The sequence below is a fragment of the Schistocerca gregaria genome, unplaced genomic scaffold, assembly GCF_023897955.1.
Source record: "Schistocerca gregaria isolate iqSchGreg1 unplaced genomic scaffold, iqSchGreg1.2 ptg000387l, whole genome shotgun sequence".
NCBI classification, from domain to species: domain Eukaryota; kingdom Metazoa; phylum Arthropoda; class Insecta; order Orthoptera; family Acrididae; genus Schistocerca; species Schistocerca gregaria.
This window is the reverse complement of record NW_026061829.1, coordinates 4,182,180-4,254,268: the sequence shown is the minus strand read 5'-3', so window position 1 is coordinate 4,254,268 and position 72,089 is coordinate 4,182,180.

The window sequence follows — 72,089 nt, the reverse complement described above, 5'->3', positions numbered from 1 at the left end:
GATGTCATCATGAGGGGTAACGCACTTTCCTACTTTTGTCATTATGTGCTACTTAAAGGTTTGACATTGATTTCATTATGTTTTGCTAAAACTGTTAGTTTTGAAAACTAGGTGGCCATTTGAGTGATCCTTTTGTTCAAGTCAGTACCAATTTTGGTTAATTTAGCGTCATTACTGTCAAGTTTTTTCTTTATTTCCTGAAATTTTTCCGTAAACAGTTTCTCATTGTTCTGTAAACTTGTATTCATCTGCTGAAATTGTTGCATGACTGCACTGATAAATTGTGAGAAATTTACTGTTTGAACATTATCTGCTCCCGGTAAATCGTGAGAATTTAATGCTTGTGATCCACTTTCCATATCTTGCAACTCTATGTTGCTGTCGGTTCCTACGGCTAGATTATTTAGGTTCTGTATTTCATTTACTGTTTCACTTGTTTGAGCAAGTGTAATTTAATTCTATGCTGCTTCATTGGATATGGAACTTGCAGTAGGCAAACTGTTTATGTTATCGATTCTGTGAGTCATGACCGTATCAATAGTAATAAGATTTTTTTTTTAAACTCGTCTCTACAATGTTTAGCTTGTATGTAATGTTATTCAAACAATGCATAGAGTTGATCTATTATTGACAATGTCTCTACACGCCATGTTGTCTCCACTGAGCTGTGTATCGGCCATTTTGCAGTAATTGTTGTCGTACTTTGAAAAAAACAAAAAATATACACCCAGCAGTAAAAATCACTTTTTAACTTTAGCAAAACTTCGCTATATATCGTGAGTTAATGAAAGATTGTGCCAACAAACAGCCCAATATGCTATGGGGCAATGTATCACAGGATGGCATTTGGCACCTTTATGTGTCAGAATATACACCTGCATTGCCATCAGAGAGTGGTATGCATTGTAGTGATGTGACAGGACACCCTTCACTGTGACACATGTTCCATTTGACCTGAATTACAGCGATGTCACATCGTATGACCAAAATGACCATTTCCTTGAGGGTGTTGCAGTTTCTTCTTTCAGCAGAGTAAATGGTATGCATTTCATTGTAACCTTTCTAGTTTAGTAAATAAATCACCTTCCTTGACAAGGATCTCAATATCTGTTTATTGTTGTTACTAAGTATATACTACAGGTCAAAATTATTCGATCACCTATGAAAAAAGCTGTGCACTTTATTTTAATAGACAACTACACTCTTCAAACTAAATAGGCTAACAATACAAATATTTTCTCTCTCTCTGTCATTAAGTACCCTTCGTGCTAAGAACAGCTGCGCAGACTGTTGGCATTATGGAGATAATATTTTTGCAGAGATTACAGTCCCATGCATCTGTAATCCATAGATTTTCAACATTAGATGATGCCAGTTTTCTGATCTCTCTGCCATGTTCATCCCAGTGGGTGAGGTGGAGCAGTGGTTAGCACACTGGACTTGCATTCGGGAGGACAACGGTTCAAACCCATGTCCAGCCATCTTGATTTAGGTTTTCTGTGATATCCCTAAATAACTTCAGGCCAATGCCGTGATGGTTCTTGTGAAAGGGCAGAGTGGACTTCCCTCCCCATCCTTCCCTAATCCAAGCTTGTGCTCCGTCTCTAATAACCTTGTTTTCAATGGGACATTAGTGTTTAATCTCCCTTCCTCAAGTTCATCCCGTAAGTATTCGATGGGATTTAAGAGAGGCGGCTGACTTCACCAGACCATATTCTTCAGTTTCCCAAATTTCTTTCCTCTATTGACTTACTATTGGCACAATTTAGAAGTCTGTCTGAGATCATTGTCTTGCTGCAGATCAACCCACAACTAATATGCCTCTTGGCAGATTGAACTGAATTGTTGATCAGTACTGACTTCATACGTTCTCCACGATGTCAATGAGTAAACATTCAGTGAAGGCTTACAAATTTAAAACTCGATTAATCCTTGGACCATTGCAATCAATTCAACTTCTCTCTATCCATCCATGTAAGTCATGGTCACACAAATGGCATTGCTCTGCTGAGACAAAGGTTGGAGCTTCTCACATATTGTTTACTTTATTATTAATTATAGGTGCAGGAGGATTCTTCACATTTACTCTGTACACATAGGAACTAATCTTTGCTTTACCGTGTTACTCAGGGTCTTCCAGATTGTCAAACACTTGAGCTGGCACCAGAGCAATGTATACACTACTGTAGGCTTGGTTAGGCCAAAATTTGTTACTATTGCCTTGCTAGAATAGCCTTTGTGATGCAGAGCTACAATTACAGCACTTTTTTCAATTCCGACCTCCTCCTTCCATCTTATTAGGATGCAATACAGCATGAACTTGAACAAGTATAGAAACTCACTTCTAGGTACACACAGTGTACAAAGGCAGCAAAAGAAATGAGACCTATTTAAATGGAACCCTCTTAGGTAAAGGCCACCAGTGTTGTGGAGACTCACCAGCACCTCTCTGGGTGAAGAATGAGCTTAGTTTTTGCATGTTTTACTATCAAAACAGGTTTATGGTGCAATACTCAAAGTTAAATCCCTGTGTTAACGCAAATCAATAGCTGTGACTGAAAACTTTTCTTCACTTTAGCATCTAAAATTCGCAGACAATGTGTGTGATCATCTGGACCACAGCCCTTGGACACCCAAAAAGATCAAAATGCATCTGACAGCAAGCCATCCGAGTCATTGGCACATCTCAAGGGCCCAAGTAGCATGTACGTGGTTTTATAGTGATCCCAACATAAACTGCTTCCAAACCTCAGAAATGGAATTCTGTGATTGAAATTCAACCTTTGTAAGAGATTAGAATGTATGCCACTTACTACTAGCACAGACATACTGCTATTTTAAGTGTTCTCTCTGTCAAGGTAACTGTAACTGAATTGGCAGAGAAGTGACTAAACACAGGAATGATATTGAGTTGCTACAACAAAATCAGGGATCTTCTCTTTATAACAGTATCTAATTTTGTAATATGTTTCTGCTGTTGAATCGTGTTCCATCTGTGTATTACAGTGCCTATGTAGCACCAAAATGTTCCATCTTCAAAATTTGAATTCAGAATATTTTCATGTGCTTTTGGAAGGTGTGAAATGTCACAACTCGTATCCCTAGAAGTGTTGGTATTATAATTGCCAGCTCAGAGACATGGTTATTCATTACAAATGATGGGGGAAAAAGCCTCCAATTGAATACAAAGCTGATATATAAATGAGTGAGTGAACGTACAATTGCTCATTGGATTACACTGTGTCTGTTATTGTTATATTTCCAATTCTTAATTTTCTGCATTCATTGTACAGCTTGCTACATTGAAGCATGGAAATCACCCCAAGACAGTGAAGATCACATGGAACATGGAATGAGTGTCTGAACTGAAATGATTCCAAGCAAGCTACCCTGGGAATTGATTAATACTAAAAGTGTGTACTGCTTGGAGTATCTGACAAATTGTGCAGGGTCAAAAACACATACATTTTACAGAAAAAGTACAAGATGTGGTGAACATTCTGTCTGCAGTCTGGTATAGTGAACTGCTATGGGTGAAACAGAGTACAGTACTGCTCAAAGTAGAGGTGCTAGTTCTTGGAGTGCATTTACAGTAACCAGGATGAAATGTTTGTGGCTTTGCTTGCCTGTGTGAGAAGGACTGTTGCTAAAGAAAAAATCCATTTTATTTTGCCAAATGTGTTTAAAAGCAAAAAATAATACATATATTGACTGAATTATAAAGGTAACTAATGACAATGGTGTTTCAGACATTCCAGACTACATCTTGGGTACAGTTACAAGAATTATCAGGTGCTGTGAAAAATGGTATTGGCTGCTAAACATTTAAATGTAATGCTGTGGTAATTTAGGATCAAGAAAGTGCCTTGAAAAAAATGTTTATGTCTCCTTTTTCGTATATTTTTTAAGTTGAAGTGACTGTACATCATGTGGCAATAGCTGAAACAAATTTAAATGAAATGTATACAATTTTTACGGTTCATATAGACGATAACATGTTTAATAAACAATGCTGTTTTTAACAATAGTATAATGAATACTATGCCTTATCTTACGATAACATTAGAATAATATTTAAATACCTAAATTTGGGAGTTGTTATAGCCAGTAGTGTCTGCAACACATCAAACAGAGCTTTTCGTTAGCTACCATTGTATGTTCCAGCACCATGTTAACAAGCCTGCCACTCCTATCATACTTTATGTACACCCTATATAAAGTCCAGGAACACTCTCAAGTAATTACTGCACAAGAACTAAACATTGTACAGATATCATACATATTGCAATTTGAAGCGAAACTGTAAAAAAACTTCCAAACAAACGGGGCACTGCTTCATCATGTGGTAGAGGCAGTACATACACCAGATCTTTAATGCGTCCCCACAGAAAAAAGTCACATGGAGTGAGATGTGGTGATTGGGGAACCATTTAGTGAAACACCTGTCCTCTTCTGTAGCAAGGCCGATCCATCGATGCAGCAGCTCTGTGTTCAGACACCCACAAACTTCACGATGAAAATGGGTTGGAGCTCCATCCTGCTGAAAAATGAATGAAGGGTCCAGTTGCATTTGAGGTATCAGCCATTGCTGAAACACATCCAAGTAGGAATATCCAGTAACAGTGCTCTCAGTGAAGAAGAATTGCCTGTACTGTTTTTGGTACGACAAGGCACAAAAAACATTTACTTTTGGGGACTCATGCTCAAATTCAATGCATTCGTGTGGATGCTTTGTACCCCCAGATATGACAATTATGCCTGTTCACTTTCCCATTAGTGTGAAAAGTGGCTTCCCTGCTAAATATTATGTAATCAAAGCCATTACCATCCCCATTCAGTTTTTGCAACTCTGAACAAAACTCAAAGAGAAGCGTTTTGTCATCATCATTGAGTTCCTGCACTAGCTCCAGTTTGAATGATTTCATTGACACCTTCTGTAGCAGGACTTTTCACTATGTCATTGGAGCTATTTTGAGATCATGGGATGCACGACGCACAGATTTTCTCGGACTCCTTATAGATGACTCTCGTATGCACTCCTCATTCCCTTCACTCACACTGGGACGTCTGCTTCTCTTTCCCGGGCACAAGCAACCCATCATAACAAATTTGTTGTGCCAGTGGTAAATGGCCTTCCTTGTTGGTGGCTCCTTACCACACTAGTTTTTGTTGGACGCCAACACACCACGTTTGTGACTTTTGGTGACTATCCTCAAGTTACGAAACTACACTGTGGTGGTATACATTAAAAATAAACTTTCAGTGTCTCTTTGAAATGACACATGTATGATAGGTGCACACTGTTTGGTTCTTGTGCAATAAATAATTGAAAGTGTTTGTGGTCTTTATGTACGCCTCATATTTTTTTATACATGGCAAAATCATGATATTCTCAACATTAGAAATGTTCATAATGTAACCATATGCATAAATTAATTTGCAAATGAATTTAAAATGACTCATTCCTCATCATTATGATCCATAGAACATGTATCCTACTAACTAAATTGGATTAGATGATGATGCATCACTATTAAATCATTTGCCTGTATTCTCTCTGTCGCCAAAAATTGTATTATTAAGGGAGATAAGACTATTAGTTTGTTCTTTCAGTTGTCACTTGAAACTGAAAATAACATTGATATGAATGATCATCAAAAAGAAAAGAAACTTTATGGTTCCATGGACCTTTTACAAGTCTCAACCAACTATGCAGACTGAAGAGATGAATGAAAATTTGACCGAATTCCGAGATTTGAACCCAGATCCTCTGCTCACTGGGCAGATGCATGAACCACTACACCACCCTGGCACAGTGGCTCTGCACTGTTTGCCCCAGCATGCCTCCCTCCTCAGTCCAAAATCCTGTTCACAACTCAGTCCACTTATTTCCCCAAAACACAAAGAGCACCACAGAGGATGTCAAACTGTCATGGAATAGCACCTCAGTTTTGAATGAAATGGGGATTCCTCTCTGGAACCATATAGTTTCATTTAATGAAAGCAGCTATACCTGGGTCTCAGGCAGGACCTCCTGTTTCGTTTGATTCTGAGGTACTATTCCAATACTGTTGGACATGTTCCACACCCAGGAGGATACCCTCTTTTGTGGGTCTGTGGAATAAATAATTAATGTAATCTAGTCTGAGATCCCCTCCTCTTGTGGCAGTTAATTGTATATCACTGGAGCAACAAGGCATTGTGACTAAAAAGGACACACCATTCCCATTTTCTGGAATGGTTGCAAGGCAAATGCACTTACTTGCAGGCCTTTATTATGGATAACAATCTGTTGAAGCATTAAAGAACACAGTTAACATTTCTGAATTGTGACACACTTTATAGACCATAATTGTCTTCTCTAGGTCTCAACATGAATTTGATGAAGGGTAATTGCCTGAAACTTTACTGATAAAGGCAAAATAGTTCTCTTAATTCACCTCAAAAGCACGATAACCGACCTCGATATCAGATGGAGCAATAAATGAAATATTCGAAAGTGTCATTCATTGGTTCCCAATAAATGGTCTATCACATCATTTACAAAGAAAAGGCATCTTATTCAGTTTTGTACAAGGAAAGACAAATCATCACTAATAATGAAGCATTACGGAAAAGAAATATGTGAAGACTGATTGTTAAAAATACTTGGGGGTACATAGTGATGAGAACAAGAATTATAAAACTGAGTGCAGCAACATTTGCTCTAAATTTGATTGCCATAAGTGGCAATGACATCACTAGAAAATTTAACTTCCTTCTTTCATTGATGTCATATTTAGAATGGGGGCCTCTGACCCCTCCCCATCCCCCTACACACACGCACAGTGCCTATCCTCAAACTTCACATAGATAAAGAAATTAGGTAGCCTCACAACACATACACTCTTACAAAGTTTGTTTTGAAGGATCGGAACAATTTGAAAATAATACTAGCATTCATAAATACAATACTAGGAGGAAAACAGTGGGACTTAATCTTGTTGTAGCACAGAAAGAAGCATATCATGCAGCCATAAAAATATTTGACAACCTCCCTTTCATTATCAGCCAGCACCTTGTTAATTAAAGTTGACAAGTGCTATTCCATAGATGAATTTCTGAGAAGGAAACAACAGGTTACCCACGAGCACTGATGTGCTGCTTCCTGGACTTGGGTAGGCGCGCCGGCCCCGGACTGAATCAGCCCAGCAGGTTAACAACGAGGGACGGCATGCCTGAATGTGGTTTTTAGGCAGTTTCCCACATCCCACATCCCACATGGTAAATACTGGGCTGGTCCCCATGTACCACCTCAGTTACACAACTTACAGACATCTGAAAAACATTGGCACTATTTCATGGCTTACACTAGACGCAGACAGCTAGGGTACATTACTTCTGTCCTGGGGGGTACATGATGGTGACAAGAAGGGCATCTGGCAACAACACTCTGTGACACTAACATTGCCAACTCTATAGTAACAGGGTCAACCCCGTGTTGAAGCGGGGCAAAGGCCCAAGCAAATTATGAGAAGGTGACATCCAAAAATGAACATATCTACTAAATGCAATTTATCACAGTCAACATGAAACTTATTTTGGGCATACATAAGAATGAAAATAGCATACTGCAGTGTGAATGCCTTTTACTTTTAGGCCAAAAGGCAGTTCATATCTGTAAATCAAATCTACAATGAAAATATTCCTTTAAAAAGCACATTTAAGTATGGACATGTTCTCATTACATGAACCATGAGCGATTTTCAAAACTAAAAATCTTATTCTTTCTTTCAAAATAACTTACCTCTTATTGTATAATGCTTGTTATACCATATCATATCATTTCACATATTTTTATAGTGTAGTATGTGATACCATAGAAAAAACTGTAAAGTGGCCACTATAGTACTAATATTCGTTTTCAATATTTTATTCAAATTTCAGGTTTATTATTTAAAATGTTTCAGATCACCATGCCAGAATAAAATGACGTAACTGTGGCATTAACTATCTTTAGAAGTATTCTTTGACGTAAGTGTTACATGCAAAAAAGAATAATTTTCTTAACAGTCACAAGCAACATGGAAATATCATCGGTGATGGTTGTGTTCCAACTTAAGTACTAGTGATTTCGGCAGGCTTCTTAAAAAATAGTTTACTGTAAACCATCAACATCTTTTTTCCTATTATCTTAGACTGGATGGCTGAAAAGTACTTGGGCTTTTGTCCAAGGAAAGGGTTTTGTAGTGGTTCATCTGCTCTTTTACATCTAGTTGGGACTTCTAGAATGCATTTGTCTCAACATCAGTATGAGTGTTTCCCATAGCTTTGTACTTGTGTATGGAAATGCATTTTATTTCACATATTTAATGTGAAATCCCTATCTAAGGACCTACAAGATGTACATCGGCGAGCAAGGTTTCTTAGCTGAGTCACTGATTGTAGATCTCATTGTATTCCTCTTTTGTTACAATTGTTGGCCTTTTTCTTAGAAGTTTTCCTATTCTATCAAAAGTGGAGTCAGTGCATAAGTAACTGTGTCCTTTTAATAATAATAAAAAGTAGTGCTATGCAACATATTATGAGGGAGCACGGAAGCACAAACAGTTGCTCTGCATTAGAGAAACAGTGTGACTGGAATGGAAATCACTCGACTGGATGTAATGGATTAGTTATCCTTCACACAAAATGTGTATGTGGACACAGATGTATTTTCCTAGGCTTGTATCTTGGCAAATGTTTGATTTCACTTAAATTGTATGATTATCTAGGTTCTGCTTATCCTGTTTGTTTTGTTCCATTCTGTGTCTCATTTATTTTAAATTCCTGACATGTTTGCTTTTGTGTGTAAGCTCCTCATATAAAATTTTGTTGAGGATTAAGGCAGCAACAAAGTTCAGTAAATAGTCAGCATGAACTAATTCTGTGCAATGGGAACCCCAGAAAAGCAGATGATAAAAGCTCTCAGTTTACAATTGCCTTCCTCATCTTCCAGAAAACACGCTACTTTTGATTTTTGGGTCATGACAAATGTTGACCATCCTGATGAGATCAGTCTCATTGACTGGGTGCACATTTGTCAAACATGGATTTCATGAGCTGGGGACTTGTTAACACGAACAGTCGATTGCTACTCTAAGCTCTGGACATACTTTTGCCTACCATCCAATGACACAGTAATGGAACATTGTACGTCATAGTGCATGGGATTTTGATCTTATTGGCTGAACTGTGAACATTGTAGGAGAAAAATAATTCTGAAAATGCACCATTTGTCAATAAGGGTTGAGGGGAGTGAAACAATCATTACTAAGTAACTGCTATGGAATATGCTGTACTGGGGCAAGCAGGGTTCTGTTTGGGTGGGCCCCAAATAGGCTTGTGATTATCTCACTGTATAAATTTCCAGAGGGTTATTGGTTGACCCTACCACCCCATCAGCAAACAAACGTTTAACAGTAAAAATGTGATAGTAACACAGTATCAGGAGAATTATTAAATAATGTTGCACTAGTTACAGAACACAGATTTGAACCGTTGCCTCATGACTCACACACATGAATGTATCTTCTTCTGCTTCTACACAATGAGCACTGATCCAAAGGAATTGCTGAAGAAATGGTCTTGGATGGTTATTGATTCATTCAAGAGACATACTTGAGGTATAGGGACTTCTGAAATTAAGTTACGCAACAGGCACGGCACCCTTTCAGAAGAGTGGGCATGTTACCAATTTCCTGAGAGACAATTCTGCTGCAGTACGGACAACAGGTTCATCACATTGTGGGAGTGAAATGGCACTCCAAAGATGAGGTACAAGGAACATTAAGTTTCTTGTTAGCCAAACATATAAATTGCACACAAATTCGCCATGAAATTCTTGCAATATAGCATCCAGTCGTAGTGAAACAGTGCCAACAATTTGATGAAGACCATTCAGTCTTTCCAGCAAGCTCAGTGGATATTTGACAGGAAAGAGATTTTCCATCAAAGAGGAAATTCACACAGCAATCCTCAAATTGTTCCATGACTGAGGCACACGTTTATATTTTCAAGAAACTGAACAGTTTGTGGGATGTTACAATTGTTGTTTACAGGTTTTAGTGACTGTAGTGAAAAGTAGTATCTGCATCACTTTGAATTGTATTGCAGCATACAGTAAAAGTTACTCAGTCTGCCATAGTAACAGGTAACTTTCTTTCTGAAGTCTCATAGTTTCCTGCTGCTTTCACACCTTTCTTTGACAATCATCAGATGTCAGGTTACTCCTGGATGCATCAGTGAATGGAATCCTACTCTGCTGACTGAGTACCCATTCTGTGTTTTTCCATACCCAACTCCACAGACCAATGCTTTGGGGGAGGGATGCTAGTGCTATCTGAGGCCACATTGATAATGTGGAGACTTGGATCCTGTCTTGACCATAGTTGCCTGATATCCCAGATATCTGGTTGGAAACCCAACTCCCAACTGTATTTTGTTGGGATAGATAAAATTCCTGGTTACATAAAAATGGACAACATTATATAAAATGATGTGGTCTTCACTTCAAATTGCTCATTACCAATTTCTAATGAGGGGCAGTCTTGTATGAGTTACTGACTTAAACTCCTCCTTTTATTAACAGCGCTAAGTGGCCATACTTGACTAAATAGCCATTGTTTTCGAGTAGTGCATCAGAGGTCAATCGTGACAGTGCTTTGTAATTCTCTGCTGAAAAAATTGAATAGGGTTGTGCAGTTTCCTTCCCCTGTGGCAGCCTTAGTCGTCATGATGATCTGATCAAAACATTCGAAAGAGAAATTGTGACGAAGGAAGCTGGGATAATTTTTTAATTTTTACTTCCCCCTTGTTTTGCAATATGCCTCCTTCACTTTCAACTAATTACCATTAACATATGTGAATTGTAATCTGCATTTTCATAAAAGAGAAAGGCAGCCCACTCAGGTTGAATTTTGTCTGTGTAATTGATTTTCTAATTTATATTGAGTATTCCTAGTTAGTATCTTTTATTATAGGGCAAAATCAGTCATTTTTATGTAACTTTAATTCCGATGTGGACTTATAAACAAATATAAATGGGAAGTTGTGCACTGGCCATACATAACTGTGTGTTATTGGGAGGATGTGAAAAGTGAAAGTAGAAGACTGTGAAACGCAAGTGTGCATCTGTCGGCTACATCATTTACAGTAGACAGTACTGCACACCCCTATGTTTTCAGCCAGTATGTAGACACCGAGGACAACAAAGGAACAAAGTAGGCAAACCACAACAAAATGGCAGTTTACTTGCAGCACAGTCTAAACTATGTTGAAAAATGATTTGACTTTGAAGAAAGTGTCTACAGGACTTTCAAACCATTTTCACTGACAGTGAAACAGAGCTCAGTTTCAGAATATCTAGAAGTTATTTCTTGTAGATGGGGATTTTATGTTTGAAGAATGTGTGCAGTTAAAGAACTTTCTCAAGGATGAAGAGAAGAACTTTTCAAGCTGAAATCTGATTAGTGGAAGGAATTTTTTTTCATTGTTATGAAAACTATGACAACTTCTTAAAACTTTTCCATTTTGTTTCAGATGATGGTGAACACTTGGTGAGCTGAGAGGAACCTTTTCCCAGCAGCAACATTAGAAGCTGAAATAATAATAATAAAGAAGATGGTTTAGTGATTTACATGTCTCCAGTTTTATTGAGGAAGAAGAGAAGATTCTATGAAGGAGATTGAAAAGTGAGCAAAAATCTCAATAAGGTAAAAAAAAAAAAAAAAAAAAAAAAAAAAAAAAAAAACATTGAATTGTAGCCTGTGTGTGTTTAGTCTTGGTTTTTTAAAAAATATCCCGATTTAGTTCACAAAAAACTTGGTGTCTGGTCTGTACTAATACAGCTGCCTTCTAAATGGGCAGTGCACAGCTCTTTTGCATTTTCTTGTGGGTGCCTATGAGCCACAACTCTTATGCTCTAAACAGGTTGTCGACTCCAGGCTACCACTGGAAGATGGTTTGTCTCACAGTAGTGGTTCTCTGTTTGAATGATGTCACTGTGGTGTATGACAAATTGACAGGCAACTTATCATGCTGCTATACACTCACAATGTAGATAAGCCTGAAATGATCCTTCAGAGCATGTTTACAGACAACACAGTTGAAGATTTTAATGAATCTGTCTCACAGAGACTTCTGTTCAATAGTAGATTATGATAAATATTCTGGCCAACAAAGTATCTGATTCCATTAAATTTTCAGCTATGTTTTTTCAATAATTGCAAATCTGCTGTTCAAAAATGGAAGCCTTTTGGATTGATATTTTGTTTGAAATTTCTTTCTGTTTCTTTGACGTTTGAGATTATAAATTTCATGTGTTTCAAATTATTTGGTTATGAAAATGCCTCATAGCACTTCTGTGTCAAATAGAAACTGTTATAATTTTTCATAACCACTAGAACAGTTCCTGAAGTTAATATTGTAAAAATGTACCTTTGATGCTTTGCACCCGTGAGTTGAGTTGTGCTATCGTTGTTAACTTTCTCAATAGTTTTAGTGAGGTTACTGAATGAGAGTAGTTGTCTTGGACTTGATGTCACATGGAACCAAGTGCAGTTTTATCTGTTGGACTGAGTAATGTGAACTCAGTGTATATCATGAACTGTAATTTGCTTTTATACTTCTGCAACTTTGAAATCAGTGACTCTTTTTTAGCCAGTTGCCAAAGCTTCAGAAATGTGGTTTAGCTGTTGATTACATTTGGAGAATTGGGCTTATCAAAAGCTACAATGTTGTTTCATCAGCAAGTCAAGATATTAACTGAAACTATATGACCTAGAGCCCACATGAATTGTACTTCTAAATATATTTGGATGGTGAGCTGAGCCACAAAATACTTCAAATCATGTTGATACTGTTTTCTAGGTTATGCAACAAATGTCATTGGAACTCTATCCTACAGTGTCATATCCCAACATTACACTTCAGACAGTTCTGACAAACAAGTGTTACATCGTTTCAATATTTTCTTGCTGTTTGGAGTGAGTAACGGGACTCTTATAATACACAGGAAGAGAGAAGAAATAAAGCTCTTGATATCAGAGGCAGGAAGGGTCTTGGAAGATAAATTGAATGGAATGGAAGGGATAAAAATCAGAAATTTTTGACATTCCTACCTGGAATTTCCGTTGGTTGTTTTAAAAATGCTAAAATTCCACCAACCGACATATTGCCCCCTGCCAGTGGTGTGGTGTGATGTGATGTGATGCAACATGGAGGGGCAGCTGGTCAGCACACCTCTGTCCTAGGATTTTTTTTACTGTGAAACCACTACTACTCGGTCAAGCAGCTCCTCACAAGACTGACTGCATTTTGTACCAGTCACAGTCCCCCCCCCCCCCCCCCCCCCGAGGAAAAATCGCTGGCAGTTAGTCGAATGGCACAGCTAAGGAGGCAGACAGTGGAATGGGTAGTGTGTTAAAGAGCAGTTCTAAGATGAACATAAGACAAGAATAATGGAATGTAGTCAAGTTGAATCAGGAGATGCGGAATGAATAACGAGGGATGATCAGTGAGTTTGCATTTGAAAGCTGTACGAGGAGGGGTGAAAAAGCTTCTACCCTAACAAATAAAGAGTGAAAGAAATTTCATAATATAAATTTATTTGTATATATAAGACCTGTGTACACCAATACACTTGGAGGCATGCTCAGATAACTTCTGCAAACCATTCAAAGAAAAGATCTTTGATTTCAATTGCAACAAAGCATCAGTCACTGCATCATCATCATCATCCTTTGAGGTATTTTTTTTTCGGTTTGGGACAAGGAAAAAGTCTGACCCAGTCAGATCTGGAGAATATGGCAGGTGACACGTTCCACATCATTACGAAAGAATCGTGTTCATGATCCATGGAACAACTAATATAACTAACTAGAATTGGAAGTTTTTCATTGTCCATTATACGAGGTTTGTCCGGAAAATACGTATAAAGGTTGAATAATGTCTTTATGTTACAGGTTGCAGTCACCATCAGGTGAGACTACTGCTGTAATCAATCAAATCAATGCTCAGTTCGAGTCAGAGCACTCTGCGTGAAGGTGGGAGTGTGCAGCAGATTGTGTTCTTAAAGACCGTGGATTGACAGAATGATTGCTGACAAGCTGTCAACCCTCAAAAGAATTGTTCACAAAAACTTGAAATGAAGAAATTGTACCGAAGCTCTTGACACCAGAACAGAAAGCAAAGAGGGTTGAGTGCTGTAGGGATTGGTTGGAAGCAGAGGAATGAGGTGCCTTTCTCAACCGAGTCATCACTAAAGACGTGTCCTGGTATTAGAAATTCGATGTGGAGCTCAAAGCAAGGAATGGAAACTAGCAGGAGAACCGAGAACAAAAGAGTCGCGAAAATCAAGGTCCAATGTGATGACAGTGTTGATTCTTGGAGCATTGTTCACAAGGAATTTGTCCCTCCCAGCAAGAGAGCGAACGGAAATTTTTACGTTGAAGTTCTGACACGTCTCGGAGCTCTTGTGGCAAGAGTTTGACCCTTCATCACAAGAATGCGCCCGCACACATGTCGCTCGTTGTGTTTTTGGCCCGAAGCTCAATCACCACGGGATTTAATCCCGTGTGAGTTCTTCATGTTCCCAAAAATGCGTAATGGTGTGGCATTGGGAGATGTGGAAACGACATGGCAACTAAACAACATCACAACTGAAGACTTTCAGCAACGTTATCAACAGTGGAAATGGCGTTGGCAGAAGTGTATCACGTCTCAGGGTGAGCACTTTGAAGGAGACCATATTGTAATACCTGAATAATTGTAAAATAAAGTTATTATGCAACTTTTATATGTATTTTGCGGACAAACCTCGCAGATTAGGAAATGAGACACTGAAGATAATAGAAGTGTTTTGTTATTTGGGTAACAAAATAATTGATTTTGGCTGACACAGAGAGGATATAAAATGCAGGCTGGACTGTATATCTGAGAAAGAGGAATATGTTAGGAGTGGATGTAAATGTTACGGAGTCTTTTCTGGAGGTATCTGCGTGAAGTGTAGCCTTGCTCCGAAACGAGATGTGAACAACAAGCAGTTGAAGCTAGAAAAGGATGGTATCTTTAAAAATGTGTTTCTAGGAAGAAATTTTGATGATTTCGTGGATAAAACATAAGGTAAACTCTGTCCATCGGTACTGGCCGACCACCGTGTCATCGTTTACCAATGACGTCCAGCACAACACTATCCTGCCTGTGTCAGTTTTCTTGTCCTCGAGTTCCTCAGTTGGCATCACAAGGGTGAATGTACACTTTCCCAATCCTCTCACCCAGAAAAATCCCTGGCAGTACAGGGAATCTAAACCTGCGTCCTCGCCATGATAGGCAGCAGCAGTGAACACTAAGTTACAGAGGTAGTCAATAAGTGGATAGATGACTACTACTGGCACTCGACACCCTCTGCACTGCACCTAGAGGTGGCTAATGGAATAATTATGCAGTTGCAGATCAAATTACCAGGGACATAGTATTGAAAGAAATTTTCAGCACAACATGAGTAAAAGAAGGAACTGGTTGATAAGACATACGCTGATGCATCGAGGAATCATCAATTTGGTGTTGTTGGGATTTGAATGAGAGGAGGAAAAACTGTTGAAGGGGAAATACAGTAAGCAGGTTCAAATAGATGTAGGCTTGCATAGAGAGCTGCATCAAACCAGTCTTTGGACTGAAGACCACAACAACAAAAACAGTTGGCTGTGTGTAGGAATTTTCTGTGGTCAGGAAAGCAATGAGAAATGATTTTCTGATTAAGAAAAGTGCAAACACTATACATTAATGTGGTGTAAAATGTTTCTTGAGCTGTTTATGAAGCCAGAGAAATCTTATATTAGTTCTTTTGGCATGATAAACCTGTACACGATGATTAAACTACACCTACCCATGGGTTTTATGCAACTTGCAATGCCTACAAATGTCATGGGCAAGATTTTCATTTCTCTCACCCACTACATGCAAATTACTAGTCCTACATAAAAAAATGAACAGGATCTTTTTGTGGGAAATTTAATGTAGTCATTTCTTTTTGGGAGGGGAGGGGATACATTTTTACTAGAAGCCATAGTTTTTGAATTATTTAACAAAAAGTACAAGACAGGCATTCAAATGCCTTTTTTCTTCAATGCCACAGAAAGTGTGGTGTCCAACAAAGTACAAAATGTAATGTAGTTAATTTTGATACAAAAAGGTTCTGTTCATTGTTTTTGCAGGACTAACAGTGAGCATGTAGGGAGGAGAGAAGATTAAAATCATGGGTGTGGTTCTTGAAGATGTTGCAGGTTCCATAAAACTTTATGGCAGGGGCAGCTGAATAACCCTGTGTATGATCCACAAGATTCAACAACATGCTGATCAAACCTCATGGTCAAACATGGCTGCTGATAGAAAATAGGTGGTTCATATTGGCTTGAGTATCCCCATTATGTGACTGCTGTAAAGAAGAGGATGTGGGGTGTTCTCCATCAGCTTTTATACCCACACTGGTATGCCAAAAGGCATTAAAATATACAAGGCATGCCAGAAAAGTAAGTACCATTGTGGGAAAGGACTCATGAAAACATTTCTTCAGACCGTAACAGCCACCACTGTTCAGACATTTGTCATAGCAGTAATCCAACTTTTCTATGCCCTTTTCATAGAAAGATAATACCAGTTAAGACCTCCAATACTGATCACACTTGCTTACATCATCATAGGTGTTCAAGCACCTTCATCCTGACTGATGATGAAGTAAAAGTGGTAGTCCGAAGATGTGAGATCAGCACTGATTGGCAGGTGGTCTCACTGTTTCCAAGTGAATTGTTTAGTAAGGATTTCAGTGCCACCAGCAGAAATGAAGCATCATAATGATTCGATTGAGAGTTTTGCATCTTTTGTTTTGAATAATGTGATGGAGTTCTCTCGGTGTTTTGCAGTATCATACCGCTTTCATGGTTTCAGCTCTGAGAAGGAACTCAACAAGCAGAATGCCTTGTTGGTCGCAGAATCCATTTCACCTGACTTTTTGCACTTGCAACTTCATTATGATTTCTTTTTTGGGGGTGGTGGAGGATTGTCGGACTGTCAGTTCCTTCACTCCATAGATTGTTGATTTTATTTTGGAGTGTCATGAAGACCCCAAGTTTCATCACCAGTCACGATTCTATTTAAGAACTCATCTTCCTTATCACTGTATTCAGTGCTGAAATGTCAAAACTCTGCCAAGGTACATAATTTTGAAAGCATTTTTCAAACGCAATTCACAAAAATTTAAGCAATTTATGACTGAGTCATGCAGAACAGTTTTTGAAATACTTTCTTATTGTGAACCATGTGTTTTCTCACCCATACCATCAGTGACAACAGAAGGCTGTCCAACACATGCTTCGTCATGAGTGTTTCTTCAACTGTCTCATCCACTTTCTCACCGTAAATGTCTACAAGTTGATGAATTTCAGCTGGCTTAATGTTCTGGGTGTTGGAACTAAACATAACAGAGCACACTTCACAGTCACTGGGCTCAGAGGTTGTCCTGAAGATTTTGACTGATCACTAACAAATATAAATACCACAAAATTGAGCTGCAGTGTCAAGACAATGAACCAGAGAAATGTGTGAACCTACAACACAAGTGCTGCAGTGGCAGTAGAATGATTTGGCAATTACTTTCAGGATGCACCTCATACTTAGGACTTCAATGGAAGTGCCTGTCGCCTTTTAATGTAAATTTTTGCTTATGATGGTAACTATGTTTAAGCAGTGTGTGTGTGTGTGTGTGTGGCAAGGGGGTAATTAACAGTTGAACTATCTTTGTTTTGTTTATCTCTCTCTAGTCATGACAGGTAATGTGAATCAAGGACAAAGGTACTTTCTGAGTTACCTTAGTCAAGCTCCAACCCTTCTGTCCTGTACAGCTACTTGCTTTTATCCTGAGGTTGTTACTCTCTGGTCAGCAGGTGCTCCTAAAAAAGTTGCATACATTGTGTACAAAAATCTACATTTACAAAGAATTTGTGGGGCCAGACATGTTAGTAATGCTCAAGATATGGTGTGACTATTGGTATAGGGGCAATTCAGATAATATCACCTGTCTACATTATGGCACAACTGGAATATGCTTGCTCAAATAGTGACAATGCATTCAGCTGAACTGGTAACCAGTGCTTCATATACCAACATCGTCTCCCCCTATAAAAAAAGAAATTTAGAGGCAGTCACATAAAAAAAAGCTTATTTTCCTCTCCTAAACACTCGAAAATTGTGTGTATGTAGTTTGTTTTCATAAACAGGGTGTATTAAAAGAGCTGTCACCATTACCTACACTGCTTGCATGGTGTTAATTTGCACACAGATTTCTGGTTGTTCCACTGGAAAGCTTACCAAGACATTTACAGCATAAAATTGATACCTGCTTGTATTTTAAAAAATGTACACAGCTCAAAGGTAGTGCAACTGCAGCTCTGTAGAATTACCATGCCTTTCATGCAGTACAACATTTTTAACCTCTGGGATTTGCTATGAAGTAATTACTCGATGCCATACGAAAAAACAAAACAGCCTCACTGCTAATATTTCTCACATACGTAATAGGTGATGGGAACAATGAAACCAACAAAATTAAGAAGACCATTAGCATTTTTTTTAAATTCATCTATCTTTTACAGTAAATTTCAACCATAAATGTTTCGTAGGCACATTACAACATTAACAAACACTGCATTATAAATATAATTTGGGACTTCAGTGTGCAACTATATACATGACCATTTTTATTACTTAAGGGTTAATTTTATCAACTTACAGAAACAGTTAGTTTAAGAAACATTTAATCATGCCGATGGTCACCTGTTATCTCACTGCTACATAGTGTTAAACCATAAGCTAGGTGGAAGACTCACTGGACGAAAAATTGTTAGAACTACCTACATACATTGGTAAAAAGCACTTCTGCTGGTCTCAAAATACTTTATTGTGCGCTTCTGTTCCAAATGACAACTTCACAGCTACAGTAATTTCACCAATAAGGTGGGCTACAAATAGGTTGTAATATTCTGACCTGAGTAGCTCTTCAGCAAATAGAGCTACATAATATGTGCTACTGTTTTTACATGACCACTAATGCTAGTCATGTTTACAATAGAAACAATAATTAGGCCCAATACATTTAAAATTGTATGCCTACAGCCAGAATGTACTACTTGTTGGAAATGAAAATTCATCAAACTACTTGTAGTACACACTGAAATACCTTGCATCCATTCTCTCTTGCTGCAATAAAGCTAAATCTCATAGCCAAAGGCAGTTGTACATTGTTGTGGGGAACTAGAATAGCTAGTAAATGTAACTAAATAATATCTGTATTCATTTAAGTTTGTTTCACCAAGATCGAGATTATGTTGTCACTTATGTCCCCTTGTTCTCACATTAACCGATTAGTTTTCAATTTTGGCCAGTTGATACAAGACAGACTTATAACTCCTTCATGTTCATTGTTATTGGCAATAACTTTATTAGCTCTGATGACAATACAAAACTTGATAAACAAGTCAATGCAATCTGTGCCAGCACTTACCTCTTTCAAATTTTGTTTACATTCAGTGCTATTCATTTTGTTCTAAGGCTTGTGTTTAGTATAAATAACCAATGGTGCATCTGTAGGCCATACCAGGTCCAATATTAAAACTGCCTCAATTTGATCCCATAGATTGCCACTTTACTGATGTGGCATTTAATAAATTAAAAAGAGCATCTCTCTTGAAATATTTACAAACTGAATACTGCTGAACAAGACGTACGTACATTTTGACACAGTTATACAATTGAAAACGTTGACAGATGCTCCAAAAATTTCTTTTGCAACCTGAATACTGAAACATGTTCTAGGAACTACTTTAAAATGTTAAAATTCTACACTGGAAGACACTCTGTTTCATTTGTATATTACTGCAGAAGGGCAGGAGCAAGATAAGGTACTTTCAGGTTCCAGTACTGACCATGGTCTTACTGTCATCCAGTTAGAAACATTCACACAATGTTAATCACAGCAGAAGCACTTCCACTACAATGGTTGTGACAAGTATGCTCCTAAACCCTATTGTTCTCATTTACTTTTTTGTGGTTTACATTGTTCACTGATAAACAATGGCATCCTAGCAGACACTGTAGAAATAAACTTCTTTGGACCAAATACATGTTAAATGTTTATTAGTATTTCTGTCACAACAATAGAAGGTAAGTAAGGTTGCTCCACACCAAAATTATAAAATTTTTTACTGCCAACACCAGTTGTTCTGCTCCAAAATCAAACTAAATTTTCAGGTCTTCTGTGTGGTCTGCAAGTTCCTTTATGTTGGGAGCATATGTTTTACTTAATAGACAAGTTTTCTAGAACTTGTGATTTAGTAGAAAGCAAAGAAAAAACTAAAAGGCGATGAAATGAGAAATTAGAATGTGTGAGAATCACTCCAATTAGGCCAGTGGCTATATAATCTTGGTGGTGCACGGAACTGGGTTCTCAAGGCTGAGAAGAGACAGAAAAATGAAGTGAGATGTTTATGTTCCTTTGAAAGATCTAGAGACACTAGGAAGGATTATGTATGCCAATCAAGGACTATTTAAGACCATGACAGTTGGTCCTCTTGACTAGGGGTGTGAGAGAACAAACCACCACAGAAGAAAGGGAAAAATATTGTGAACTGCTATGCCAGATAGACAAATGTGTAAATTCATTAACTGAACACATAACAGGTATTGACTAGTAATAAGTTTCGCCAAAGCCAGTTGTCATTGGTTAGGTCAATACATGTCTAAGATGTCATTTTTCATGAGTAACACTGTGTGAACAAAGAACAGCTCTCAAGCATACTAAACATCAATGACCCGCTGCCTACTGGAATAACAAAGTTTCTTTATGGACCACATTTTGATTACTTGGCAGAAGCAATCTCTAGTTTATAGTGGGCTGTAATGATATCAAGCATAATATCTCACATCACCTCATAACTTTGGCATTCTGCTGTTTTTAGGGCAGTGCTTAACAAATCAAAGAAGTTCGCCAAGATATGGCACCGTTTTTTATAATACCTGCCACTCTGCTTGTGTCATGTTAATGGAAACTGACAATCATAGCACCCACAATGGTTCAATTTTCACTTTCACAAAAAGAAAACCAGACTGTCTGTGGGTTTGGTGTTCAGCAGGGGGCAAAACCTTGTTAGTGGTCTCGCTGTGAGACTCAAAAGCATTCTAATGCCCGTGCTTACATCACCGGGTTTTGAGAGAACTGTCGGAAGGCAGCAGTGTTATTCTTGGCAGGTCCTGAAACACACACAGTGTGGCAAAAATTACTATTGGGACAGCAAATGCATTAAATCACTAGAAACTGCTGTCAGGTAGAACCACTGTACTCAATAACAACCAGAATCATTTCTATAAGTATCGCATATGAGTGCAGCTTATGGAAACTATATGGACATGAGTTCAAAATCCCTTTCTTATCTGCAGGAATTTACATTAGATTATCACACAACAGCTGTAGGGACCTAGAATAAGTTTATTCATTGAGAATACAGAAAATTGCGACACTCTCATTTCGTTATTTTCAACAGAACAACCAAAGGAAATGGAAAATCTAGCTGAAGAAATTAATAAATTACACCACAAAATTCAATTCATTTCATGTCACTGTAGGAATGAAACATTAACAAAACTTTTTATATAAAATTCTGAAATTTCCAGGAAGCCAACAATTACCAGGGTTACCATCCATATCAATATAAAAATGTGTTCTTCAGAAGAATGTTTAATCACATGCGTAATGATCCAATGGATACAAGTGAAATATAAAAAGAAACACACATTGTAAAATCAGCTGCCTCCAGTTATGAATACATTCCCGCTGTAATACATAAATTAAACCAACCACCCACAAACAGGAAGACCATCTTTGTAATAAGCTGACCTTCCTCAAGGAAGATTTCATGCCAACCTCTTCAAGTTGTATGACATAAAAATAAGCTTCTTCACAAGCAACACAGTACTGAAAGCACTAAGCAAGAATATCACAAGTCAGGTATGTCCAAACTTCTGCAATAAACAAACTGGTAGAAGCACAGGGATGCACTCTGTCTTAACATCCAAAACAAATCTGACTTTGCAGAATGAGTTACTGGGCAAGAATTGTGGCAATCAGTGTAGAAAAGAACCAGGCAAGAAATCTGACTTTCTTGAAGGAACTGAAATATCTTTCAACAGAGATACAGCACCAGTCTACTTGCTCTATGACAAATCTTGCCTTCACAACTATGAAGGCTTTATATTTCAAAAATAATTAAATAAAAAAAAACCTGCCCCCCCCCCTTTCTCTCTTTACATCTTACCTACATTAATATCACTATAAATAATCTTGCATGATATATCTAAGCCTTCTACTCTTGTTTTTAAAAGTAAACTTCATGTACATAGCAAGAGCTGCAAATATTGGAACTTAACTCTATTATTGGGCATTCATGTTCAGTTTTGATAAAAGTATTTACCCACACACTTTTATTGTCTCTGAGCAAAGTATGTTATATCTTCATAACACGCATCAGTTGTACAGTGCTGGCTATGTTTAGTAATCAATTGTGCCTCATGGGCATGACTATTGTCTGAAGTAGTGATGGAAGGAATTGACACTTTGAATGCTGCATAGAGGGCTATGTGAGTGTCTTTTCTGAGCAGCACATTGCAAATCATACCAGATAAGCTCAATGTTCAAATCTGGGGAGTTTAGTGGCCAGTGGAAGTGTTTAAATTTAGAAGAGTGTTCCAGGAACCACTTTGTAGCAATTCTGGACCTGCCAACTGTATCATTGTCCTGCTGGAATTGACCGAGTCCATCGGAATTCCCAATGGACAGGATGCTTATGTATGTGTCACCTTCCAGGGTCATACCTAGCCATATTCTCCAACTGCATGCCTCCTACATCATTACAGAGCCTCCACCAGCTACAACTGTCCCCTACTGACATGCAGTGTCCATAGATTCAAGAGGTTGTCTCCATGCCTGTACGTGTCCAACTGCACGACACAGTTTGAAATGAGACTTGTCCGACCAGGCAATGCGTTTCCACTCATCAACAGTCAAATATCGGTGTTGATGGACCCAGGTGAGGCATAAAGCTTTGTGTCGTTCAGTCATCAAGGGTACACAAGTGGACCTTCCGCTACAAAAGTTCATATCGGTGATGGTTCACACTCTGACACTTGTCCATGGCCCAGCATTGAAATATGCAGAAGGGTTGCACTTCTGTCACTTTGAATGATTCTCTTCAGTTGTTGGTCCTGTTTTTGCAGGATCTTTCTTCGGCTGCAACGATGTCGCAGATCTTATGTTTTACTAGATTCCGGATACTCACTGAATGCTCATGAAAATAACCACTTCATTCTTACGTTGGAGATGCTTTGTCCCATTGCTCATATGCCAACTATAACACCACATTCAAATTCACGTAAATCTTGATAAGCTGCCATTGTAGCAGCACTAAGCAATCTAGCATCTGTGCCAGAAAAATGTTGTCTTATATAGGCATTGCCGACTGCAGTGCCATAATCTGTATGTTTACAAATCCCTGTATTTGAATACGCATGCCTAAGCCAGTTTTGTTGGCAATTCAGAGTATATACATATCCAGTGACAAGATAATGATATGTTACCAATCCACATACTGTGATGGAAGAGGTACATGGCAGGGAATGTGTTCTGTTGTTTGGTGGTTGATGGTATTCTGGGACCATTTTATCCTCAGAAAAAAAAACCTCTTACCTTGATATGCTCAGGCTGTTACTATGACTGGCTGACTCCCGAGACACAGTCTTTTTCCAGCAATATGGTGCACTGTGGCAGATGTTGCGGACCAGGTGTTACGAGGTATGCTGAAATGGCAGGGGTGGTCCTATTCCCTGGTGTTCTAGGCCAACAGGCATTAGAAACGTGGGCTTGTTTCTGTGAGCACATACCAAGGACAGAGTCTAACAAGCAGCTGTCAACCACATCAAAAATTTAATGAACAAAATCATTTCTGTCCTTGCCACAGGTGATGCAGATATAATGTGCTCAATGTGGATCGATCCTGATAACAGACTGGAAATTGTGCCCACCACCACTGGTGCACACATGTTGAAATTGATTAAACTGCATAAAACTTTGTGACAATACCTTAGGTCTAATTTGTTTGCATGCTGTTACACAACATAAGTGTTCTGTAACTTTTGAGACACTCTGTTTATCCTCTGCCCATTGCAGGTTAAAAACCTTATTGTGCTGTCAGAGCCCTTGATATGTTCTCAGAAAGATGCTAAACCACCACACATTTCAAGTCACCTGCTGTCCAGTTTATGTGGTGTTTGCTCCACTGACAACATATACATTTTTATGCCTCAATAGTCTTCTGCAACGGTCCCACTGCATGCAACTTGGCATCACAATATTTGGTTGAAAACTAGTAGACATGGGTCTGCAGTGATTCCTGTTGTGTTTGAGACTGACTGTCAATGGCAACTTACAATGTTCATCTCGATGACTAACTACGAGTTAGGATCTTAATGTGGCCACATTGTGTGGTACAACATTCCTTGTAGACAAGCATTTGGGAGAGAATAATCCCATACGAGGAGGGTTGAGGAAAGAGCATGTAAAAGGCACATTATAAAATATGTGATGAAGGGAGGCAAATAACGTTGAGTAGCATCTATCGACCCACTTCACTGAGTGGTCAGCATATCTGACTGCCATGCAGTTCATTTCCAGTCATGTCGCACCTTCTCTCTGCTCAGGGAGTGGGTGATATGTTGTCCTTATTATTGATTCATCATCGCCAGCATGAAAGTCACCCACCGTGGTGTCAACAGAAAAGACCTGCTACTTGTCAGCCAAACTTACCCAGCAAGTGACTCCCAGGTATCAATGTCCATATGACCACTTCATTCCTCCTAGAGCATTAGAAAGGGAAACGTACCAAAGAGGAACAGTGACTAAATATGCTAAATGTGTTGGGCTATAAACAAACAAAGATACTATTTCAAAATTTAAAAGCTTTTGTCTACCTTGGTCACCAAAGTCTGAACATTATGGCCTTTCCTCAGAAACATACAGTGATCACAAGTCCAAAGTAGCAACCGAAAAGATATCTTATCAGTGTACTATCAGATATGAGGCTCCTCTGAAATTGTCTATGGAGGTTTTTTACTTTCTCCTACATAAAGGGTGAGATGAACTCCACTGATAAAATTCAGGTGGTGGTTCAAAGATGTTTTATGAGTATTTTGGTACAATGGACCTTGGTCTCCTGTGGCTCACTGCAAAGTAATAATGTAATTATGATTTATTTAGTTTGTTACCTTCATTTCTTCTGAAAATACACTGTCCAGACACGTTAATGTGACTACCCGTCAAGACCTCGAATAACCTCTTTTTGCAGTGCACACCGTTGCGAGACATGCAGGAAGAGATTCATGGAAATGATCATATGGCATTAATGACTGGCAGACCCCATCCAGGCTCGATCAGTTGCCTACTGCAATTCTTTTCATTTTATGCTGCTTCTGAGACATGCTTGTTGATGACAAGAACAACACAATGCCCACTTTCCAAGGACACAAAAATCCCGTATCAAACTGGGCTCCCCCACGTGGCTGTGAGGTTCTGTATTAACAGGGGTGTGGAGCCATTACTATTTCATTGCCAAGTCCAGGTGTTCTAGGTTTCTCATGTGAGGATCCACAGACAATACACCCTGGCAGGGGGGTTCCCACAGATTCTCAGTTGGTTTAAATCCGAGGACTTTGATGGTTAGAGGCATGTAATAAACTCGTCCTGTTGCTGTTTGAACCACACATGTACACTGCGAGCTGTGTTGCATTGTACTGCTGGTAAATGTCACTATGCTGAATAAAAACAAACTGTGTGTGCGGGTGGACACGGCCCTCGAGGACAGACGGATACATCTGTTGATCCTTTGTGCCTCCCAGAATATCATCACCACCCAGGGAATGCCACAGACTCCCTCCCCTGTTGTGCCCCATTCTGACAGTTGTTGCAGTGTGTTTTGCTTTCAGACATTTAACAATGTGCATGCTAATGGCCATCTGTCATTTGAAAAGCCTCTCGGTTCATCTGGGTGGTCAGTTGTTTAACAGATGCACGTCTCTGCAGCTGACACTCACCCCTGTCATCTGTGGCCCATGACTACACAACAGTATCCACGGCACCAATTCTGAATAGCACCATTTTGCTGAGCACAGTATACTTTAACCACACTGACATGCGAACCGTTTACAGACTTACTCATTCCCAAATGCTTCCACCCTTTCCCCAAAAGCCAATGACAGTGCACATTTTGTCTCCTCCTTACAGTGACAACTGCACTATTTTCTCTGGCTCCCAACATGCTTTGTATACCCTTCACTGCTAGTGGTGTTCTCTGTGAGTGATTACTGCATGTCGATTTTGATTGCAGGCAGTGGTCACATTAATATTATGGACCAGACCGTGTATCTACACAATAAAGAAAAAACCCAGTGTAGCATATCAACTGTATTTTGTCAAAAAATATGCAAGTTTTTTTCCACAGAATAGGAAAATTTCTAAATTCGTTCCCCTGTTGAAAAAGAGTGATAATCTTGAAACAGAAAACTGCAGACCTGTCTCACTTCTCCCAACTTTCTCTAAGGTTTTGGCGATACTAATCAAATATAGAGTGACACATTATCTTAATTATGGAATCTGATAAACAGTAATCAGCATGGATTTCTAGCTGGGAGTAGTACCGAAACAGCTTTACTGGAAAAAACCCAAAAGAAATAATTAGTAAATTGGGAGAGGGAAAAAGTGTTGTCAGGATAAATCTAGAGCTGTCAAAAGCCTTTGACACTGTTGACCACAGCATACTTTTGGAAAAGCTTGAAGCTATAGGTATCAGAGGACCGGAACAAAAAGTGGCTTGAGTAGTATCTGGAAAAGAGGATGACGGTGGTTGGAATTACAGCACCAAAAGAAGTGTATTAGGCCCCTTGCTGTTCCCCATTTACATTAATTATATTCATGTGCCAGAGAGAAAAGCTAGAATCAAGTTGTTTTGCTGAAGATACTAGTTTAATTGTTTGTTTTATGAAGCAGTCATTGCACACTATTGTGGACCATGTCCTACAAGATACACAAAAATGGCTCAGTGCAAACAAGCTAACACTGAATGCAAAAAAAAAAAAAAAAAAAAAAAAAAAAAACTAATTATGTGCAATATGGAAGAATAAGTGAACATGACGACCTACATCTCACTATGGAGGGAAACAACTTGAAAGAGTTCAGTGAGCAAAATTCCTGGGTATGCACATTGATGAGAAGATAAACTGGAAGGACCATGTGGTGAGCTTAGCACTAAAACCCAATTCAGCATGTTTTGTACTTGGAATAATTTCAAGAGTTTGTAGTGATGACTGTACCAGATTAGTATATTTTGGCTATTTCCAGTCAATTGAGGCCTATAGGATAGTATCCTTGAGGAAAAACAAATTGTTGTTTAAATGAGATTTTCAAATTACAAAAACACCCTATTCAGATAACGACCCAGAGCCCACATCAAACACGTTGTAGGCCCCTTTTTAAAGCATTGGAAATTTTTGCAATTCCATCATTATACATTCTGAAATGTCTGTCGGTGATCAAACAAAATCGCGACAAAATGAAAAACCAATACAGGTTACCATACACGGCAATGTAAAAATCTCCACTTACAGGCTGTAATAAGGACCCAAAGTCAGAAACATGTATGTAATCAAGGCATCAAACTTTTTAATGCACTACCAAAACATATCAAAGAGCTGGAAAATTAGGATAAATTTAAAACTGTTATAAAGAACAACATGCTTGACAAATGTTATTACAGCATAAGTGAATAGCTGTGCACAAATGTATAAGGATTTAATTTCATGTGATGAACAAAATTTCATCAGTGAATGTGTCTTGCAAGCCCATAAGAAGATCAATAACCACATGCTTAACAAATGTCACTAAAGTATAAGTGAATAGCTCTGCTCAACTGTAGAAAAATATATGATGTGGCAAATGAAATCACAACTTCAAGGAATAGGTCTGTCCAGCACATAATTTCTTGTGTCATAAAAACAGTTATTTGTTGTATATTGTATTAAAAATGAGATAAATTAATATGAATACAGCACAAATTTGATCATTGGGATGTTGTGGTCTTAAGTCCTGATACTGGTTTGATGCAGCTCTCCATGCTGCTCTATCCTGTGCAAGCTGCTTCATCTCCCAGTACCTACTGCAACCTACATCCTTCTGAATCTGTTTACTGTATTCCTCTCTTGGTCTTCCTCTACGTTTTTACCTTCCCTGCTGCCCTCCAATACTAAATTGGTGATGTCTGAGAACATGTCCTACCAACCGATCCCTTCTTCTAGTCAAGTTGTGCCACAAACTCGCCTTCTCCCGAATCGTATCCAATACCTCCTCATTAGTTATATGATCTACCAATCTAATCTTCAGCATTCTTCTGTAGCACCACATTTCGAAAGCTTCTATTCTCTTATTGTCCATGTTTCACTTCCATACCAGGCTACACTCCATACAAATACTTTCAGAAACGACTTCCTGACGCATAAATCTATACTCGATGTGAACAAATTTCTCTTCTTCAGAAACGCTTTCCTTGCCAGTCTATATTTTATATCCTCTCTACTTCTCATCAGTTATTTTGCTCCCCAAATAGCAAAACTCATTTACTACTTTAAGTGTCTCATTTCGTAATATAATTCCCTCAGTATCACCTGACTTAATTCGACTACATTCCATTATCCATGTTTTGCTTTTGTTGATGTTCACCTTATATCCTCCTTTCAAGACACTATTCATTCCGTTCAACTGCTCTTCCAGGTCCTTTGCTGTCTCTGACAGAATTACCACGTCACTGGCGAACCTCAAAGTTTTTATTTCTTCTCCATGGCTTTTAATACCTACTCCGAACTTTTCTTTTGTTTCCTTTACTGCTTGCACAATATACAGATTGAATAACATCGAGGAGAGGCTACAACCCTGTCTCATTCCCTTCCCAACCACTGCTTCCCTTTCATGTCCCTCGAATCTTATAACTGCCATCTTGTTTCTGTACAAATTGTAAATAGCCTTTCGCTCCCTGTATTTTACCCCTGCCACCTTTAGAATTTGAAAGCAAGTATTCCAGTCAACATTGTCAAAAGCTTTCTCTAAGTCTACAAATGTTAGAAACGTAGGTTTGCCTTTCCTTAATCTACTTTATAAGGTAAGTCGTAGGGTCAGTATTGCCTCATGTGTTCCAATATTTCTACGGAATCCAAACTGATCTTCCCCGAGGTTGGCTTCTAGTTTTTCCATTCATCTGTAAAGAATTTGCGTTAGTACTTTGCAGCTGTGACTTATTAAACTTATAGTTTGGTAATTTTCTCATCTGTCAACGCTTGCTCTCTTTGGGATTGGAATTATTATACTCTTCTTGAGGTCTGAGGGTATTTCGCCTGTCTCATACACCTTGCTCACCAGATGGTAGAGTTTTGTCAGGACTGGCTCTCCCAAGGCTGTCAGTAGTTCTAATGGAAGGTTTTCGACTCAGGTCTTTCACTGCTCTGTCAAACTCTTCATGCAGTATCATATCTCCCATTTCATCTTCATCTACATCCTCTTCCATTTCCACAATATTGTCCTCAAGTACATCACCCTTGTATAGATCCTCTATATACTCCTTCCAGCTTTCAGCTTTCCCTTCTTTGCTTAGAACTGAGTTTCCATCTGAGCTCTTGATATTCATACAAGTGGTTCTCTTTAATTTTCCTGTAGGCAGTATCTATATTACCCCTGGTGAGACAAGCCTCTACATCCTTACATTTGTCCTCTACCCATCTCTGCTTAGCCATTTTGCACATCCTGTCGATCTCATTTTTGAGACATTTGTATACCTTTTTGCCTTCTTCATTTACTGCATTTTTATATTTTCTCCTTTCATCAGTTAGGTTCAATAACTCTTCTGTTACCCAAGGATTTCTAGCAGCCCTCATCTTTTTTCCTACTTTATCCTCTGCTGCCTTCACTACTTCGTTTCTCAAAGCTACCCATTCTTCTTCTACTGTATTACTTTCCCCCATTCCTGTCATTTGTTCCCTTACGGTCTCCTTGAAGCTCTGTACAACCACTGGTTCTTTCAGTTTATCCAGGTCCCATCTCCTTAAATTCCCACCTTCTTGCAGTTTCTACAGGTCATAACCAATAGATTGTGGCCAGAGGCCACATTTGCCCCTGGAAATGTCTTACAATTTAAAACCTGTTTCCTAAATCTCTGTCTTACCATTATATAATGTGAAATATTGCAGTATCTCCAGGTCTCTTCCACATATACAACCTTCTTTCATGATTCTTGAACCCAGTGTTAATCATAGCTAAGTTATGATCCGTGCAAAATTCTACCACATGGCTTCCTCTTTCATTTCTTCCCCCCCCCCCCCCCCCCCAATCCATATTCACCTACCACGTTTCCTTATTTCCCTTTTCCTGCTACCGAATTGCAGTCACCAATGACTATTAAATTTTCGTCTCCTTTCACTATCTGAATAATTTCTTTTACTTCATCATACATTTCTTCGTCATCTGCAGAGCTAGTTGGCATATAAAGTTCTACTACTGTGGTAGGCGTGGCCTTCGTGTCTATCTTGGCCACAATAATGCGTTTACTATGCTGTTTGTAGTAGCTTACCCACACTCCTATTTTTTTTATTCATTATTTAACCTACTCCTGGTTACCCCTCATTGATTTTGTGTTTATAACCCTGTAGTCACCTGACCAAAAGTCTTGTTCCTCCTGCCACCGAACTTCACCAATTCCCGCTATATCTTACTTTAACTTATCCATTTCCCTTTTTAAATTTTCTAACCTACCTGCCCGATTAAGGGATCCGAAATTCCACGCTCCGTTCCGTAGAACGTCAGTTTTCTTTCTCCTGATAACGACATCCTACTGAGTAGAGCTCGCCCAGAGATCCGAATGGGGGATTATTTTACCCCCGAAATGTTTTACCGAAGAGGACGCCATCATCATTTAACCATACAGTAAATGTGCATGCCCTCGGGAAAAATTTCTGCCATAGTTTCCCCTCGCTTTCAGCCATTCGCAGTACCAGCACAGCAGGGCCGTTTCGGTTCGTGTTACAAGGGCAGATCAGTCAATCATCCATAATGTTGCCCTGCAACTACTAAAAAGGCTGCTGCCCCTCTTTAGGAATCACACCTTTGTCTGGCCTCTCAACAGATACTCCTCCGTTTTGGTTGCCCTATGGTACGTCTATCTGTATCACTGAGGCAAGCAAGCCTCCCCACCAACGGCAAGGTCCATGATTCATGGTTCATTGGGATGATGATAAATAAAAGTGGCGAGTGGATGAGTGTGTTATGCATTGCAAGGCAAAACACAGCCAACTGGGCACGGTATAGCAAGAGCCAACGCTGCAGCACGCTACTGGAACAGAAACCTTTCATCATTTTCCACTATGGAAGTGTTTAGAGAACGTGAGCTTAAGTCCTAAACGAACATAGTGTGGATGTGTAAGCCCTCAGCCTTCGTGCACTAAATTCTTCTCATCTCAGTACCACAGCCTTCGCCATCGGCGTAACCGTGGAATGCAGTAAGGGGTTGGCTGTTCGACTACAAGAAGCGGCAGCCTGCCCTGAGTTACAAGGGGCTAGCGGAAATTCGCGGGGATTGTCAGCTGCACTGTTTTGCTGCTTTACCTACAACTCAGACTATTGTGGTCGTGACATTTCTTGTACCTATTAAGTGTTGCAACAATGTATTTGTATGATTTCAGCTGTTACAACTGCGACTCTTTGGCATCACGGTAATAGGGTACGGCATTTTTTCGCCTGTTTAACTGCACAGTTTTATATTTCGCTATCGATTTGCTGTAGTACCTTAGAACATATTCTGAGGTCAAACAGAACGACCTCAACGCGAGCCAGCATGAATTTCGAGAATATAGATCATGCAAAACCCAATTCACTTAAAAAGCACAGTTGTCCTGGTGAGTGAAATGCGTTTCGGAAATCAGTAAACACCGTTTTCCCCTGTCTGCCTTGATCTCTGGTTTTCAGACTGTCGTTCGAGTCGGGTTGCACGTAGTCGATGTTTTCGGAATCCATGCTGCTTAGCAGGGGGGAGCTCATTCAGTCTGAGGTAACTCGTTACGCCTGAGTTCAGAATTATAAATTTTCTGCTTGACCAAGATTTCGTGCCACCGTGAAGACCAGCCTAGACTTCAGGGTGGCTCTAATTCCACTCTTGATACCTTGTGGATAGCTTGGAAGTTAATGCTGATAATCTCTGAGAACTGTACACAGTCGTATGCGTGAATACAAGGTGCGCTGATAAAAAGTAAAACATTTATTAACTGTCGGCTGCTACTTGGCAATCAGCACGTGATTACCGACGCAAAAGGTAATACAGAGTTTGACAGTAGGCGTACAAAAAATATCTCGTGACCAAAGACGTAAGCGTAGTTATGGCGATTCGCTTCTTAAAAGTTTACACAAGTACAGATGGAAATTGTGCTCGAATTCGTGATACAAATAAAGCAATATACTGATGTGAGTTGGGCGTTTTACTGCTCTGTAACTGGCAACAGGATCGCGTTTACGTGTATGTTATCTGGGCATCACAACCAATTAAAATAAATCCTCTCCCCCCCCCCCCCCCCCCATAAGCATAAAAAAGCAAATGTCGGGCTTGGTAGTCTAGCGATAATGAGCGTGCAGGAAGAGTAGAAGTCGCTAGTTCGAATCTCGGTGCCTTTCTTTTTTGTATTTTTAAGTGCAGTGTGCCATGTTTTTGGCTAAATATACCACTTAATCTTTTACCCTTGTTTTCGTCTGTCTGTTGCAGATCCTTTGCTTCGGGAACGGGGAGATGTATCAAGTTGAAATTTTTTTCACATACAGAGGTCGTGTTCCCTTCACGGTGTAAAATATACAGACCTAGAGGGCACTTTCTGTTGACCTACACTAATGAAAATTAGCAAGGAGCAAGGTTTTACAGTACACGTAAAGGAAAAATCCGAAAACTGGCAATTTCTTATTATATCACACGGAAATTGTTATCCAACATCGAACTTCAAATTACAACATCAGTAGTTCTGCGTTCATGTTGACTGGGTCCCAATACTAAACGTCAAATATCGCGCAAGGAATGGCAGTATTGTGTTTCGGAATGTAGCCGTCATCAGATATCCATATGCGATTACTGCATGTGCATATGTCGTTCAAAGTTGCATGTGAAGCAAAATTTCGCAGAATAGACGCAGTTAGCCTCAATGCAAAACTTCTAATTACTCTAATAACAGTAATACTTAAATATCTTCAACATTTCGCGGTCCTGTCACCAACTGTATAAACATTAATTTTAATAATGAACAGTCTCAGTTGCACCGTTTATCTAGAATTTACCTGTGTTTCAGTCGGGATAACCCAACCTTCTTCACAATAACATATCTACTGTCTGTCCATAGTGGACATCGCCAAGTTAATACTACTAATTCATAAACTATCGCCAGACTGTAAAACTTATCTGGCACTGCCTCGGCCCCACTTCGCGACCGCGATACGGCAGCCACGAGCGCTGTACTGGATCTCCACTATGAACACACAGTAAACACTGTTATTCTGAAGAAGGTTGAGTTACCCCTACTGAAACCTGGGTTAAGTCTAGGTAAGCGGTGCAACAGAGGCTGTTCATTATTAAAATAATAATACTGGTCGCCTGCTTCCTGCATGACTTTGTCACATTTATACTATTAAAATGAAAACATTCTCGAAAATCTTTTAATCCGTGGGATCGGTATCTTGCCAGGATCAATGTCGATAACGGGTGAAAATAGTCGAGATTCTCTATTCCCGGAACGTATGAACTGTCTACATACATAATTAAGTTTGTATAACATCCTCACCGAGCGAGTCCATTTTTTCGTATATTATGCAATGTACCTTTTTTCTCTTTTGAAAATGTGTCTTAATGACGTGTAAGATTTGGCATTTCATGGATGACTGACATGCAATGATTCAAACCCATTACATTCTTATGCCTTGTCTTAAATAACAATGCTGCAATGAGACTGAAAATTGAAACCTATTACAGGGTTGCCACAACTTTCCCCCAAGTGAAAGACCTAAATTGTAAAAAAAAAAAAGTAATGACCTCTGTGTTTCTGAACGTGTGAACAAAAATCTTAAGTACTAACATCAAAATGTTGTGTAATGAACTGCTTGTAGATGGAGAAAGGAAGGCCAATGGTAGATATGTTTAATTAAGATCACTGATTTTATTTTCATAAAGTAAAACCCATTTGGTGACGAAAATATGCATTTTCTTGGAGTTGCGAGACACATTCCTGAAAGCAGTGATGGTATTTAAAATAATCTCAGAAAAAAGTAGGCCTCTCGAAATAAATGTACAAGGTGGGGAAGAGGTGTGTCAACCAACACTGTAGGTGACTGCTAATAAAATTATGCTTCTATGTTCGTAATTGTCGGTTATTACTCACTGAGTTATGTCTATTATCTACAGGTATTGTGTGATTCTTTTTCTTTCAATAAATACATGACTTCATAGTGTACAAACTGCCTGCGATTGCCACAAATTTTTTTTTCTTATCGTCCATTCTTTCAAATATATAAACTACTTTCGAAGTGCCAAAATATACTATAATAAATAAATTTTGTATCAAACGCCGCACTGTACAATGTACTTGCTGTGAGACAGTCACGATTCCCGAAATACATCGCCTGGGGCCGAGGAGGGGCACCACAGTCCTAGGTCCATGGTAGTACCCGCACATTAGTGGCAAACTATGGGCTTTGGATCGGCAGGCCCGATCTGTTAGAGAGACCCACAGAAATGGCCTGCAATTTTTGCCCGCCACGAAAGTCCATTCATGTGGCCAGCCATTCACATGTCACAGTCACCACGTCGATGAAATGAGACCGCGGCGATAACACACGCAACGGGTAACTCGAGCAAATACTCTGAGAGTAGTCAGCAACTCACCGTAATGATGATCGCTCAGGCACATAGAAAAGACCATCAAACTCTATAACTAAATTTTTGGCTACAGCCTTTGTCAGAAAACGAAAGTTGTTGTGACTTTTTTTTACTGCCAGTTCATTTGTCCAGTTGCGGAAGCTGTCAGGCGCTGACGCCACGCTGCAACACACCACTGCCAGGCGGGCTGCATCGAGCACAGCCCCTGTAAATCAGCAACTGCACAGTCCAGCGAGCTAAGAAAGTTGCAACTCTGTCTGCAGAGGTCCTTCGTGCACACGAGACACTAGAACAGGTGGTGCACACAACCGCCACAGTATCAGTGCTGCTGCGGACCTTTCGCTGCATCCACCGTGACTCGTGCGGCCTCTGGAGTGTAAGTGTGCCTCCCGGGCAGTCCCGTCGTAGCCGACAATTGGTGCCCAGCATCGACTCCGACTGCACGCCGCCTTCGCTTCCTGTCCACAGTGTTAACTATACAGACGGCGCTTCTACGAAATCGGCAAAAAATTATATACACCATTTAAAGAATATTATGTTTTTGAAGAAAACTACACTGTCAAAAATTCCCTTTAACTAACAGCTAAAATTAAAAACTTTTCCATTTCTGATGATGGTAATTCCGTATCCTTTAACGTAGTTCATTTACTTGTTAACATTCACATTTATGAGACTATTAAAATTACTGATGAGAATCTTCTCCAACACAAAAACCTATTGTACAAGAAATTAAAGATGTCATTAGGTTATTACTTCTGATACTCTCCTACAACTATTTCCAGTTTAACGCTGACATTTTTTTTACGACCTTAAGCCTTTGCCGTGCCTATTTGTGTAACAAGTACGCTTGCCAACAGTATTGTTAAACATCACAAAAGGCAGTACTTTAAGAAATTGGTGTGACCTGAGCAATTTTCCAGTCTTTAGGTACGGATCTTTCTGTGAGCGGTTGTATATAATTACTAAACATGGAGCTATTGTATCAGCACACTCAGAGGAACTTGACTGGTATACAATCTGGAACGGAAACCTTGCCTTTAATAAGTGATTTAAGCTGCTTTGCTACACCGAGGATATACACTTCTATGCTTCTCATTTTGGCACTTTCTGTTGACTGGGCTTCGGGAAGGCTTACTTCGTATTCTTTGCTGAAGGAGTTTCGGAAAACCACGTTTCTTAACTCTACTTTAGTGGCACTGTCATCAGTGACTCCACTGTTACTTTCGCCCAGTGAAGGTACTGATTGCGTCTTGACACTGGTGTACTCTATGCATGAACAGAATCTCTGGGTTTTTCGCCAGATTTCGAAACAGAGTTTTGTTGTGGAAATTATCAAGAGCATCTCGCACTGTAGTAACCGCTATATTTAGAACTTCTGCAAAACATTGCCAGTCTTGCGGATTTTGGATTCTTTTAGATTTGGCATGCTTTTTCGTTACTTCTGCAACAGCGATTTCACCCGTTTTGTCCATGGGCGATCAGTACCATCACTTATTAATCTATGTGGTATATATATCTCTCAATTGCAATCGATACTATTTCTCTGAAATCATTCCACATCTTTTCTACGTTTACATGATCAGATCGGAAGGAGTGGAGGCTGTTTCCTTAAAAATCGTTAAGAGCATTGTCAGCTTTTTTTAAACAGATGTACTTTAAGTTTCTTTTTGATGGTTGTAGGTGTTACAGTATTCAGTGTAGCAGCAACTGCCTTGTGGTCGCCAATCCCTGTATTCGTCATGATACTACCTATTCATCCAGGAATATTTGCTGCTAAGAGGTCAAGTACGCCTTCGCAATCATTTATGCTTCGAGTGGGCTCACGAACTAATTGTTCAAAATAATTTTTTTAGAAAGCATTCAGTACAATTTCGGCTGACGTTTTATGCGTACCGCCGCCTTTAAAGGTATAAATTTTCCAGCATATCGAGGATAGATCGAAATCAACACCGACTATAATTGTGGGAGTGGGGTACCGATTTGAAATGAGACTCACGTTTTCTTTGAACTGTTCAGCAACTATATCCTCTCACTCGGGGTCGGTAAAACGATCCAGTTTAGTCCGATTGACAAGTACAGCCTCTACCCAAACTATTTCGCAGGAACTATCTACTTCAGTTTCACTACAAGGTAAACTACTTCTGACAGCAATAAATACTCCAGCACCAACTATGTTTAATCTATCCCTTCTGAACGTTGTTAGGTCGTTTGAAAAAATTTCGGCTTAACTTATTTCCGGCTTTAGCCAGCTTTCCGTACCTATAACTGTTTGAGAGCTTCAGTGCTTTCTATTAGGGCCTGGAGCTCTGGTTCTTTCCCAACACAGCTACGATAATTTACAACACCTATCGTTTCTACAACCACCTTACTGTGTGTTACTTGCCCCCTTTTAGACAGACGCCATTTCTATGTTTTCCTGAGACCCTCTAACCTAAAAATGCACCCCAGCCGCCCCCACTACCCGTGTAGTGGTCTCCTGACCTATTAAGCGGAATCCGGAAACCCACCACCCTATGGCTCAAGTCAAGGTATCTGAGGCCTACACAGTCACATAACCGCCTGATCCTATTATTCATACCTTCCACTCGGCTCTGCACCGAAGGACCACAGTCGGTTCTGTCGATGATGGTGCAGATGGTGAGCTCCGCTTTAATCTCGCAAGCAAGACTGGCAGTCTTTACCATTTCCGCTAAACAAAAGGAGAGAGAATCTCCTACAATCCAAAGCGACACACGCCATTGGCACCGAGTTGGGCCACCACCTGCAGTTGGGTGCACCCTGTACTCTTCATGGCATCCGGAAGCACTCTTTACAAATCAGGACTGACTCCCCCACCTTGTGCACACTGCCGTCGTTCCCCTCCTTGGCAGCCATGTTACTAAGTGGGCCAATTACGCACCTATTATTGAAGTTCCGAACTACCAACAACTCACCTTCTGTGAACACGCAGAATTTGCGTTCCAAGAAGCTTCCTCTGGAGGCCCTACGATCGGCCCCTCGCAAAGTCTTTCGCTGCCTGCCAGGCTTTGGAATGATCTCTCAGTCGACCACAGGTGAGGGATCAACCTCAGCGCTGCAGACCAACATAAATTTATGATAATGACATCACTGCTGCTCAAAGATCTGCAGTCAGAGAAGACAACTCCAAATGCAAGGGGAAAAGACACAAGAATGCTGTAAGTAAATATCAGAAACTTATCTATTATAAAGAACATTCCTAGATGTTGAAAGCGACCAAAATTGTAATTTCCACTTACGAGATTTTAAAAGAATTAACTTATATGGTAAAATAAACCAAGTTTGCTTTTCTTCATTGTTACCTGACGTTACGTATATATCTGTTTTGTATTTTTATTCGTCAATGCCTTCCGTTTAAGCACTCACTCAAGCTAAACAGGTCTCTGCTGCCAAGTCATTATCAATTGTCATCGATGAAGGGTGAAAACAAAGGAAAGAGTATTCACTTTCTTTTGCCTGATGGCGGATTTAGGGAGTTGGGATGCATGGCAAAAGCGCATTCTTACGCGATTTTGGTAAAAATAAACGTACGTTTATGCCGTAACAGCGTTGCGTACGTAGATTATGACTCTATGATCATACTGATATACTAAAAAGGACAACCAAACCAGCTTCCACTGCAACGTGGATAGTAGTACAAAAAGATTTGTTTTTACTTTTTAGACATTACTCCTGACTCTAGAAAATTCGAAGCGCAAGGGACCGTTACAATCGAGTCTGCACAATTCGAAGTTCGAATAATTAATTCTATTTAACTCGACTTTAGATGAAATCAGGAAAAATAGAAATAAAAATTTGATTTTCTTTTTACTAACGTATTTCCAGTTTTCTTACATGTTATTTGCTTTAGTATTTGAAACGGAAGGTACACACAAATGTTCGAAAATACATAAATTCAGCTTCATTCATTTTTCAATGCTGAACCAACTGTCACGAATGGTTGCCTTTGGTCAATTAAGTTTCTCATAAAGGAGCTTATGTCTTTGGAGCTAGCTTGTCACTCCTTATTTGTATCTGAGACTTCGGTTCCCAGACTAACCCTAAATGACTTAGCGTTCCGTTAAGCTATAACCTCCGACAAATACCTTTTGTACCCTGCATTGAGTAAGGCAATACCATAAGCTTTCGCCTCGCCCAGTCTGCTTGCTCCCGCTTTTTAATACTTATCAGCAACATTATCATTCCGCTCGATGATCGTTTGCAGCATGGATGGTGGAATCCCGAAACAATTCGTTACCTGCTACTTCTCGTTGCATTCCACAGCGTCGAATCTCGTTTCTGTTTTACGAATGTCGGAAACTTCCTGGAAAATATCCTAAAGTGAAAAACGTCTACTTTCTCCTTGGTCGAAGTTTCTTGTGTGACAAAATGGCGTCAGTTTTGAATCACTATTAATTACGAGACCGACAGTGCGCAAACAATGGTTAAGTCCACGAGGTTGTCACTTATTGCCTGTGTTGGCATATGCGGGTCATTGTTAAGAATCATCTTTGTGTAAAGTTATAAACTGGTGTAGCTGTAAGCTAGGATTCTCATTTGTGTGTCATTGCGATGAACAGCTTAGGGAGCGCCGCTAGGAGTAATAGAAAATAAAAGTATTCGCCGGAATATAAACGAAAATCTATATTGAGTTTAAACCTACGACACAAAGGAAGAGTTCGTCTCAGGACTTGTAAATATGCTCTAAATTACAGAAAACGCGAGAAAAGCCCTCCCAGAAGCCTAAAAAGGGCAGCGCTGAGAGAAGGCGACAGCTCCCTCAGAGTGGGAGAAAAGGAAGAAATTGCGCAACGCGATAACATACACAAAGGCTATATCGTACCCCAGCCACTGAAAAGTCCAAAATTGTGAGTGTGACCACTGTAATAAAGAAATTGATAACTAAATTTCATATTAATATGAAACACATGTTACGATTTTATCCCGACGTTTTCACGAAAATTCTACGGCGCAGACCTGAACTGCACACACATAAATTTATTTGCAACGGATTAATAATATGCTGTGGTATTTCGTGCATTGTTAAAACAACTGATGAAACAGACAGAATTATCTGGTGTAAGCTAGGCGTTGACTTGTAATTACAGAATGTCTGCAGGTCGCTCTGTTATGACAGTCGACTCGATTAGTGAAGAAGTTGCTTCGGTTTTCTCGAGGCATTTGGGAACAGGTTGAAACAAACGATTAACAACCGTCGACTGCATACAGTCGCAAAGGCTGATTTCAAATGTCTTTGGTAACTGTAAAGCTACTTCACCTGGGTAGGGGGGACAGCTACCAGTCGGAGGTAAACACTTCCCCCTCACAGCGTTCTAATGTTGCCGGCTTCACTATGCCACTCAGCGTCCGATGTAAACACAGCCAACAACAGGAAGTGTGACAGGACTACCAGACCGAGTTCAGAGCAGGAAACGGCCGGGGTCCCCGGTGGTCTAGTGGTAAGGGGGTCTGGAACGTTCCAGCGCCTCGGCTGGGGCTATTCGCCCCAGCCGGGCCGGGGTTCAATCCCCGGCCGGCGCTGGAATTTTCAGATTTCCGAACACTAGCCTCCACCTCTGCCCAGGCATGTGGCGCATGCCGGGCACCCCCGTGGGGTCCGTGCTTCGGATCCCACGTGGAGCTCACTCCCACACTACAAAATATACCTCATTATGCTGCTGCAATCACTTATTTTAAATTTTAACATGCACACTTTCTTCACCAGGCCACATCTACATATATTTTCCAGGTACTTTCTACATAACACATCTCACTGTCACAAGAAACTGCTACTACATGTATCATGAACATTTGTAGGATTGCAACAATGAAATAAAATCCTCTCTAAAAAAACTAATAAGTTTTATTTTCCTTTTTGTGCTAAATGCTGCTAAGATGAATACCAAAACAGCTTTCATTTTCTTGTAGGTAATTACGAAAGTAAGTTTGGCTATAATACTGATACATATTTACTTAGCACATTCCCAGTGCTGAAACAGAATAAATTATCTCAATGTCAAAGAAATGCAAAGTATTATATCAATACCATCACACAAGATATTTTCAGGTGTCTCAGTCTGCCTTTTCTTTTTAGTATCCTGATTGATAATACGATAATAAATAAATTCTGAATCAGAAAACGTTTCGTAACCGTTCACACTCAGTGCCATTTATAAGTGTATATTGTCAGTAATTGTAGTTTCAAAACGAACACAGGCCTTTTTTTCAAATTATTCAAGTGTCAAAATGAGATTATGATAGGACACAGGTCACAAATGAGATTAACTCTTCGTTTGTATGATACAGGATAATTTTCCTGGTCTTATGTCAGCTGAATGCTAAATTAAACAGTTAACATTTAAAAAAACGAATTTTACTGACAGGTCTACATGTCTCATATAATATTTCTGTTGGTAGTTTCATGACAACCTCTCAGGCTCAGCTTTATATAAAAGTATCTTGCAGGTCAGAAAAGAAATTTTATTACTACCTCTACAGATTCCATTGGTCTGTTGTTGTTGTACTATTGTTGCATTCCGAGAGAGAGAGAGAGAGAGAGAGAGAGAGAGAGAGAGAGAGAGAGAGAGAGAGAGACTGCTACTATAGCTGTTTTCTTTTGCTATTAAATTCCGTGCCATACCTCCATTCTAAATGCTAAAAGGCGTGGATAAAACTTTTAGCAATACTATTTCCTTTTCACCACATCGCTGCTATGTGTCGCTACTGGTCCCTCACACAGTCAGTTGTCTGTAGCGCAGGGCTTCGCTACCAGAGGGCTGTAGCCGAGCTGGCGACGACTCACTCTGCCGGGATTTGCTGCTCCACTCCTGAACGAGTACGCCAGCTGAGATACCCGCTAAATCCTCACACTAAACGAGAAGCGTAATAGCACCAATACTACATAAGGCAAATCGTGATCAGCGAAACCACCACTATTATAACTGCTTGCTGAAAATACTGATACAAACTATTTAGAGCGGAAGGGAGCACCTTACCGAAGCCGATCTAGAGGAAAATCCATTTGGAGGGAACAGAACCCATATCTATAACATCTTTAGATACAGAAACTTTTGACAATGTTGGCTAGAAAATGCTGTTTGAATTTAAGATGCAACCATGAATTAAATATAGCGAGAGAAACATTACTTAGAACTCCACCAGAAATGAGACAGAGGCTGTACAAGTCGAAGGACATAAAAGTAAGGCAATACGTGTGAAGTGAGTGAGACAGCGTTCTAGTCCATTGCCTGATGTTATTCATTCTATATGCAGGGTGTTTCACACTACTCGGGACTGTACAGGGGATTTAACTGATCAAGTTTTACATAGGAATCTACTTCTGAAAACGTCATCTTGCGATGCTACAGAACGTCAAAGTTATAGGAACCGGCATCTACAAAAATAGATGGATCCCACGAAGATGTTACAAACTTTCTAAGATGATGCAGATGGATAAATGCGTACATTTGTGATTATGTCCTTGCACCGGAAAATAATAACAGAAAACCTTTCTGTTACCTCTGACAGTATGTACCGTTATCGTTGTTGCTAGGATGTAGGACAGGAAACTTGCAGAGGCGGTGGTATGGAACGAAAGAAGAAAACAATGTGCAGTACACATAGGCTGTAAGATGCATACATCATGAACCATGAGCACTTGTTCATCATCGCTTGCGTGAAAGCCATCTCCACTATTGAACAAGTACTTACAGCTCCAGAATTATGCAGTTTAGAGTCCATGTTTACTGCACTTTTTTTCTTGTTTCGGTCTATACTGCCGCCTCTGAACGTTGCCTACCCTACAATCCTAGCAACAACAGTACCAGTACTTGTATTCCACTGTCAGAGGCAGGATAACGATTTTGACTTACAACTTTCGACACGTTTGTTTCCGGTACAGGGGCCCTTACCTCAAATCGATACATTTGTCTGTTTCCATCATACTAGGAAGTTTGTAACACAATCACAGATCATCTTGCATATACATACATTTACCGGAGCTGGCGCCTGTGACTTTGATGCTCCACAGCGTCGATGGGTGACGTTTGCAGGCATGAGTTTCTAAGTAAAACTGCAAGCTCTAGAAGTGTTGTGGCTCAGTGGTCTGAAGAAGATGATTCTTGCAAGGAAGGAAATATATTTGAAGATGCAAGTAGTGAATAATTAGCCAATGAACCTGCAGATGTGAATATTGAGGCAAATGGCAGTCCTTCCGATAATATTACTTCATCAGAGTCTGAAAATGGAGCACCATCACAAAAAGGTATAAAAGACCACACATACATTAGTCGGAATGGAGCGATTTGGAAATTAGATCCTCCTGCAACTTTTCGTACGCCTGTCAATAACATCGTAAAGAAGGCACCTAGTCCAGCCCTTGGTTTGAATACCTGTAAACATAAGGATGCCTGGGACTATTTCATCTCCAAGGAAATGATCATCTGCACAAATATTGAAGGCAGAAGAGTGGCTGCTTTACGTGGAAAAACGTTTTGCTTGCTGGAATGGTGGGTTTTCTTGGTCTTTTACTTCTTTCTGGTGATGAGAAGACTTGGGATGTCCTTATTAGAGAATTATTCTAGGATGAAAAGGAAAATCCTACATAGAAGGCCACCTTGTCAGTAAATAGATTCGAGGATATAAGGAGAATGATTAGATTTGATGACAGGCGTACCCGTGATGCTCGATCTGCAGATGACGCAGCAGTTCGCTGTGTATGGGCACTATTTATTGACAAGTGTAGAAATAGAATGAATCCCAATCATTCGCTCACAGTTGACGAACAGCTAGTCCTAATCCGTGGAAGATGCAGCTTCACCCAGTATATGCCCTCTGAACCAGCCAAGTGTGGCATAAAAATATTTTTGTTATGTGATCATATGCTTTAGAAGGAAGCCCCATGAATTTATTCAGAAAAATCTTGGATTGAATGTAGTGAAAGATCTTGCTAAAAGCATTCAATGATCATCAAAAAATATTACCGTTGACAACTTCTTTACTAGTATGCTTCAGAAGCAAATTACAGTGGTGGGAACAATCAAACAAAATAAACCAGAAATTCCTAATGAGATGAAACCATCAGTCTCAAGAGCAATTCATTCCTCTTTGTTTGCATTTATAGGTGTCATTACAATGGTGAGTTATCTTCCCAAAAAGAAGAAGTCTATAGTTCTCACTAGCACAATGCAATACGACAGAAACATTGATGAAACTCATGCAATAAACTTCTATAACTCTACGAAGGGTGGAGTAGATAAATGGACCAGAATATTCGTTATTACACTTGCAAGAGACAAACGAGAAGATGTCCATTTGCATTATGGATGAATATGAAGGACATCGCAGCAATGACCACTGAAATTTTATTTTCCGCCCAACATCTGACATACCATAGTGGAAGAAGTAATAAAAGGCGTTTGTTCCTAAGAGGTTTAGCGGAGGAAATGGTAATACCTCTAATGGAACTTCATATTCAGATCCCTAATCTTCCAAAGAAAATCGTTGATGATATGCGAAGATGCCATATTGCCGAACCAACTACATGTTTCAGGAAAAAGAAGAAGATGCAATTATTGTCCATATAAGAAACACAGGAAAAGTGCTATGACATGCATTAAGTGCAAACCCAACATTTGTAAGGAACATAGTGGCGTTCTTTGTGCTTCTTGTTTGTCACATGTCGAAAACTAAGAAAGATGGAATTTTATGTGAACAATGAATAATAACTTTTTGTAAAAATATTGCCTATATACATAATACTGTGAATAATGAGCATGTTTTAATTGAAGAAATTGGTTGTAATAAGTGTTTTAAGATGTAAACTGCAAGTTATAAGTGAATTAATAAAATAATTTGTATATGTTGTTTGTAAAGGAAAGTAACTAATAAAAATTCACTCTTAGAGTTTTATATAAAAAATGTTAATCAGGCCCACCAGATCCTGTCACTGTATCTTAGGAATCTTGCAATATGACAAAAAATTTGACAGAACGAAATTTAACTCCAAAGAATGAATATGTGGAAAGAGGAAAATTTTAAATTAGGTCAGGGCCTTGGAGGCCCTGCATATGCATTCACGTGTGTTTTCGGCACCATGCATCCTAGCGTTAAGAGAAACAGAATGTTTGCATAAAGGCAAACCGCCGGGCTGTCCCCGAGTGAATGATACAGACGTCGAACGCATCCGCCATAGTTTCACGAGGGGTCCGCAGAATTCCGTTCGCCGTGCAGCTCGACAGCTCAGCACGCCCCCGACGTCCGTCTGGCGTCTATGCGTCGACGTTTCTGCATCAAACAATATTAAATTCAGCTACTGCGAGCTGTTCGTGAGGGTGCTAACATCGTGTGAAGTTCCGTAATTTCACTCTTGGCAAGGTGGAGCATGGCTGTTTTCTCCCACAGTTTGTGTTTAATGAGGAGGCAACATTCCATTTATACGGAGAGGTGAACTGTCATAATGTGACAATATGAGGTACGGGACAACCACATGAAGTTGTACATCATAAAATAGACTCTCCTAAATTTAATATTTGTATTATGTATTTCTATTTTTTGTCTGCATCCTAGATATTTATAGGCATCTGATTATTCCAGCGCTTCTATGCAGTCGCCGTGGTTATCCAATATGTAATCTTCTTGTTTAGTGTTTTCCCTTGCCTATGCTATTTTTCTTACATTTGTCTGTTCCAAAAGCCATATTTATATAATTGCTGAATACTTCTGTTATCTTTAGTAATTGGTTGAGTTGTTGATTTGTTGCTGCCAGTAGTTTTAGATCATCCATGTGTGGGTATGTTCCAGTAATATTGTATCCATAATTTGTATTATTTATCATTTTGGATAGTGGGTTCAGAGCAAGGCAGAACCAGAAAGGACTTAATGAGTCTCCTTAGTATATTCCACGCTTAATCTGTATGGCTGTAATGTGATATTATTTGAATTTGTTTGGATAATAAGTGTGGTTTTTCATTACAATGTTTAGGAACTGTATCAATTTAGGATCTACTTTGTATATTTCCAATATTTATAGTAACCATGAGTGGTGTACACTATCAAAAGCTTTTCGGTAATCAATGTATGTGTAGTGTAGCGACCTTTGTTTAGTTTTAGCTTGATATGTAACCTCTGCATCTATTATCAGGTGCTCTTTACATCTTCGTGCTCCTTTGCAACAGCCTTTTTGTTCTTCATTTATAATTTTGTTCTGTGTTGTATGTATCGTTATTTTCTGTGTAATGACTGAAATTAATATTTAGTATATTGTTGGTAGGCATGTCATGGGGCAATAATTTGCTGGGTTTGCTGTGTGTGCTTGATCTTTAGGTTTCAGACAAGTCATTCCTTGTGTATGTGTATCAGGGAATGTGTATGGGTCTGCAATGTAACTGTTAAATAATTTAGTTAGATGTGAATGTGTTGACGTGAACTTCTTTAGCCAGAAATTTGCTATTTTATCTTTTCCAGTGGTTTTCCAATTGTGTGTAGAATTAATTGCTTTGCTCGCTTCATGTTGCAAAATTATCACTTCAGGCATTTGTGGTATCATCTTTTATGTCTCTGTTTCCGCTAGTATCCACCGTGCATGTCTTTTATGTTGTACCAGGTTTGACCATATGTTGCTCCAGAAGTGTTCCATGTCTGTTATGTTTGGTGGATTGTCTTTTTTAATGCGTGTGTTATCTATTGTCTGGTAAAATTTCTTTTGGTTTGTGTTGAATGTTTGGTTTTGTTTCCTTCTATTTTCACTTTTTTTGTATGTTCTAAGTCGTTTGGCCAATGCTTCTAATTTCTGCTTCTTTTCATCTAATTGCTCTATCGCTTCTTGTTGTGAGATTTTACCTAACCTTTTTCTTAGAAATTGTGTTAGCCGTCTGATGTCTTCTCTCAGTTTTTCTATTCCGATCTGTAGCCTGTGTTGCCATGCAGGTTTTGTGGGTTTCTTCTGTGTGTTGGTTGGTTCTGATGACTGTCTAGTGTGTAAATTTAGTATAGAGAGTGCTCCTATTTAAACCAGTAGTTGTAACTCTCCCGTAGTTGTGTTTTCATTTATTTTGTTGTGTATGATTGTGTTGATAGTTTTTATTGTTGTTTCGTCTTGTGGGTTATTTGGCGGTGTATGCAAGAATGGTCTAATGCCTGTATTTGTGTCTTTGTATTCTATATATGTCAGCTGAAATTTTTCTTCTATATCTAACATGTGTGTCACTTCGTGTTCTATTTGTACTTGTTCTGGTGGCAGTCTTAAGATTTCGTTTTCCTTTGATTGTTTAATTGATGCGTGTTGTTCTTTGTTTGTTTGCTCTGGGATGTGTGAGTCCATTACTGTATTATTTTCTTCTTCTTCTGATTGGGCATTATTTTGTTCCAGTATTTGTTGTACTCGTTGTTTGATGTTTTCTAATTCTGATTATTACACGGATCTGATCAGCTAGTCGTTGTTGTGTTAAAAATTTTAATTCTGGGTATCTGGTAGTAAATGTTGTGTATACTTGTGATCTGTATCCAGTTGTATTGGTTGCTAGGTTTGTTGCTTGGTATTATTATTATTTCGTTGTTGTTCTGTTGGTTAAACGTGTGTGTAGCGTTGCCAGGTTACTTGCTACAGTAAATTTTTCTTTTGCCTTTGCTAGAGCCGTCTTTCAAGTTTGCAGGAGCCACCGCTAGTTGCTTCTATTGGACTGCGACGTTACTGTTCTTTCGAAATGTGCCGTTTGTTACTCTTAAAATCAACATGGAGAGCTCCCCAGCGGTGGGGTCGACTTTTTGAAACCAAATAAGCGGTAGTGTAACTCAAGACCCCCCAGTATCAGACCCTGCATCCAGGTGGGCCTCCGTTTGCAAGTAACTGACGCAGAAGAGTTCGGAATTTTGCGTCATGCTATATAGCGTTAAGCAAGTCTTATTCCATAGTCTGGTTGCGTGTCATAATGGTTAGGACAGAAGCTTAACCATGCCTCGTCAGGTGCAGTAAAATTTTTTTAAATCTTTATCGAAATGACTTTGTGCCTATTTTTACTCAATTTATTGTTTTAAAAGTAATTTCTTTCGTTCTATTCCTTTGTCACGTCGTTTTAATCACCGTATGAACTTTTCCATTTGTTTCATTTTTCTTATATCATTCTTCTTCCAATCGGAATTTTTGTGAATGTGTATTTTATTGTACCTATCTGTTTGACTATTCAATTACTTCAAAACTCCGATAAATTAATTAAAAAAACAATAGACGAAATTATCTATTTATATTGACTGTGCATTAACGTGAAAAACGTATTTTCATTACAAGACGTACCTTTTTTTGCATGGTAATCGAAATACAAATATTTAAAACATAACCTACATTCTTTGTGTACTATGGAAATGTATGGTAGATGAGGATATAAATGAGAGGTTTTCTAAGTAAAACAAAATTCAAGCAATGTGAGAAATCGATATAATGAACACAATAACGAAAACACAGGCCCATAAAAACAGGAGAAATTAAATCGGAATTAGTACATGAAGATAATTAAAAGTTCACGAACAAATATTTCCAGTGGAAAAGGGATGATAAGAAGAAAAATGAGACCAAATGAAGAAGTTCATATCACTATTGAATCACGTGACCAAGGAGCGGAAATAAAAAAAAATATATTTACATCAGTTGAATGAAAATGATTATCAATATCACTTCGATAAACACCTAGCATAGATTTCTTTCTCTGGTGAGATTCGAACCCACAACCTCATGCATGTGAAGCTAGTATCCTTTCCAATACCCTCACAACCTACCTAGGTCATTCGGCTTTCTTCACGTTATTGAGTCTCACACAAAATTCCGAATTTCTTTTCTCGTCAGTTCCTCGAAAACGTCTACCCACCAGGATGAATGGCTGCACTGTGTGATACTTGGGTGCTTAACCTACATAACCGTATAGATGGTTTCAGAAAGTCGATCCTACCCCTGGAGAAATCTCCTTGTAAGACATAACGAAAGAGTGCCGCCGTTTCATTATGTCTACTGATACGGTGGTGGACACACAGTTAGTAGTGTAGCCATAGTAACACAAACGGTCTGAAAACTGCACGATCTAAGCAACGAGGGACGACCTCGCACTTAGTCCAAAGGAAAATCTCCAGAATTACTAGAAGACTTGTAGCCAATGCACCGAGTCCCCTGCAGTCATTTAGTCCGCGGCGACTGCTGAGAACCTTCAGAGCAGTCATTAGGATTCGCACTCGACTACTTCGATGTTACATGTTCGGTGTCCTACTCTATGGAGCTGAGTCATGGACTGTATTAGGCATTTGAAATGCGTTCGTATGGAAAAATATTAAGGATACTATCGACAGATTTAGTCCAAAGTACGGCGGAACGAAAATGTAGAAATTCTCAACAGCATCCAGAGAGCAAAACTCGATTGTTTTGGTAGCGCAATTCCGCAACAACAAATAAAACCTGTTGAAATTAATAATTCAAGGAAACATTAATGGACGGCAGTCTGGACGAGCGTTTTTAGGCGCTTCACTCTGGAACCTTGCGACCGCTACGGTCGCAGGTTCGAATCCTGCCCCGGAAATGGGTGTGTGTGATGTCCTTAGGTTACTTAGGTTTAAGTAGTTCTAGGTTCTAGGGGACTGATGAGCTCCGATGTTAAGTCCCATAGTGCTCAGAGCCATATGAACCATTTTCTGAAAGATTAATGGAATATGTGATCCACGACGCACAGGATCAACCTGGCTAAATAACTCAAACCAGCAGTTTGGGTTCGGCACTGAATCAATGTCCTGAAAAACCATGGACGGACAACAGATCATGCTATCGATCGGCAGTGTTACTGGAGGACGAGGTACTTAAGAGAGGAAGAATGAGAATGCTTAAAAATTACATAAATGCTCACCATTAAATCTAATACTCCACTCATATAATCGCGCTAGCTGCCATTAAAATTAATCTGCACTTGGCATACAGTTAAAATTTTTTTTAACCTAGTGCTCTTAACAGCACTCATGTCACCACTTATTTTGATCAATGTACGTATTTTCTTAGACATCCACCGTACGAGGACGCACTGACAAGTAATGTCGACAGATGTTTTTCTTGAAAACTCGCAAAGCTTTTTAAATAAAACAAACTTCATTAACATTCTACATTGTATTCTTCACGTCTATAAATTTATTTCTCAAGACACTCACCCTCGGAACCAGCAAAATTTCCCCAACTAGATACTATTTTGTTGACACCGTCACAGTGTATTGTTTGACTATGTTAACAGAGCCACAACCTTACCTCTGCTTGCACCGCTTGAAACAATTGAAGTGCTCGAAGGTTTTCTTAGTTTTGCACATAGACGAAAATCGAGACTGTGTGTAGGATGATCGACGGCAGTGAACCAAGGACGTCGGCTTGCTGCAGATGCCGCAGCGATCGTGTGTAGTTTGGCACTGCCGTGCTCAAGGAGAGTGTGCTCCACATGCGGACGAAGTCTTCGAATTCGTTATTTTAGTTTTGTGAGCTCTTTCTCACCCACCAACATAGTCACTCAGATAAGAGAGGTAACTATCCAAAATAAGGATAAACACTTGTTACAAAACGCTCCTTACGCAAAATCGGAGGCCTCTAGGAGCAGAGGGCTGCAGAAATCCAAAGTAAAGATGTAGAATGTTAATGATTTCATCAAATAAAACAGACCGAGCTATTATCTTTTCAGCACGCCGTCGTGTTATACGCACGAACATAAAAAAAAATTGTTTCAGAGCAAAGTATGCTGTATTTTTAAGTGAAGATCTTTGTAATGTACATCTGTATTAAACGTTATGCTGGTGATATATGGTGACAATTCGTATTTATATTTACAATGAAGAGAGATTGACCAGTGGCCAATATACAACAAAAACCAAGTTGTCAGATGGATATTAACTGCAATGGATTAGTGGAGAAATACAGGGATGAAGAAGTAGTTCGATTGTCTTGCCGCATGTATGCTGTAGAGCACATCTTCCACCGGACTGCCTTGATGATGCATGGATGGTAACAGCGTAGCAAATGCCCGGTGGCGAAAAGGTCATGAATTCGTAGACTATATAGTCAGTCAATAGATGGAAAATCCTAGTACACCATCTGAAATGTGGAATTGGTGAAGACAGACAGTCGACCAAAATTATATCGAAATAAATTCATTCTTAACTTGTCTTCAGTTGCGTTAGGTAACACCTCAGTAGCTAACACATCTGCGTTCAGAGAATTTATTTCGAAGTGATTTCGGTCAGCTATCTACCGTCATCAATTCGATGCACAGGACCATGAATACTGTCGAAGTTTGGCATAGCAAACGATACTCAATCAGGCAAAGGTATCTGAACCTACAATTTCTGATCAATATGCTAAAGGAGAATGTAATAAAATCAATACCTGAAATTTAAAAAAAATGTAATCCGTCGGTTAGCCTCTTCAGTGAAAGAGGTTAAAAATAAATCTGTGTTGAAAAGGAGTTAAAAGATATTTTAAGAATACATGATGACTTGGTGGATTTAAGGAGTTTAAAATTTACGTCATTCGTACAAAATGTTCGTAAAATAAGACAGGAAGTAATGTTGTAGAACGGAATATGTAAAAAAAAAATATTTTTTGAAACACGGCTATGCACAGCCTTAAGCCTAGATAAAATGTGGAGGGGCGATCTTATTACAAAACAACAGGCAGAGCCTCCCCATTGTCGCGGCTTCCTTTGCAGGTCGGAGAAACCGCAGCTAAAATGTATGTGGCCAGAAACACCACGTTGACTCACGGCCGCAGAAGCCCATGACACCCTTTAAGAGGCGGTGAGGCATCTCGTACAGTAGTTATATGAGAGTGAATTTATTCCTCGCCCCTCATGAGACATCATCAAACTTATTTTCCTGCTTCTGGAGTGTCTACAGCGAGTGTGAGGGAATCCCGAAACGTGACATCTTACTTTTGTACTGCTCTTCGTTCCACACCTTCAAGGACGAACTTCTTTTCTGTGGCACTCGAACACTTGTACTTCTTCGATGTCATTTTCACGGCGGATTTATGTACTGTGCTTATGCTTTATTGAGAAAATATGGGAATTTTTCAAAGTGTTAAGGGATGAAACGATTATCTTAATAACCGATAAAACAATTCCAGATATCGAGTATCACGTACCGGCTGGCACTTCATTACGAAATGTTTACGGGGCTGTCTGTTATGACAGTCGCTTCCGTTTATGGAATGTACCGAACACAGGAGGTATCTTCGGTAAATAGAAGTTCTTACATGGGTCTTGACAACACGATCGAATTACAGAGGTTCAAATAGTGAGACGCGACTGTGTGGAACTGCATAGGCAGATTTCGGTCCCTGGAAATAATTGTAACGCAAGTAAGGACTTTATAGCGACACGAACGTCAGCCGGGTAAATAAGTCCCACACTAAGTGGACATCCAGCGGATGTAGGTAAGTGGACATCCAGCGGATGCAGGTAAACACTTCCTGTTACACAACGCCACTGCTGCCTCGGTGTAAACACGGAGGACAGCAGGAAGTGCACTACGACCACTAACTGGACTCCAGAGCAGGAAACGGCCGGGGTCCCGGTGGTCTAGTGGTAAGGGGGTCTGGAACGTTCCAGCGCCTCGGCTGGGGCTATTCGCCCCAGCCGGGCCGGGGTTCAATCCCCGGCCGGCGCTGGAATTTTCAGACTTCCGAACACTAGCCTCCACCTCTGCCCTGGCATGTGGCGCATGCCGGGCACCCCCGTGGGGTCCGTGCTTCGGGTCCCACGTGGAGCTCACTCCCACACTACAAACTAAACCTGATTATGCTGCTACAAACATTTAAAATTTTAATTCACACACTTTATTCACCAGACTTCATCTACATATATTTTAAGGTATTTAATATATCTCACTATCAAAAGAAACTGCTTGCTATATTTGTAGGATTACAACTATGAAATAAAACCCTTACAAAAAAAAAGATTTTGTTTTCCTTCGTGTACTGAATACTGCTGAGGTAAATACCCAAACATGTGCCATTTTCCTGTAGTTAACAGTCAATATTCGAAAAAAAGGTTATCATACTGTATTTCACACATTCTCAGTGCTGAAAAAGCAGTAATTATTTCAAAGTCATAAGAAAATACAAAATATGACATCAATAGCAAATCACAAGCCAACGCTGTGTTATTTTTAGTATCATGATAGACTATGTGATAAATAAATCCTGTATAAGAAATCGTTTCGTAACAGTTGACAATACCTTTTAAAAATACTTTTCACTAATTGCATTTTCAAAAACGAACAAAGGCCTTTTTTCTCAAATTATTCTAGTATCAAAATGAGATGTTTGATGTGACACAGGTCACTAAAGAGATAAACTCTTCTTTTGTATGAAAAACCTTATTTCTCGTGGTTTTATGTGAGCTGAATGCTGAATCAAACAGATAACACTTAACGTTAACAAGAGGAATTTCTTGGCGATTTCACTAACACGCCCATATATTTGATATAATATTTCGATTAATAGTTATATGACAACCTCTCTGCCTCTACTTTTACATGAAGTATCTTTTGGATCAGAAAAGAAATTATATTACTACCTCTACGAGTTAAGTCTGGTTGAATGACAGAGATTGTAAAGGCCTTAGCCGAAGATGCAGAATGTTACCTTCTCTGCAAAGCATTTGCCATCAGTAATGAGTGAAACTGTAAAATAGGAAAAAGGGCTGACAAACGCCTATTACTGTTGTACTATTATATCACTAACTTTGCATTGCAAGAAACTTACTTACAGTTCTCGTTGCTGTTCAATATTCTTTAACTCACAATACCATGCGATTATTTTGGTAACATTTAATGTAACAGTAGCCCCATTCCGAGCCACATATCCATTTTTAATGCTTAAAAGTGTGGACAAAACTATTAGTAATACTAAATTACGAAGAGGGAATGATGAATGTAACATGCTGCGTACATTAATATCGCTCGAGATGTAGTTTGCATTATATGTTACGAGAACAGAATTATTTTGTAATGTGTGAAATACACAAAAATACGGTAACAGACAAACCGAGCAGTGATGCCGTAGTCTGTTTTGTAATAATAGTGTAAAGGAAGAAATAAACAGCAACTAGACATTTAAGTCACTCAATTTTCGCGGCCATTTTGCGGTTCATCACTTCGCTTTTACGTGTCGCTAATAGTACCTCACACACTCAGTTGCCTGTAGTGCAGAGCTTCGCTACCAGAGGGCTCTATCAGCATCGGCGAGGACTCACTCTGTCGGCGTTTGCTGCTTGACTGCTCAACCTCTATGCTCGCTGATATGCTGCTAAATCTTCTGAATAAACGAAAAAAATAACACCAACACCAAATATGGCAAATAGTGATAATTGTGAATACTACCAAACCATCTCTTTCATACGTCCTGGCTGAAAATACTGATCCAAAATATTTACAGAGGAATGGAACACATTAGAGGAGACGAGCTAGAGGAAAATCGAACACACTAGCCGCTAGAGATCGGTTGAAGAAATCCAACCCATATTTATAACATCTATAGATGTAGAAAATAACTTTTCACAGTTTTGACCAAAATATACAGTTTGAATTTAAGATGCAACCAGCGATAAAATACAGTGAGCGGCATGTTATCTAGAGCTCTGCCAAAAATAAGCCAGCAGATGTAAGACTTATGAGGAAGCTGGTAGTTGATAGTGGAGGAGGGAGAGAGAGAGTGAGTTTGCATACAGAAAGTTTCACACGTCGTGCGACACACTTATCACGTTTGTAGAGGGGACCTACCTGGGAATCGAAGTCTGGAAACGTCATCCAGCGACGCTACAGAGTATCAAAGTTACAGGCGCTGGAGTCTGTAAAATATGTGTACACAGAGAGATCCAATGAAGATATTAGCAATTTTCTATGATGATGGAGATGGATAAATGTATAAATTTGAGGTTATGTCCCTATAACGGAAAATTGGAAGAGAAGACATTCCTGTTACGTGTGACAGTATGTACCGGTAGTGTTGCAGCTAAGATGTAGGGCAGGAAACTTTCAGAGGTGGTAGTATGGACCGAATGTCCAGTACACATGGGCTGTAAAATGCATACCTTAAGAGCTGTGAGGACTTGTTCATCTTCGCTAGCATAAAACATATCTCCACTGTTGAACAAGTGCTCATAGCGCCTCAGGTATGCATTTTGTAGCCCATGTTTACCGGACATTTTTTTCTTACTTTCATCCATACTACCACCTTTGAAAGTTAGCAACAACAGTACCAGTACTTGTATTCCGCCGTCAGAGGTATGTAGCTTTCGACTCATTCGTTTCCGGATCACGATACATGATCAAATTGATACATAATCACGGCATCACACTCTACTTACATACATTTGCCGGAGCTGGTGCCTGTATTTTGATGCTCTGTAGCCTCGTTAGATGACGTTTGCATGCATGAGTTACTAGGTAAAATTGCAAGCTCTAGAAATGTGAAACACCTTGTATAAAGAAAGGAACATACGAAACCAACGAGATATTTGGGAAATTAATCGAAGATAAGAAAGAAGAAATAGAAATTGTTTCCAAATCGACCTTTCATTTCGCTGCTGCTGATTTGAAATTTCGTGGCTTTTATTCGCTCTGAAGAGGATCGTTCAAACGATGGTCGAAATGTCGTTATTTTAGATGTTTCACTGTTTTATAATGACATGGCCTAGTACCCAAAATGATTTTCCAGAAAGTTTGGAAGGTAGGAGACGGATACTGGCAGAAGTAAAGCTGTGAGCACCGGACGTGAGTCGTGCTTCGGTAGCTCAGTTGGTAGAGCACTTGCCCACGAAAGGCAAAGGTCCCGAGTTCGAGTCTCAGTCGGGCACACAGTTTTAATCTGCCAGGAAGTTTCAAAATGATTTTCTTCAATTTGTTTGTTGGAATTCTATCGCTTCTCAACGATATTTTCAGAATGATAGTAGTATTTTTTCCTACACCTACCAACTTTAATAGTGCTAGAAATGATGAAAATAGTACCTAATACTTTTTGATATGGAGACAGAGACGGTGCTTGGTTTTAATGATAACAACATAAAGGAAAATTCAGCCATGTTTCTGCGAAGTTGCATTACGCCGAAATTCTGAAATACATCCGTATATTTCGAATGTGGTACAACAGCTGTAGGTAGGAGACGAGGTACTGCAGAAGTAAAGCTGTTTAGATGGGGCGTGAGTCGTGTTTGGGTAGCTCAGATGGTAGAGCACTTGCCCATGAAAGGCAAAGGTGCCGAGTTCGAATCTCGGTCCCGCACAGAGTTTTAATCTGCCACGAAGTTTCATATCGGCACACACTCCGCTCCAGAGGGAACTAATTCTGGAAACAGCTGTATAGTAACTGAAGAGATACAGGATGTTCCAAAATCACGTTAAAAACTTCTAGGGAACTGAGTAATGATATTCTGAAGAGGAGCCCATGTATGGAAAGGTATAACCGTGCTACAGCCGTATGAATACACTTTCGCTAATGTGGTATGCAACAGGGTTATAATCACTGGGGGGGGGGGGGGGGGAGGGGGGTTACTTACGTCGGATCGTATGATGTCATTTGACGGCTGTCTCCTCTCTGACCTGGTTCGAGTCTCGTTCATGTTTCTGTGAGTGTTAGAGGAACATTGCTGAGTACACTTTTGCCGAATACACCGACACGAGTATTCTGTGTGGGGAAGCTCACAGTACTGGAAGAGCTGCTGGTCGCCTTTATCAAGATAGTTGTCCACAACGTCTGACTCCTCCCCACACGCTTTTCGTTACCATTGCGCAACGTCTTCGACTATGGGTGTCTTCACCGTCAGCAGGTGCGTCTGTGGTGCCCTCTGTGGTGCCCCGTGGAGACGCAGCGCACGCGAATTGGAAAATATGTTTATATGGATATGGTGTCTGTTCTTTCGGACATGTGCGAAAGGACGCTACGAATGTAGTGTGTGGTCATACATAGGTGAGAAAGTGGGTCTCGCGGGAGGCGTGCGAGAGATAATTCCTGTAGTCTCACTATCCTCTGTGCCGTCGGTGGCTCAGATGGATAGATCGACTGCCATGTAAGCAGGAGATCCCTGGTTCAAGTTCCGGTCGGGGCACACATTTTCACCTGTCTTCGTTGATATCTATCAACGCCCGTCAGCAGCTGAAGGAAATAATATCATTCTAATTTCAGAACATCCTGTACGTTTCCAGCAAACTGTATAGCCGTTGTCGTGTTACAATTGGTATCTGCGAATACATTCCATAATTTGTGACAGATCGTGAGGCGCGACTGCAGACGTCCGTAGCGTTTACCCAGGGGGCGTCTCGGCTACGGCCGCTCTGACGGCCACGAGAATAGCCGGAGGTAGAGAGCGCAGCACGGCTAGTTTGAAGGCCACTTTCAACTAGTGTTGCCAGAGGTGTCTCTTTTTAGAGATTCTACGACTCGCCCCACGTAAGCTTTATCTGCTAACATTTCGAAATACACTATCCTATCAATGAGTGTACAGACACCTATTAGTGGACATTAATATGCAGTGTGTCCAACCTTTGTCTCTATGGCGGCTTGAACTCTGCTCGGGACACTAAGTGAAGTGCCTGCCGACAATTTACGCACCACACACGGAGATCGTATCTACGTGTTTGTACATGCAAGGCAATACATTGCTCAGCAAGATAGCCATATCTCTCACCAATTTTGAACATTTGGAGCACAATGGGCAGGTTCTTTAAAGCAGGTCGCCATTTTGGCGATGTAATGAACCAACTGAACTCAATTTGGTACCATATCCATCAGGAGGGTATCCACTAACTTTATCAGTCAATGTCAAGCCTAGTAACTGCCAGAGGTGGCCCAACACGTTATCAACTTATCAACTTGTGAAGCTCTTTGTCTTGAATTAATCATCCAGTTTTTCTTCAACTCTAATCATTCATTTGCCCCTACACGTACAGTCATGCTCAAAACTATCCTAACGGCCGAATTGAAATTCGCCTGATTCACATGCAACCCACATAGCGCAACTGTCTAGCAGGTCCCCTTATCGCTCCTTGGTACAGTCGTTTGACTATTGAAAGTGGTTCCAACAAGTCACCACGAGAAAACACTGCTCTGTATCGCAATAACTCAAAATGTAAAGTAATACCACGATACTACAAATATCACGGAACACCTTATCACAGGTAAGACTGATCTTAAGGCTTGTAGCTCACATTTATTACAATAAATGACATACCTGACATTTTACCACTCTCATTATTACGTCATGCACATAGTAAATTCGTCGAATTCATGATTTACTCTTCAAAGTAACATACCGTACTTATTATTTAACACAAAATAAGACTAAAAATAAAGGTATTCACGAGCAGCTAATTGAGAATATTTATGAACTTCAAATGACACGATGAACCGTCTCGTTCTGCATACTGATGCAAACTCAGGTCATGCAGACTAAGCAAAGATTTCGTGCCTCAAGGAAACTAACAGCCACTCGTGATTAGGCATACAGAGAGTGATATACCTCGATTTTAGACAGAGCCAGTTTGCAAATACCAACTTTAAATTGCATAGCGCAAGTATTTTTGCCGGACGCGAATTCCTACCCAGCACCTATTGTCCCTGTTAACGAACGACGAGAGATGTTGAATCTTGGTTCTTAACAAGTAACTTACTTGAATTGCCGTGAGGTAAGGCTTTGTATTGGGCAGGGATTCGAAGTCAGAACTTAATCGGATAGATATCGACGCACAATCAACTGTGACATTTCGGATTTTCTCGGCAGTAGCTAGATGTTTTAACTGAAATGACGAGAGGAAACATTTTTTTTCCTTCCCAAGACTCCAACCCGGCATCTATCGCTGTTATATTCTAGAGAAAACGAACGTTAAATATGGGTTTGTTGCACCAGCAGCGACATGTGAGCGTGTTTGAACTAGAAATAATATGACGAAGAGTTCAGTGCTCACTGGGAATACAGCTCGACACATCATATCGCTTTTGACTACACACAAAGATACGTCAGCTTCCGAATTTTTGTCCAGCTCGGACTAACATCTTGAACTTACAGTGATCTCGCAAATAGTTCTGTGTCTCACTGGGTGTCAAAACGTCACATATCGTTAGTGTTGACAACGAATGAAAATACATTAAACATTAAAATAATTATCCACCAGCAGATAGGTGTTCTCATGCTAGAGCTTGATAATACATAATGAAACCTATAGTGCCGGGCCAGGATTCGAACCCATTCACGCGCAGTATGTGGAGATGTTGAGGAATCTGCAGTTCTGAACAAACAACAAATTGTAGCCGTGCTGTATTCTCACGAAGTGATCAAATTCAGCGTTAAGTACGGTCTAAGTTGCATTCCCAGTTCAGAACCGATTTTATCGACATACAGAAGCTCAGATAAAATATGGACTAAATGTCCTTTGAGCGTTATTTAAGCATCACAAGACTGCACATACATGCAATCGATTTCGAGGTGCAAAGTGTTTATCTTACTTTGGTGACAGGTGGGCATAAGAGATATCCAAAAACTTTTTATCGTACTGAAATAATCTTTTGTCGGAGAGAAACAAGGTAAGTGTTTTATTCGTATATATTTTGTAGGAAACTGTAATCGTGATGGAAGATTATACACCTTAATGTTTGACACAACTGCTAGGAGAAAACGCTGCATCCTAACCAAACCCCGCGGTTCCTCTCCATATCCCCGTAAGACACGAGCAGGGGATTCTCCACGCATACCGCTACATAGCTGTTCCTAGCACACCTGAGATTTGGCAACATCGTCACAAACATTAGGCAACACTGTGAAAGTGCAATCACTTCCACCTATGGTACTGAATTGGCTCACTAAATTTACTTGGTATTACCTTTCCATTTGAATGGCTCATGCTGTATAATCCTTACGTAAACTAAGATACTGAGCTTTTTTTTAAGGATCTTCGAATTTCCGGAAAAAATTCTGTATCGAAATCGGAAGAAAACCTTTACACATCAAATCCTCTTGGTAGCTCGACTCAGTAAGTTGTGTTAATCGTCATAGATCATGGCGTTCTGACTGCCAAGCTGCTTCGCAATACCAGCGTCTCTGAAGAAATTCGAATCGACCATCAACGATACGAATTTCAATATTGTTCTTCACTTAAGACTCACATGCCAGGGTGATAAGTATGAAGGAAATGAGCCTCTTGATTACTCTATGCTAAACTTCCCTGCAGACATGTGCTGACAGTGTCACTAGCAACTTATTTTTCTCTGGGTAGCTTCAAATATGGGCAATTTTGTCGCCTTAAATCCAATTGAATATTCTAAATATCATTTGTGAACAGCGTTCACTTCTCCATTAATTAAATTTATGGACCTCAAAACAAGCAATTTGCCTTAGTAGCTATAGAGCAGGTTCTGATAGGTATTGACGCAATCTTTTGCAACCATTTACCATAGAAAATCAAAGAAAGAAACCAAACACATTACATTGCATTTACTCCCTGTGCCTTGAGTAACACATATGAATCCGTGACAATAATAAATTATTTGAAGAATCTCCTGTGCAAGGAAAAGAACAGAATGTGACGCTTTAATTATAGCGCACTGGATCAGAAACAATGAAATTAATTCTGTCACATTGATGTACTGCATTCTAATGTAATAAAATAATCATCAAATGAAAACGGTTTTGTGCCTCCTTTGCTATCAAGAGTGAAACACAAATCGTAGACAGATTTTATGGGTCACTACTCAACAACATTAAAGCATTTTACATGGTTGAGAGTGTGGAGTGGAGCAGATGTTGTCGGCAGAAGGCAGCGCAGTGCCTCAGCCCCCGCCGGTAGGCAGCAAACGGGTCCCAGAGAACTCAGACGCATGCGGTGTTCAGAGGCAGATGCTCGGTAAAGAAATCTTTCGCTAAAACATTGTTGAACCAAACTATTATTACCAGTGTGACACAAAGCGAAATATATTGTAGATTCGCTTGAATTGCACGCATAGCTTCAGCACCGAGAGGAAAGGGGCGATAAAAATTTTGTCGATGTATGCTTCCGGTCGCCAGACGTCATATTAGCGTCTCGCGTTTTACCTCAAGACTACGGCCTTAGTCAAGAATACTGTACTACGACTGAACTCAAGACTTCCTCTGGGAAGTGCCGCAGTCTACAATGTTGCAGATCGAGCTTACTGCCGGACACAGGATCCTGAGAGGAGCACGACTGTGTTGTCCACCTTATGTGGACGGCTCGGCGGTCAATGTTTTGCTCTAAGGCTGTATCTACAACACATATTGCATCCTGAACACCTAGAAGAATTAAAAAAACAAAAGTAGTTTATGAGAGCAACGTTAACTATGGCGTTCGAAGTATTTATAGTGTTGTGTTCGTGTGTGCAAACGCCTTCCAATGCCCACTCAAGGAGGACAAGGATACAAAGTCTAGCTTCAGTATTATAAATTCGCTACAGTCTGCGGATGAACTCAGACTTAGGTTGATAATTAATTTGAATATTTAGCAATACTATACCCATTGGTGTTAAACTCGTTATTAACCAATGATTCCCACAGCTACAGGGACACTACTTGTGATACTTAGGCAGTGCTATCAGACGAAAAGATCAAACTGACACAAACTGTGGGAAGTTTGTTTTACAAACATCGTACCAGGATAATGAGCTTTTCCGTATTTGGGATGTCTGTGAACGTTGCTGCTTGAGACGATATAGACGAAAGTAAATTCCTTCAGCAACGACAATGTTTGAAGAAATCGTCTTAACTGGACTAAATCGTGGTTTGTAAATCGTTTACCGGCCGTACTCTGCCGAATTTCGCTGATTGGAAGGCAAATAGCTTACGGAAAAATGTCACAGAAGCAAAAGGGAGAACGAAATGTCTCCCACTGGAAGGTCATGTTGTCTTATTTAAATGATTACAAAATCAGGTAAAACGACCAGTCAGATTGTCAGTATAAGAACATTACTGTTGTCAGTATGATGTAGCACTGCTCAGGGCCTGTAACGATAAAGGGCCCGTTTAGGTCAGTCATATTGTATACAGAAGTGGGAGAGAGAGCACCGCCACATTCTACAATCCGAATGCACTGCAGACACACAGAAATTACTGTTACAGTGTACTAATGGAGCACAATTAATGAGTGAACTGCGTATTTTCCGGTGAGAGAGAGCACTGGCAAATAGTCTTCGCATATTAGGTTACTTAATGTGGTGTCACTCTGAGCCAGAATTTATGGCCGGCGGCTGAGTGTAAAGTCAGTGGGCCGGATCCGAGTTTTGCAAGTGCGAGATAATTTCCTACATTATAGAAGCGAATATTAAACTGGAACTAATATTCGAAAAATTTTGAACTTGGATAGCTTAGAATGAAAATCTTTTTCTTTATTGCAAAGGAAAACAATTGATTTTCTAAAACATTCTCTGTCATACACAACTTGAAACAGGTCACGTCGACCAAATCATATGGAAAAGTTGACAGCGACGTATATCGGCAGGCAGTATGATCTCTTAGCTTTTGGTTTGGCAGTACTCGACAGCCATTTCTAGGCGCAAGTAATAGAAGAATGGCAGCGCGTTTTTGTTATCAAGTAACGTCTTCATCGATTACTTTAGTTTTAATGTAATCTATGAGTAATTGCTGGTGTTTGATATTAACATGAAAAGAATTCTGTAGACAGAGAAAGAACCTCTTCTTGGGAAACTACTTGTATAGTGACCAAAAGGCACGAACTGATATTCAAGGACAGTGTTCCAGCAGCGGCATGAAGAAAATGATAGTAATAATGACGGTAATAATCCAATTATCCGCTAACTTCACACTTCCCAGTGGATCTTCACGAATTAAGAAAATTGCTGAATTTGTGAACATTTCAAAATGGCTTCACATCGAGCCTATGATGCCTACAAGGGTCTTTACATCCTGCTGACATGCGAATAGCATACTCTCCGCGTCAGAAGCTTGTTTCTACTTAACTATTTAATAGACTCACGTTTTTTCCACCGTGACTACTTTTGTAAGCTCAGCACATCATCCATTGCAGCTCACTCCTGGGGCTGGGAAATGTGGGCACAATGGCCTGGTGGAACTATCACAGGAGCAATGCGTGGGTTCAGACATTTACTTTTAAGAAGCACAAACAGATTTACTTTGCCTCTGGTAACCTCAAGAGAAAGACGTTATAATCCAGAATTCGCAATATAAATCACGTTCCATCATTACCTACTGGGCAGAGCCAGGTTACGTTGGGAAATGACATAGCGGAAGTCATCATAAATAGAAATACAGTCGCCAGTAAACGTACTTACATTAGAAAATTTTATTTTATTTTATGAACCGATAGCCATTTAAAGGATGGGGCTCTTATTTTACTTGTAATTGATTGAACTAGAGACGTTGAAAAATTTGGTGCTGGACTGTGATTCGAATTAGTTTCTCCTCTTTCGAGGATGTGAATCTCTCGGAACATTATAGTTCAACCATTTCGTTCCTTTTCGCAAGACTGCAACCTTCTCTAGGTCTCCTACAAAGGTACGTATGTGGGTCCGAATCCTGATCCAATACAAAAATATTCATAGTTTCAGTTCAAGCCCTATAACGTGCACACCGTCCCGCTAGTGAAAACCAACGTGCGCTTTTAATGTCTATTCATGTGTTGCCAACAATCGCAATAGGTGTCATTATTTCTTGTCAAACACGCACACACCTTACCGTTGGTGAGTAAGCAACTGATATTTAAGCTATATTTGTGGATGCACGTTAGGCGTGCAGTTAGATTGTCGCTTAGGTACAAAAGTTTGTATCGTTAGTTTAGATTCAAACACCTAGCAGCTGGTAAGAGAAACCGATACATAACATTTGATTTTACTTAATTAACAATACGATTACGTGTTGGGTTCGTATCTCCGTCATATAACTTCACATCATGCACTTAATCTTTAAATGCATGCGCACTTTGTTACTTGAGCATGGAGGTATATCAGACATCTTTCGTGGTTAGTTAACAGGGACGAAATTGTCTTGTTAGGAGTCCAGGTTTATTACAAAAATTGTCGTCTTTTATTTTCAAGTTTAGATTTCATTACTGGTATTGGCAAAAATTTCGGTAATTCATGACTCTTCATGGATAGCCATCAATATGATATGATTAGATTACATTAGATCAATTCTTGTTTCATAGATCATGAATACGATATTTCGTAATGATGTGTAACGTGTCATTTTAATGAAAGATTTCTTTACATACCATGATTCAATTTCTTTACAACAATTTCTTACTCTCTCTCTCATTCTTTTTGATCTCTCTCTCTCTCTCTCTCTCTCTCTCTCTCTCTCTCTCTCTCTCTCTCTCTCTCTCATACACACACACATTCTTTTTTTCTTCATTTGTTTGTTTTGCTCGACTATCAGCGAGGCATGAAAACGTCTGTGAATGAGCTTCCTAGTTTTTAGTAAACTTACGAAATAAATATAAAAACAACTGTGAGAGTTACTGATATATAATGCTTAGTTTTCAGTCAGTTCGGAGTATTATTAGTAACCACGCTCCAGTCCCTAAACCTAGTTACAGAAATGCGAATCAGACGCATTACGTATTCCAGGCCGTAGCAGCCGTGACTTGGAGACACCAGCTATGGTCACTTCCCAGCCCGCTGTACGATCACATCGGTTCGTCTTCTTTCTGCTGGTACTGTAACTGAGATTTGACAACAATTCAACGTATGTTTGGCAACTCTGTGATCGACCAGTTGCTTCCTGGTGTGCACGGCATTTATCCTCAAAGTTCACTTGATTTTACCTGTCATTTCCATTGAATAATCTGATTTACTATCGCTTTAGGTGTAACAAAAGATTGTAAATTTACGGTTTTCAGACCAGGAAAGTCGTTGCACGTGGAAATCGCAACTAATCTCGTCCTTTAAATAGCGGTTTACGAGAGCTAGACATTATCGATCTCGTAAGAGTAAGCTAAGACACGTACTTCTACGCCAGCTCTGTGGTAATGCGCTGACCTGAGAAAAAGCATCTGTTATGGTTCGTACTTCCAGTCTCACTGACTGTAACGTTTTTATCCCTTCTGTGAAAGAGCTACAAGCAGTCAGATAAAACATCGATAAGGAAATCGCAAAAAATTACTTTCGGCTCATAGTGCAATAGTGAAAACTTACAATGCTGCACAACAGGTAACTCCTCTTCCCGCCGCTGACAAGCAAATTTTGGGTTTCTAGGAATACAAAACTTTACTTATGAAATGCGACATTTGCACTGCACGACGTTTTCAACAAAGAGATGGCGCAATACAGCAGACCAAGTGGAAAGAAACACTTCCTATTTAAATTTGCGCATCCTAGACTGTTGGCTGTTCTGTGTAGGTGGCAGGTACGTGATTTTATTTCGGTGATTACAAAATAAAGTCGAATGTATGCACTGGGTAGTCGAGGCAGCTAGTTCATTGTCATTTGGTCAACCAAGTAAATGAATTTACTGAACCTGCTGCAAATTACTACAGGAAGCCTGTGTGTCAGAATTCTCATCCAGTGGGGTGCAACGGCGTTACGATAGAAAAATGAGCCACATACTTATAATATGCTTGTATATCTATGGACTGGGTTCGATTCCAACTTCTGTCAATGATTTTAGATAAGGAGAGACAGATTCCATTCTCTTCTGGCTACACCAAGTGAAGAAGATATAATGACATTGTGGTCTGAAATTAACATGAAAAATGATATTCCTTTACTACAAAGTAGACGTTAGGATGAATCACAATAAAGACTGGAGCGGCGACACGTAGAAACCTTTCTTATACTTGTTATTTATTTCTAGTGACGAAACAAACGCTATGTAGGCTCACAGGACATTTAGTCCATATTTTATATGAGCTTCTGTATGTCGATAAAATCGGTTCTGATCTGGGAATGCAACTTAGACCGTACTTAACGCTGAATTTGATCCCTTCGTGAGAATACAGCACGTCTACAATTTGTTGTTTGTTCAGAACTGCAGATTCCTCAACATCTCCACATACTGCGCGTGAATGGGTTCGAATCCTGGCCCGGCACTATAGATTTCATTATGTATTATCAAGCTCTAGCATGAGAACACCTATCTGCTGGTGGATAATTATTTTAATGTTTAATGTATTTTCATTCTTTGTCAACACTAACTATATGTGACGTTTTGACACCCAGTGAGACACAAAACTATTTGCGAGATCACTGTAAGTTCAAGATGTTAGTCCGATCTGGACAAAAATTCGGAAGCTGACGTATCTTTGTGTGTAGTCAAAAGCGATATGATGTGTCGAGCTGTATTCCCAGTGAGCACTGAACTCTTCGTCATATTATTTCTAGTTCAAACACGCTCACATGTCGCTGCTGGTGCAACAAACCCATATTTAACGTTCGTTTTCTCTAGAATATAACAGCGATAGATGCCGGGTTGGAGTCTTGGGAAGGAAAAAAAATAATGTTTCCTCTCGTCATTTCAGTTAAAACATCTAGCTACTGCCGAGAAAATCCGAAATGTCACAGTTGATTGTGCGTCGATATCTATCCGATTAAGTTCTGACTTCGAATCCCAGCCCAATACAAAGCCTTACCTCACGGCAATTCAAGTAAGTTACTTGTTAAGAACCAAGATTCAACATCTCTCGTCGTTCGTTAACAGGGACAATAGGTGCTGGGTAGGAAATTCGCGTCCGGCAAAAATGCTTGCGCTATGAAATGTAAAGTTGGAATTTGCAGACTGGCTCTGTCAAAAATCGAGGTATATTACTCTCTGTATGCCTAATCAGGAGTGACAGTTAGTATCCGTCAGGCACGAAATCATTGCTTAGTCTGCATGACCTGAGTTTGCATCCATATGCAGAACGAGACGGTTCGACGTTTCACTTGAAGTACATAAATATTCTCAATTAGCTGCTCGTGAATACCTTTAATTTTTAATCTTATTTTGTGTTAAATAATAAGTACGGTATGTTACTTTGAAGAGTAAATCATGAATACGACGAATTTACTACGTGCATTACCTATCTGACGTAATAATGAGAGTGGTAAAATGTCAGGTATGTCATTTATTGTAATAAATGTGAGATACAAGCCTTAAGGGCAGTCTTATGTGTGATAAGGTGTTCCGTGATATTTGTAGTATCGTGGTATTACTTTACATCTTCAGTTATTGCGATACAGAACAGTTTTTTCTCGTGGTGACTTGTTGGAACCACTTTCTATAGTCAAACGACTGTACCAAGGAGCGATAAGGAGACCTGCTAGACAGTTGCGCTATGTGGGTTGCATGTGAATCAGGCGAAATTCAATTCAGGTCTTTCGGATACTATTGGGCATGAATGAACATCACGTGTATCGATTTCCATCGCGCTGGGGTAAGTCCTCCGGGATACGTTTATTCTCCCTAGTGTGTAAATATATTTGGAGCATGTCATTCAAAAACTTTTGAAACGACATAGACGGGAGCGGGTTGTTGTTAGGAGAGCAGAATGTATTAGACTCGCGGATCATGTGGTGTTATTGGCAGAGAGCAAAATAAGTATGACTGAGATGTTAAAAGAATTGAACAAGAGACGTGAGTAAATTGGAATGAGAAATAATAAGAAAAACGCAAAATGTCCGGTGATAGGTGCAAGAAAAGCAAGAACAACTATAATGTTAGGCAGGAAGATACACAATAATTTAGTGTTTTTAGATAACTGCGACGTGCTGTTATGGACGACATTGGAAGTAATAAGGAGGTGAAAATACGTATAGCAATTGCCAACGAGACGTTTCATAACACGAGGCTTTTATGTGGGTGCGTTGATAGGGGATAAAATAGGCAGGTACAGTGAGAAATGAGGTGGTGTTGAGTGGGAGAACAGAGAGAAATTTTAAAGGTAGCAGGATGAGCAAACACAATTGGCATGGACACTGAATGAGAAGAGATTGTTTATTGATGGTATGGAGGAAATGGTGAATGCAAGAAGAAGAAGAAGAAGAAGAAGAAGAAGAAGAAGAAGAAGAAGAAGAAGAAGACGCAGAACATACCAGGTGGTGGACAGCGTAAGAACAGAAAATAGTTGTGAGAAAACAAGAGGGTAACAAATGATGGGACTACATGGAGAGCTACATGTGAAGGCATGCCCTAGGGCAGAACACTCATGGTGGTGGTGGTGGTGGTGGTGAAGAGGAGACTTATGTAGGATATTTTGCAAAACGCCCATTTTCTTGTAATCCAAATTTAAACATAACATAGGCAGCTTATAATTTGTAGTCTATAAACGACCGTGAATTGCGTGACAGATGGAACTTGCCAGTATACCAGTTATTAGGACTTATTCCCACTCCACTGACGTATGGAGCGTGCGAACTGTGGCTGCTTAAAAGCCTCTGTGCGTGCTGTGCTTAGTCTCTTCTGGTCTTCACGCTTCCTACAGTTACAATACGTAGGCAGTTTCAGTATATTCCATTCCTAAATTCATCGTGTAACGTCAGTTCTAGAAACTTTCTAATTAGGTCTCCTCGCGATACTTTGCTCTTCACGGGATAGTCTGTGTCTACCATGAACTGTCCGTTAGTCAGTAAGTGGAATAACTGGTTTTCCGGCACATGTCGCCATGTAACTGTCGCTCTGTCTCCACGTCAGAGAGACGGAAATTCTGTGTGCCACATTTGAAGATGAGTCTGTAAAGGTTACAAAACTAGTTAATGGAATTACAAATAGTTCAAAAAGTGAGTTTTTGCAGTTTTCCGTATTTACATTCAATGCACTAGTCACAGGCTCTAGGCGATCCTTAGGGGATATGCTTAGTCGGTTGAGAGCGTCATGTGTCCCTCCGAGATTAATTTCACGTGGGCTTTAAGCGACTCACCGGTCTGCATTTACAGAGCTGCCAACTACATCTCACACCGGGAATATGACCAGGATTGGTTTGCATCGTAGCCTACGGAAGAGAACGCAAATCGAACGAGCATCCGCAGTCATTCCCTCCATTGACTACCATTCGCCTATATTCATCAGTTAAGGATTCCTCCGGAAATATTCCAAATAGACTTTCTCTGGATATTTTACGTTTGTTTCCAAGCGCCTGCCTGTTCAATTTGATCAGAAACTGTGTGACATTTTCCAACGGGTCAAAAAACCTGTGACCATTCGTGCCGCCCTTCTCTGTATACATTCAGTATCGCCTGGCAGTTGTATCTGATTAGGATCCAAGAATCTCGAGCAATATTGGGGGATGGCTCGCAATCGTGATTTGTAAGCAATTTCTTTTGTACACTTATTGTATTTTCCTAGAATTCTACCAACGAATTGCAGCCAGCCACCGTATTTCCCTAAGACTGCGACTATGTGACGGTTGCATTTAAAATCTCTAGAAATTTTTCCACCCAGGTATTCATGTGGGTTGAGCGATTGCGAATTTGACTCGCTGCACTATACTCGTAGGATAAGGTTATATCGTTTTGTGAACCGAACAATTTTACATTTCGGGAACATTTAAACTAAGTTGTCATGCTTTGCACTACACTGACATCTTATGAGGGCGTGGCTTCTTTCAAACAGAACTTTATTACAGGCAACAGTATCATTTGCGGAAACACTGAAGTTCCAAATAGATCGCGTAACCACCTCCCCCTTCTCCCCTCCAAATTGCTGTCTGAAAACTGGAAGTCCCATATGTAAACCACCTTTAGAAGTTCGTTCACTTTCCGTATCAGTTAATGTGTTAAAAACTTGACCTGAAGAAACATAACCCTTTGCAGTTGAAGACGCTCTGTTGTAAGAGAAGCTAGTTTTTCGAAAACGTCTCAATATTTATGTACTGAACTAGGTGTTGTACAATTCTATAAGTTTCACGTACATTCGGCGACGTATGTGGATACTGTCTGACAAATGTGTTGCGAATAAAGTGAGTAGTAAAGAAGTAATAAAGTGAAACATCAAGCCTGATGCTGACACCTTACTGCACGAACAGCGAAAATGTAGAAGTGATAAAAGTCTTTTTCCTTTCATCATTATGTCAGGGATGTCAGAGGGGAAAAAAGGTTTCGCCAAGTTTCGTAATTATGTGTGAAGTTTGTTGGAAGTCGCCACGTGCTGCCTTTCACAAATGCTCGGTGAATATAGTCTCGATAATTTGCACGCCATGAAATTATGCTGCCTTAGACGAGTACGCAGTTTTTAACTTTTAACGCCCGACTTATTGCGTAAACCTATGCCTTTAAATGAAGGACGGAAGGAGGATTGCATTTAATGTGCTATCGATGTCGAGGTCATTAGAGACGGAGCAGGAGTTGGCACTGCGTCAGGGAAGGGTAAAAGAAGTCCGCCGTTCCCTTTCAAAGGAACCATCCCAGCATTTGCTTGGAGCGATTCAGGAAAGATACGGAAAACGTATAAGGATGGCCGGATGCGGATTCAAACGTCATCCTCCCGAATGCGAGTCTAGTGTACTAGTTGACAGCTCGTCGTGTAGAAGCTAGCGTTGCTGGTGATGGGATTCTGGGTTCGATTCACGGTTGGGTTGCTTTCTCCGCCCGGGAAGTAGGTGTCTGTGGTGTCATCATTTCATCATCATTCGTGAAGGTGGCGAAACTGGACTGTGTAAAGGTTGGGGCTTTGTACAGGCACTGATAACCGTGCAGTTGAGCGCCCCACAAACCAAACATCATCATCATCATCATCATCATCATCATCATCATCATCATCATACCATGTACTAACCACTGCCGCAGCTCGTTCGGTATACATTTAAATGAGCAGATTAAGTCAGCATTTTTAGTATTTATATTGACTTCGTTCTTCATAAATGAAAGCAGGAACTACTACAAGACAAAGGAATTGGGATAACGAATGAGAAATACATGATTGTGCTTCTGTTTGTAGATGACATGATTCACGTTCACGAAATGACCTCCAAAGATCTATATACCACCTGAACGAAATATGCAATGAATACAACTTTAAAATTTCTAGTAATAAAACGAAAATAAGTGCACTCCGAGAAAAATACTCAGTCAGTTTAAAACTAGTTTTCGATAATCCTGCTTTAGAACTGGTCTCTTAATATTTCATTTAGGCTACGCTGTAAGATCTGATTTTTACTCTGATACTTAAAATAGATTACACAAATTCTAAGCTGTCTGTGACACTATTATCTGAACATTGGGCAATAAAGTACAAAAAGATTGTCCCGAAATTCTATAACGTGGTCGCGGTTCCTGTATTATGCTATGAAAGCGAAAACATGGTTTTAAAAAAAGCAAAATAAATCACACGGCAGAGATGAGATTCCTAAGAAATTCGAAGAGCTGCACAACAAGAAATGATTAGGAATGAAGGTACTAGAAAAAAAGTAAGTATTTTCAACAGAAACTAAAAAAATTCAAAAATATCGTGAAGACTGGTGAGAATGCTACGTCCCAGACTTCCACAAAAGATTATGAACTACAAGCGGAATGGAAGAAGTGATATTGAAAGGCCTCGGACGTGGGAGCAATTTCGTTTGAGAGACTATCCCGCGCGGCGACTACTGAAGTACTTATACATTATAGAATTCTTAAGTTATACAAGCAAAATAAGTAAGTTTTAATGTAGTTTACGTTCACTGATGCAAAAAAAAATTTCTTGCTTTTTAAAGTGGGCTATGTTCTTTCTCAGGGTTCAAACTGTCTCCATGCCAAATTTGAACAATATCTGTTAAGCGGTTTGGACTCGAAAACGAAACAGACTGTGTTACAAAGTAGAAAAGCAACTGAGAGAAAGCAGCGGCGTCACTTTCTGCAGGAGGCGGCCATCATTTGGCAGGACAATGTTCGGGCACGCTCGGTTCAAGTCGTGACTGATTTCATCGGTATATGGGGATGGGGAGCACCGCATCACGCACCACACTCATCTACATCTACATTTATACTCCGCAAGCCACCCAACGGTGTGTGGCGGAGGGCACTTTACGTGCCACTGTCATTACCTCCCATTCCTGTTCCAG